Raw genomic sequence first — 72089 nt, 5'->3', positions numbered from 1 at the left:
CTTCCTAGAACCAAATGGAACTTCCATTGGTTCCCCCCCCCCCTCTTTTTTTGCTCTTTCTTCTAACCTTTAAGGTAAGTATGTGACCCATTCATATCAGCTTAATGTGTGATCAAGTAGCACATCTGTGAATTAGTCTTCAATCATCTAGAGGTTTTATAGTTCCTGCATCAGAGGTTCACGATTTCTATCGACTTACGTTCTGTTGCTGCTGTAAAACATATTCTCTCCCTCTCTTGAACACGATATATTATCTTATTATACGGCCGGATAGAGAGGGCAAAATGACAACCTCATCCCTCAAGAAAGTTAGAAAAGATCAATTATTTATGTTAAGTGTGGATTGATGATTTAACCAGATTATTTTGTTATGAGAAAATATATGGGAAAATAGTTGATAGTTGATAGTTGAAAATTACTATGATTAGGTTCTCTGTATTATGCATTGCTATGATTGGTCCTTGATTTTGATTTGAAAATTTCTTTTTTGGATGTATAAATGCTTTGACTTGTATATGGAATCTAAAATCTTTGATGAAAAGTTTACCATTCTAATGAGTATTAAGTAATGTTACTAATTTTCTCTGTTTTCACATTTTTTTTTTTTTAGCAATGAATGTTAAGTGTGCTATTGAATACCATTGGAGTGGGAAGACTATAGTTAAAATTGTTGATCCAGACTTATATGGCTACTTGGACATGGTGTATGACATCTACAATGAACTCACCACACATGTGCCTGTGGGTCATAATGTAGTTTTCCAAGCGAAGTGTATACTACCAAACAATGAGATGAAGGAGGTAAAAGATGATCCATCAGTGTATGAGTTGTTTGGCTTGCATAGTTGTGATATGATAAATATATATGTGGATGACATTGTTCACAGCAAGTCTGCAACCGATGAATTTACAGTTAACCGATTCCCTAGCAGTTTGGTTAATGATAGAGATGGTGAACTTGAGGATGAACCTAGTGGACAATGTCAACAGGCTCTACAACCATATGGTGATGGTCCTGGTAAGAGCAAGGGAAAAATGGCTGTGTGTAGGGCTACTACTGATGCTAATAGTAGTGGAAGTGGAAGTGCTACTGCTTGTGCTACAGCTACTGCTAGGGGAGGTAAAGATACCAAGACCATTGCAAGGTGTGTGAGCATTGCTACTTCTAGTGGAAGAGCTAGTAGCAGAAGTGAAGCTACTGGTAAGAGACTGAGAGTGTCTGATGAGGTTGTCAGGGCTGTTAGCAACAGCAATGCATGTTCGGATGACTCTATGGTTGGATCTGATGAAGAGTGGAAAATTGGCAGCGAAGACGAGTGGGATGATGAAAGTGAAAAAGAAGATGGTCAGAATGACTCTGAATCTCCAGAGAATGATGGGTATGGGAAAAATGATGAGGATCCAATTGATGATGACCTATCTGGATATGAATCTGGAGAGTATTATGGCAAATTTGGTGAACAGAACTATGTGGGTGAAGGTGGCAAGGTGAAGATTGCTGAAGGTAATGTATATGGAAATGTGCACCATTTCAGGGAAGCTTTGAGAGAATATATACTACAAGAGGGGTTTGATATTATCAGACTGAAAAATGAACAAACTAGAGTTACAGTTATATGCAGAGCACCAAATTGTTCATGGAGATTACATGCTTCACCTACATCAGATGGTATCACCTACATGGTAAAGACATATAACCCAGTTCATACATGTATTAAGGCAACCAAGAACAAGTCTGCTACATCTAGATGGATAGCAATGAAACTTCTTCAACAACTGAAGGTTCAACCAGAAATGAAAATAGAGACCATGGCTGATCACATGCAGAAAACATATGGTCTTCAGTTCCACTATACCAAGCTGTATAGGGCACGTAGGATTGCACGTAGGTTAATTTGAACCATTACATGTGTGATTGTAGAGTTTGGGAAGGCACTGGTATACCTTGTCTCCATGCTGCAGCTTCTATATCATACATAAGGGGAGAGTTGGTCAACTATTGTGATCCATTTTTCAGTATTGGAAAATACTTGGATACATACAAAGAGATGATCCATCCACTTCCAGATTTGGCAGTATTGAAGGATGATGCTCCTAATGAGAGAGTACTACCACCAAGTCTGAAGAGGTTACCAGGTAGACCTCACAAAATCAGGAGAAGAGAAGCAGGAGAAGCACTTCCTTCAGATTTCAGGAAGAGATCATCATCAATTAGGTGTGACATCTGCAAGAAGGAAGGACACAATAGGAGGACATGCCCGAGGGCTGGAGATGCTAAGCAGGATGGATGTACTAGTAAAAAGAAGAATATAAAGGTAAATGCAATTCATTTTATTTATTTATTTGAAACTTGTTTAATAAAAATCTCATGCTTATTTGTTGTTGTGTAGGAGAAACATAAAGGAGAGAATGAAGATGGAATCAAGACATCTCAACGACTAACTAGATCACAAGCATCTATGTCTAGCACAGTGGGATGTTTACAAGACAAGGTATTGACCAAGCAAAAGACCAATCGAGCAAAGAGGACAGCAAGGGAGAGGGAGAATAAATGAAGTACAAGCAAGCTGGATGTTTCAATTTAGAGCAAGAGAACAATATTGTATAAATTTACTTTTTATGACCTTAAGACAGTTGGATCCATCAGTGTATGGTTTTGGATGTTTTTGATGAGTTTGGTTTTGTGTTAAGATCTATTTCTATTTCACACTATTTGTTGTTGTGTATGGTATAAGTTGTGATGAAAACAGGAATTTGAACCTCTTGGTGCTTCAGGGATATGTTTTGGATTTTTTTTATATGGTTTATATTGTGATGAAAACAGGAATTTGAACCTCTTGGTACTGCAGGGATATGTTTTGTATTTTTTTTGTATGGTATATATTATGATTAAAACAGGAATTTGAACCTCTTGGTGCTGCAGGGATATGTTTTGTATTTTTTTTGTATGGTATATGTTTTGGATATGTTTGGATTTTTTTATATGATATTTACAGGTATTAAATGTCATTTTATAGCCAAAATGCTGCCCGTTTACAGTCAAAATGCTGCCCGTTTTGAGTCAAAATGCCGCCCGTTTGTTGTCAAAACTTATCACAATGTTAGCACTCTCTCCATCAAAATGATACCCATTCAATTTTGAGGGTCATGATTAATCAATAACTTAGTCATAAGAACAGTGAGAATGAACGATTTCATTTAATTCAGATTCTTACATACTTGACACAACTTCATATTAATGCTTGTAAAGTCATTTTTTAACACATAACACTAAACACACCACCACAAGCACACCAATTACAATTTTCATCGTTCTATACGCTTTCTCTAAATACTTAATTCTTTTCTTCAAGCCACGAATATCTTCTTTCATCTGTTGACTTTGGATTCTTTCACCAACAACTGCTTCTAAATTAGTTGCAGGGGATGACAAAAGTCTTGGTGCAGCTATAGGTTCACACCATGAGAAGTATCGACAACCTCTTGGTGCTTCAGGGCAACAGTAGTACAACATATTTGGGTGTGAACTAGACTCTGAGATTCGCACCAATGCCCTTTTGGGTCCAGGACATTTGCATCTAACATTCACAAACCTTAACCCACTTTGACTGCTGTCATTGACACTCGCAGTAGACATCGGTTATCTGCAAAATAAACATGGTAAAAGTGGATTATTATTACTTAGCATCAAGATTATGAGAAACGCTCAAACACAGGGAACACAAGTCATAGATGTTTCCTCAAAGAAAACCCTGAAACTTACAATGTAACTTGACCAGCCTCTTCAAAGCTCTACAAAGCAACAGAAACAACCATATTCATTAGCAGTCAAGCTATTGGAAACAGAACAAATTAAATGACAAAGCAGATTTTACTATGATGGCAAAAGTGATAGTCATTTTACTTGGCTTGTGAATTAACCAATTGGGGATGCTTGAATTACAATTGGGGATGCCCATTGCCCTATCTTGATGTGTGATTTGAGTTTCTCCCATTTTGTTGATAAATTTCTCTTTTACTATCAAAAATGCTTCAGAAAAACAAACTAAAATATGTTCAAATGATTGGGCTTCAGTTATTATATTTCCAGTGATAACAAACTTCTCATTCTGTAGGCATATCATGGGAAATAGGCTTTTTGTATTATGGTTTTGTAATCACTTGCCATAGCCATAATCCATTCGTCGAATACATGTCGGGCATGGGGTTCTCTATTGTCTTGGGATCTCGTCTAGTGGAATGCAGAGTCAAGCATTCCTGCTAATCAAACACATGGACTTGAGGATAAATTGGTTGGAAAATGGTTGAAGATGGGGAAGAAGGCTAAGAACAGGTTCGAATAAGCCAACGATGTATGATTATCCAGGGGTTAATGGGAGGTGCTCACATGAGCTTATAGCTAATACTGTGGCAGTTCACAGGCTTAAGAGATGTGATCAATGGTACCATGTACTAAAATTCTTCAATGTCACCAAGGGGCTTCAACTTGAGAAGAAGAACCCTAAATTAGAAAGGAAGAAGAAGAAACCGAGCAACAACATACCTTGGGATAGAGGTTCGCACGCTGGAGGAGGGTAGAATGGGACGCCGTAGGAGGGTAGAGGTTCGGACGCTGGAGGAGGGTAGAATCGCACGCCGTAGGAGGGTATAATCGCACGCCGGAGGAGGGGAGAATCGCACGCCGGAGGAGGGGAGAATCGCACGCCGGAGGAGGGTCTTCGTCTTCTTGTCCGGCCGAGTGAGTGAGAGGAGTGAGCAGTTAGATGAGAGATGAGAGAGGCGAGATGTGATGAGGGTATGGGTTTAGAAGATAGGAAATAAAGGAGAGGCAATATTGTCCTCTCACTCAGGGTGGGGGTATTTTGGGTATATTAGAAAAAAACTAACCGGTTTTCATTCATTTCTCACGGTCGGCTAACGGCAGGGACCGATTTGAAATTTTTTGAATTTTTAGGGGGTGGCTTTGACGTTTCGAAAAGTACAGGGGGTGGCGTTGAATAAAGACCGAAGTTCAGGGGGTGGCAATGCAATTTTCTCTTATTTTTATTATTTAAACAATTGAAGTTATAATTTTCAAGTTCTAATTCTAGGCTTAGTTCTAGGTAACAAGAATAAGCTATGAAGCATGTCTTTCAAGTTCAATTTTTTTCTTCAGATTTGTTTTCTCTAGTACTAGAAATTTCAGATTTGGTTTATTCCAGATCTAGTTTTTAATGTTGATAGTATCTCAAATCGATCAAGTTTTTAGTTCAAGGGTTGAAGTTCAAGTAAGTAGGCTCTTTCAGTAGTCTTCTCTCCCCCTTCTCATTCCCTCTTCTGATTACCCTTTCTTTCTTAATTTAAGATTTTAATTTCAGTCGTTACATTATCGCTATCCCTTTCCCCCAAGGTTCATGGCTAATGTATGTGTTAGCTTTGCCCCTCCTAGCCATAGAACTATCATTTTATTGTTTTTATTTTAATTGTCTCCCTTTCCCTAAAGCCAAGTAGAGTAACCCTTGTAAGAGTGACTCTCTGGTCAAGTACGGAAGCTCATATTATTATGCATCCATCGGGCTAAGTAGAGGAACCTACTTGTGAGTCACTCTCTAGCTTTATCCCCTTTCTTTTACTTTATTTTCATTTCAATATTTTTTTTCCTTCATTGCTTTTTAATTGCGTGGCGTGTTTATTTTCAGCTATTTATTTATTTAATTTTAATTGTGTGGCTTGCGTGTTTAAATTCTTAGATGACAAATGGTTAGGACGTTATCTTAGATACATATGTTTAGGACGGTAATTAGAATTAGATCATAATCATTAATCGGTTCACTTTCTCATTATTAAAAGAAGCAAAAATATAAAGTGGTGGCTCTCCCTGTGTTCGACCCGTAGCTACACTGATCCATACGCTTGCAGTTACGTTTTAAAAACTCAAATAGAGCTCTGCCTTCACTCCTCCTCCTTCCCTCCCCTTTTGAGCTTCTTTGGGCCTTCGAAGCGATCTTCATAAAGATTCGAAGTTCTGCTCGGATCTTCGAAGTGTTCTTCGGGGTTTTGAAGAACTTCAATCCAAGTTTTAGTTCAATTCATTTTTTTTTCCAAAAATGAAAAGGTTTTAGCTTCCCCCTTTGAGTGCTTTTGATTTTTTTCCAAAAAAGAAAAGTTTCAAGCCGAAGCCCTATTCGAGTGCTACCTCAGCCTTGCCTTCCATAATCCATCCCCAGTCGAAACTCTGCCCTAGTGCCCCTGGAATATTTTCTAAAAGTAGCTGGTCCCAGTGAAAGCTTTGCTCGAGTGCCCTTAGAATCTTTCCAAAAGTAGCTCATCCCTAGTGGAAGTTCTGTTGGAATTAATAGTCAACAAACAAGCCAATCCGAAGTCAGACCTCTATTCGTAAATAACCATAGTCAACATGTCCTGAAATCGGAAGTTGGAGTTCAAGACCATCTTCCCTCGAGCGCAGAGAATCTACAAGAAAAGTCAGCATCAACCAGGGGCCCACTCTTCTTTGACCCGAAACAAGGGTCAAATTCAATTATACTCTCTCTCCTCATTGAAGCATAATGTAGATATCTAGTTAACCTTGCTTTAACATAAATAGTTGTTTTTATTTAATGTACATATGTTTGATAATATAGACATGCATGCGGAATAGAAATAAATTATGAAAAATGTTTGTTCTTAAGCATCTAGTAGGAAAACCGATTGAACCGAGTAGAGTGGGTGCCTAACACCTTCCCAATGCTATAACCTAACTCTTACCCTAAATCTCTAGACCAAACTAATTTTTGGGCCCTTTTCTCAAGAATCGGGCCCACCCCTCGGGTCCTAGGCCCATAACCCTAGGTGGCAACTCCACACCCTTTTTGTATGATCCCAATCGCCCTTATTGGACTATCATCAAACCCGTCTTTATGATAAACCTGGTACACCTACAAAATAGGCCTCCACGTATTTTTGAGCGGTGATATGGCGGTGCGGGGCTCAAAAAAGCACACACGAAAGCACTCCCTACCTTATCCACCAAAGGATATTAAGAGAGAGGTGAGAAGGCCCAAATCCTAGAGACCTTCCCCCTGACGGGGAAATCTCCAATCCGAGGCCCGCTACCTCACAGTGGTGACTCCACTAGGAATTTGTCAAGCTTCCGATACTAGATGCTACCTTTAAATGCAAGAATATTTTTCACCACATCTGTTTGAAAGAATGTTTGGCTAACCCCATGTTTGTAAATTATATTCACTAACTGCATCATGCATCATGCATCATGCTCGAAGTGAAATCATTTGGTGAGGATACTCCCTGTCATGCCCGCACCCTCAGGGAGGTTAGTGCATGACATACTTAGTACTCTGAGAGCAAATGATAGTCGCTTCCTATATAAGAGTGGAAGGTATTGTCAAATGGGGATGATGTTACAATTGTACCAACACCCTCGGGGAGGTCCGTGCACTTTATAACATTCTGAGATCGAATGCGTCATCAAATGGCAAGGATGTTCGTAATTGTACCAGCACCCTCGGGGAGGTCCATGCACTTTATAATATTCTGAGATCGAATGATGGTTACCCTACACTACACTTCACACACGTTCACTCATGCTTCCACCAACCCCATAGTGGTCCTTACCATCCCCTCATGTGAAGTCATGTAGAATGGGGTAGGGAGTTACACCCTTGGCCAAGTACCCTTGAGGTACATTAAAGGATCAGTACCTAGCGTATATCGATCTTGTCAAGGTAGCCTTGTCGGTCCTATTGCATCCACTGCATACTCAGCATCATATAGAAAATAGATGGAGAAGTTAGGAGTGCCACAAGTTAACTATCGAACTTGTTTGTGGTCTTGGAAAGGAATTTTCCTACATTATATTGCCGTAATAAAGAATTGCTTTCCTAAGTGGGTTTCAGATAAAAGGTGTCCCTCCTCCTTAAGAAAAACGTCCAGACATGTGACTTAGGGGCAATCCCATCAAAGTTGCGTAAAGTCCCAAGAAGTCCCGAGGAAATCGGGAGGAAGGACATCTAAGTGGAAAAAAGAGCATGAAAATCATGACTTTATTACATGGAATGTTTTATAGGAATGTTCTCAACAAGTCATTTATATGAAATTCTCACCAATGATATAAAGTGGACTAAGGGCACGTTCCCCTATCCACTTTCTATCATATAGTGAACTAACTCTGGATGAATTATTGATTGATCAAAATAGATGAATTATTGAACATAGGATGGCGTATCAGAGATCTAAAATAAATCACATTTTGGTTTCGGCACAATTCTACATCTCAAGTACTCGCTGCAGTCCATTTGGACATGCCAGGGCAGTTGGTTGACTCATTTAAGTCCAGTGTCACTTACATTGTCTCTCTGAGATTGTCTACTACTAAGTGAGTGCATTTTAGAAGATATAGATCCAGCAGATAGTGAAACTCTAGTTCAGGCATGGGTACACCCTGTTGAGGCATTACAAGCTGAAACGAAAGAAGTAAGGACCAGGTTAGCACAAGTACTCCACATACTTTAGAACTCTTCCAGAGTTGATCCCACTCTGACTACAGCAGAGCAAGAGCAAAATGGACCTATGGGACAACAGGGAGCTTTTCCCACTAGTCAGAATGGTCAAAGAGGAGTCTACTCTCAAATCCCCCCTCCAAGGGTGGTGATCAAGGATGAAGAAGAAGAATTTGTAGCATATATCAGAATAGAACCTCCTGATACGGAGAGAGAAAGAAAGCTCCGAGAACAACTGAAGAAACTAGAAGATTTGATCAGACTTGGGAAGAGCCAAAAGAGTCAGATGGCAGATTCTGATGATATGAGCTTCTTCTCTAGAACAAGAATCCATAAAAAGTTCAAGTGGAAAACTAATAGGTTTGATGGATCAGGGGATCCTAAAACACACTTGAAAGTCTTCCTTAGCATTACTAAGTTATGGCAACTAGCAGACAATCAGATGGGTCAAGCATTTATATTGACATAATCAGGAATAGCTTTGAGATGGCTCACGCAGTTGGAGCCAGGGCAGACATAGAATTGGGCAATGTTTGTAAAAGCATTCACCAAATAGTATTTGTATAACACTAAGGTAGATGTGAAGCGTTGAGAGCTAGATACCTTGAGGCAACAACCTAGGGAAGGGTTCACCGCCTTCTTGATGAGGTTTAGGGACAAGGCCGCCAAGATGGCAGAGTGGCCTTCTGAAGCAGAGCAAGTAGATATACTAATCGAGACTATGTCTAAGACCTATTATGATGTCCTCTACTACCAACACTTGCAAACATTTGAAGAGTTGATAGCTACAGGGATACGTATTGAGAATTGGATTCTAAGGGAGGCACAGTACGGAGGAACGTCTCAAGATGCCACGAAGAGCTCAAATGTTAGACGAGGAAAGGATCCTGAAACCAATATTGTTAGTTCAACCCAACAGTCAGTGGCGGCTATATCTCCATCACAACCCTTTGTGGTACAAGCGGATGCTTCGGCTTAGAGGCCTCCTCATCAAAGAAGGCAGTTTTCAGACTTGGGGATGCCAATCACAGCAGTATATGAGAAACTGTAGCAAGGGTAATTGGGAATAGTGGCTCCAAGAGTGATGTCCAATCCTCTCCCAAATTGGTACCGGGACCATGAGTATTGTGCTTATCATACCCAGAAGGGACACTCCACTGAAAAATATCTAGGGTTGCAGTATGCAGTTCAAGATCTGGTGGATAATGGGATGATTGAAGTCAAAGTCAAGCAATCTTCTAATGTTACTACCAACCCACTGCCAGATCATGGTACAACTGGTAATCTGGAAGATGATGAGTCGGAAGAAAGTGACCCCACTCAGTTCATTTAGCTGAAGAAGCAGAAGGGTCGTCAGACTGCCCATGACTATCAAAAGATCTTGGCACAAAGAACAAAGGCCATAAAACTTCCCTATGTAGAAGAATCATCAAAGTCATCAGAAAAAGCAGAAGGGCAGATGTCCACCTTCCCTCCTTCATCTAACCAACCATCTCCTCCCTATTGTCCTGGATCGAACCTTCCATCATCATCCAATCAACCTTTACCTCTATCCAACTACCCCCAATATCCACTATACAATCCTCTACCTCTACAATATTATCACCCTCTACATCACCAACAACCTTTACCTTATCCTCATAGAGAGGAAACCCCATCTACCTCTCATCATACACCCACTCCATCTTACCATTCACCATCTCCATTAGGATACCTTACCTCTAACGTTACATCCCCATCATACCATCCTGCTTTATATGCCTCATCAACTTCCTATGAATCCCATTCCCAAGTTTCAGTTCATAACCCAAAGGAAGGATGGTTTGGTAGGTACGATTGGAGGAATATACAGGAATTGCCCGATTGATCGAAAATGAATTCATCATCAGGATTAGTGAATGCGATCCCACACCTCTGATTCAGCTAATGGCCTCACCAGAGCATAAGTCAAAAATAGTTGAGGAAGTTTCAGATGATCTCCTGAGGACAGTGATAGCACTATCAGTCGGGGAGCAGATTAAAAAAGATGCCTCCCTAATCCACATAGGAAGTGACACAGAAGAAGATGAATCAGATGAAGAATCCAGTGAGGAGGAAGTCATTGAGAAAGAAGACACTGACAATAATGACAATGATGATGACAGTGATAGTGCTCATCTAGACTGGGATGACTACCTTGGGCCATGGGAGTAGGATGTAGATGATGAATCTGTGTACTATTCCCCCAGGGATCCAGGAAGTTACTTAATGTTTGCCATCGGTAGTGAAGACAACCTTCTCTCTACATAGAAGAAGGTGATTCCACGTCAGATTCAAATGATGATGGGCTTGAAGATGAAGGAAGGGCAACAAATGTTTACATGGAAGAGAAAACCCCTCTATTAGAGATGGAAGAAAAGATCTGTGAGAATTATTCAAACATACTAGAAATGCAAAGAAGGGTGGATGAAATCAGCCAGATACTAGGCGAAGTGACTGTCAGTGAACAGTACTACAAGGAGCAACTAAATGACCTGGAAGAAATTGGGCCACAAGATACATTTGTAGAGGTGGTGGACGCTGCATTCCAAATGTTGTCCAATGCGGTTAAGAAGATGAAAGCTAGGGCTCTCGATGTCTGTGGAGGACCTCGACTCCCTACCCCAAGCTGAGAGGGGGAGTCTGATGAAGATGATTCGATGGTAGGGATAATTACCATTATGTATAGTGATGATGAAGATCATTATCCCACTGAGATCATTATAAAGAAGCCCGTCACTGTGATGGAAACCAAGAGTGGTAAAGACTATAAAGGCAAGGCTCTAGCGGTAAAGCAGCCCAAGAATTATGAGGCAGGTTCTAGCAGCTTGAAAAAGGAACCAGAATATCCAGTGTTAGCTTAGTTGAAGAAGGCTTAAGCCAGCATTTCCATCTGGGGATTGTTGATGGCTTCTCCTCTCACTGTGAGGCAGTATTAAAATCCCTCACTCATGTATAAGTATCGATTGAGATTGACCCGATGCGGCTTTCCCACATAGTAGGGGCAACATACTCAGTACAATCTCTAGTATTCTTAGATGCTGACATTCCCAATGGGGGTCATACAACAACGCATTGTATATCATGGTGGATTGCCTCAACAAAACTGTTCCTCAGGTCCTCATCGACAATAGGTCGGCCTTGAACATCTTGCCTTTAAGATCAGCCAGCAGCATTGGCATCAACATGAGTGAAATGAAAGCAACAAGCCAAACCATAAGGGCCTATGAAATTCTGGGAATACTCACCTTGGCTGTGATTATTGGCCTGGTGAAATTTAATGTCAACTTCCCAGTCATTGATATACTGACTTCCTTCAACATGCTATTGGGGAGGCCGTGGTTACATCATGCTAAGGCTGTGTCATCTAGCCTCCACTAGAAAGTCAAGTTCATATATGAAGGAAAAGTGATTGTCGTCTCAGGGGACCCGGAAGTAGTTAATACTGTGGCCAGTATAGAGAAAGATGAAGAGAAGACAGAAGAGGTCCGCCTCAGAGGATTTGAGATAGAAGGCACTTGTGCTGTGATTGCAAAAGGGGCAGTCAAAGCAAACACCTCGGTTGACTATGAGGCAACATTGAGCCCTCCTCTGGGCCAAATGATGAAGAACATGAAGTACTTCCTTGGTATGGGATTGGGAAAGTACGCACAAGGTGTATCCAAGTTACCAACCCCAATTGTCAACAAGGGCAAGAATGGATTGGGGTATGCTCCTCCAAGTAAGGGCAAGTCCAAATATTGAAGATGGCAAGAAAAATATCTACCACTTACTACCCCACTCTCAATGGGTGCTTTATAAGAGAAGGAGAAGATTTTCCATTATATGGAAATGTTGAGCCATGGTTTGATGAGACCGTCGCCAAAATGCAACCAGGATTCAAAGTGTTCTTCCAGGATGAGTTCGACTGGGTGACATATGAAGTAGAACAGTTGCAAGTTTAGAAGAGTGATCATTTGAGTTGTATTACTGGAATAATTAAAGTTGCCTGCATTGAGAGTGGGTCTTCCAGTAGCAATCCCGTAACTTTGATCCGATCAAAAGAACCACCAAGCCCTAGGATTCTTCTGAAATGAGAATAGGAAGAGAAGATAAAGCTCACCTGGAGTCTACCTTTTCCCAATGATTTGTAGATCCACATCTGCTCTCTTCTATAGGAAACTTGAGCACAAGAGCTTTATGACCTAAACCAAGGCCGTTCAGGGGAAGAAGTATTTTTTCCAAGTAGAGAGAAGCTCAAAGGATGATGGTTTGCATGTACTGTGCTAGAACCAATTGTAATGGGAGATCCCGTGAAGGTGGTCAAAGACATGATCAGGGAGCGGGGATGGCTTCACTTAATAGGATGATGAAGCTGGACTACATAGAAGAGGGCTTGAGCAGCCTCGACTGTGACTCTTCCCTCAGTAAGTTTGGTTTCAGAGACCATGAAATTGGGCAGATGAAGTATGGCCCAAGGGAGAAGCTGGACAAGTACACCGCTGCCGTCGAAGAGGTAGCAGTAATCAGCCTGGAAGGAGAAGAAGACGGCCCTTTGCCTCACTCATCCACCAGTCTACTGAATCACTCCTGAACTAGATGAGATTTGGGGAGGACTTCAAGTTCACTCATGCCATTGAGTCAACCAAACAAATTATCACCAGCATCAAGTTGATCGTCGAGTCTGTCGATGAACCTTTTGTTTACAATTATGTCATCGAGTCTTCTATTGATGAGTCTATTGTTCCCATAGAGGAAAGTCAAGAGTCCATGTATGTTGGGTCTGTCACTCCTTCGTCATGAATAAAATTTCCTATTCCGAGTATGACTTGCCTCCTTTTTCCAATGATGATCTAAATGAATATCAAAAATTAATAAAACAATACAAACCAAAGAAAGCCCAACCCATCCGTGAGGATACCCGGGTTATTAATTTGAGAACTGATTAATGCCCTTGAGAGGTAAAAATTGGTTTCACCCCAAAAGATGAAGAAGCAGAACAGATGATCAACTTACTGAATGAATTTGCAGAAGTCTTTGCCTGGTCGTATAAAGATATGCCTGAAATTGACCCTAACATTGTAGAGCAACGTTTGCAGACTTACCCTGGGGCAAAGCCCATCAAGCAGAAGCTTAGAAGGATGCATCTTGAATGGAGTGAGAAGATTAGAGAAGGAGTCATGAAGCAATGGAATACAGATTTCTTACAAGTGGTAAAGTACCCCCGATGGTTTGCCAATATTGTACCAGTTCCAAAGAAAGATGGAAGAGTATGTATGTGTGTGTATTTTCAAGATCTCAACAAAGTGATCCCAAAGGATGATTTCTCCATTACCTCATATTGATGTATTGGTCAACAGCATCGCATGGCACACCTTGCTATCATTTATGGATGGATTCTCAGGATATAATCAAGTGTGTATGCACCCAAAGGATCATGAGAAGACAACCTTCACCACTCCATAGGGTACTTATTGCTACAAGGTCATGCCTTTCAGATTGAAGAATACTGGGACAACTTATTAGAGAGTAGCTACAACCATCCTACATGACATGATACACAAGGATGTGGAGGTCTATGTGGATGATATGATTGTGAAGTTAAGAGATCGACCAGAGCACATTCCCGCACTGAGACATTTCTTCGAAAGGATCAAGAAGTACCAGCTAAGGTTGAACCCCCAGAAGTGTGTGTTTCGGGGCAACGACAGGGAAGTTGTTAGGTTTCTTGGTAAGTGAAAGAGGCATCGAAGTTGACCCTTCAAGATCAATGTAATTCAAGAAATGCTCGCACCTTGCACAGAGAAGAAAATCCAAGGATTCTTAGGTCACATCTTGTACATTAGCAGGTTCATAGCTCAGTTGACCAAGATCTGTGAACCAATTTTCAAGTTGTTGAAGAAAGATCAGCCCACGAAATGGAACAACCAATATCAGTAGGCTTTTGAAAAGATAAAATAATATCTTATGAACCCGCCAGTGTTTACACCACCAGTGGAAGGAGAACTGCTCTTACTATATTTGTCAGTTGGAGAAAATTCTATAGGCTCGTTGCTAGCTCAGAAAGAAATAGATAGGGGGGCGGAGCAGGCCATATATTACCTCAGCAAGAAGTTTCTAGAGTATGAAACATGGTACACATCTCTGGAGAGAACCTGTGCTGCATTGATTTGGGCCACCAAAAGGTTGCGACATTACATGATAGCATATCCAGTACGATTGATCTCAAGGATGGATTCAATCAAGTATCTCTTCGAGAAACCAACTCTCACAGGAAGAATGGCTTATTGGTTGCTATTGTTATAAGAATTTGACATCACTTATCCTGCTCAGAAAGCTATCAAGGGGTAGGCTATAGCCGATCATTTGGCTACCTACCTAACAAAAGATGGAAGAACCCTAGATGATGCTTTTTCAGATGAAGAGATTTTAACAATTGAAGAAGAAGACACATCTAGCAAATGGCAGTTGTTCTTTGATGGAGCAGCCAACCAGATGGGGTGTGGTGCAAGGATTTTGATTGTCACTCCATATGGCCTTTATCTACCCTCGTCATTCCGCCTTGATTTTTCATGTACCAATAACATTGCTGAGTATGAAGCATGCGCCTTGGGACTTGAGATAGCTCTAACCATTGGAGTAAAAAGAATCAAGGTATATGGGGATTCGGCCATTGTCAGATGTCAGACACAAGGAAAGTGGAAGACCAGAGATGAAAAGTTGAAGCCATTCCAAGAACATTTGGAAGAGGTGATTGGACATTTTAAGGAGATCACATTTGAATACTTCCAAAGAGATAACAACCAGTTTGCTGACATCCTAGCAACCTTGGCATCGATGGTAGAATGCAATCCGATGGCCAAGATTCGACCATTCTTAGTGGAGCAAAGAAGCAAGCCAATCTACCAGAATACGGTGAATTCTCTCACCATAGATGGCATCTTGGTTTGCACACATTGTGGACTTCATCAGGGAGAGGAAGTATCTAGTTGAAGTTACTGATAGGGAAAAGAAGTCCCTGAGGAGATATGCTACCCAGTTCATCTTCCAAGGAGATTTGTTGTACAAAAGATCCTATGAGGGATATAGCTGTTGTGTGTAGATGAAGAGAAAGCTCAGACAATTATGGAAGAAATTCATCAAGGCCTTTTACGGACCCCATATGAATGCCAAAATATTAGCCAAGAAGATCCTCAGATTGGGATATTATTGGAATACAATGGAAGCAGATTGTGTCAGTTATATCAAGAAATGACACAAATGCCATATATTTGCCAACATTATACATATCCCGCCAATAGAATTGCACTCACTCAGTTCCCCTTGGTCATTCTCCACTTGGGGCATTGACATCATAGGGAAGGTCAACCCCAAAGAATCCAACGGACATGAGTTCATCTTGGTGGCCATTGATTACTTCACAAAGTGGGTTGAAGCCCAATCATATGCAGTTCTCACATCAGCCAAGGTAGCAAAGTTCATTCAAGAAAACATCATTAGCCAGTATGGAGTAATGCAAGAGTTTATATCAGATCAAAGATCCCATTTCTAGGGTAAAACTGATAAGATTTGCACAAAGTTCGACATCAAGAGACAGTGTTCTACCACTTATAGGCCATAGACCAATGGGGTAGTAGAAGCAGTCAATAAGAACATTAAGGTTATCCTCTAGAAGATGGCGGAAACACATAAGGATTGGGCAAACAAGTTACCACTTGCATTATGGGCATATTGGACTTTTGTGCGGTCCTTGACTGAAGCAACTTCATTCTCCTTAGTATACAGAGTCGAAGTAGTTTTTCCAGTAGAAATCCTAGTACCATACCGAAGGATACTGATGGATAGTCAATTAGCAGAAGGAGAAAACATGAAAGCTAAGCATGATGAGCTCAATTTTATTGATGAAAGGCATATGAAGGCCATGGATCATCTAAGGAAGTATCAACTAAGAATAGCAAGGGCTTTCCACAAAAATGTGAAGCCCCGACACATAAAAGAGGGCGAGCTTGTTCTTCATGAACAAAGAGCTCCAATTTATGATCTAAGAGGAAAGTTCTGGCCCAATTGGAGTGGCTCGTTTACTGTAAAAAAAATTCTACCGGGCAAACCAATGAAGCATACTGACCTCAATGGGGAAGAAGTATCAGGATTGGTTAATATGGATTAACTCAAGAGATATTATGTTTAATCGGGTGAATAGCCCAAACTACGCCAGACCTGATTCCTCCCAAGGGATACGTAGGCAACTTGACATGCTCAAGTGCGGTCTTAACCATCTTAAGGAAATAGATTGGTTCCCAGATTAATAATCAAAGTACTCTAAAAGATCATCATAGCTTGTGTTCCACAAGAATCGCCATTTGGCATATATAACCATCAGGAATCTGTCATTCCCCTATGGTCCATCACATCTCATCTAGATCTTCATTTTCTCCTAGAATCGTCATTTGGCATATATAACCATCAAGAATCCATCATTCCCTTATGGTCCATCACATCTCATCTAGATCTTCATTTTCCCCAAGAATCGCCATTCGGCATACATGGCCATTAGGAATTTGCCATTCCCCTATGGTCCTCCCAATACCTATCCAGGGTTTCATCTCTACCACCAAAGATTGCTGCCCGACACTATTACTCAAGGCTAGTTCATTCCCTACCCTTGATTAGTCAGGACTTTGATGTATAATGGTAAAGGTTTGGTTGTGACAATGGCTAATGTCATTATACCTCTTCTTTGCTTAATTTGGTTTCAAGAAAGATCATAGACTCTTTGGATGAGACTGAGGAAGTGGACGTTAAACATTGGCATCTCTACGCCAGACCTGCTAAAATCAGTGAATTTGTCTATGCACGACCAAATCAAATGTATGGAATTGCACCATGGCTTACTCAAACAAGCACCTCAACATTGGGACACTAATCTCCATGTATTTCGGTTCAAGACTGTTGAGATATGTCCAACTTCGGAGGAATTGGTGGATTTTTATCCACTCCAAGAATTCTCTCCTCACATTGTAGCTCATCTTTCCTCCCTTTGGTAGGATAATTGTATTCATGTAATCCATTTGCTTTCACTTGGTGATAAAGTATGGTGATGCTTGAATTTTCACATTATTCCAATTGCCCTGATGAATGCTTGAGTTGTGGAATTCAACATGCCTAAATAATCAAAATGCAGAAAAGTTTCTTAAAATTAAGAAATTCTTCATTTCAAAAGTACAAAGTACATAAAGAAAAGACAAAGAAAGAAAATAAAAGAGGAACAAACATGGGGAGGGAAAAGAAAAATCCAAAATGAAACACTATATCTGTATCTTTCCAGGAAAGGATCATTAATGATCAACATCCTCTTTGGTACCATATTTGGAGCAATCCATGGTAAGCATCATTACATCTGGTGGACAAATCTCATTACATCGGCCTCAGGTGGCCAAATCTCATTACATTGGCCTCAAGTGGGAAAATCATCATTACATAGGCTCCGAGTGGCCAAATCATCATTACATCGGCCTCAAGTGGCCAAATCATCATCGCATCGGCCTTAAGTGGCCAAATCTCAATGCACCGGCCCCGAGCAGGCCAAATTCATTTGACTGACCCTAGCGACCTACAATCATTTGCACTAGTCCAAAGGAGTCTAGTTTTATTGTACATCCAAACCAAGACTAAAGCCTAGATTGGATTGAAAGGCCCAACCTAGAAACCCCACTTAAGACCGGCATATGGAAGCCCGATCAAAGGAAACTAGGGTGAATTTGCTAAATCCCTTCTGCAGAGAGGGTTCAAACCTCTGCAAACAACATTTCTGGAATAGCACTTACCAAACCATATCAATCCCAAGTACTAACATCTTCTGCGGGAATGGTGTAAAATCCCTGCATGTAAGATTAGCAAACCAGGTAAGATTCTAAACTTTGACTAGTTAGAAAATATTACCTGGTGCATTTTCAACTTCGTCATTGTCGAGCAAGATGACTGCAGTACATGCTCTAGGTGACAAATATGGTCGTTCTTTTCTTTGCTCTTTGGCTGTTGGCACATGCCTCGGCTAAAGAGGGGTATTCTGTAGACACCCAATTTTTCACTCTCTCTCGGTAATGACGATACAAGGACGGTGGATGCAAACTCTCACTTCCAATCAATGGAGATGCTTGACAATGGTAATCTACCCTTAACCATCTCCAAACCTACCCAAACCCTAATTTTCCCAAAACCCTAAAACTCGATGCGAGAGGAAAGAGGGTCCAATTTTGACTTTTCTTATGCGAAGGAATCCAGTCAAAAGTGACCGTACAAATGGATAGTACTTGGAAATATGATTCCAACGATATATGGTGTGTCAAAATTAAACTTACGGATCTCCTGTAATCATTCCCAAAAGTTATTCCTAGCACTTCCAAAGATTTTCTGATATTTCTATATTTTTTTTTCAGAAAATTCCCCTGACAGTTGGGTTTTCTGTTAAAAATCCCACTTTTTGAGAAAAGATTTCATTTTCCAGAAAAAATCTTCTCCACTTTCAAAAGTACGAAAATATCTTGTCCACTTTCACAAGCAAGAGAAAATCTTCACCATTTTAAAAAATATCACATCACACTTTATGTAAAAATTAAGTGTCATTACCTCATTGATTAAAATTCTCCCGACAAATGAGTTTTCTGTTAAAAATCTCACTTTTTGAGAAAAGATTCTATTTGTCAGAAAATATCTTGTCCACTTTCACAATCAAGAAAATATCTTTACCATTTTCAAAAACATCACATCACACTTTATGTCATGTCACATCACACTTTTTGTCATGTCATTAGTCTTCACCCATTGGGTAAAAATTAGGTGTCGTCACCTCATTGATTAAAATTCTCTCGACAGTCGAGTTTTCTACTAAAAATTCTCTCGATAGTCGGTTTTTTGTAAAAATCCCACTTTTTGAGAAAATATTCTATTTGTTAGAAAAGATCTTGTCCACTTTTACAAGTAAAAAAATATCTTCACCATTTTTAAAATTATCATATCACACTTTATGTTATGTCACTGGTCTTTACCCACTGGGTAAAAATTAGGTGTCATCACCTCATTGATTTCAAAAAACTATAAATACCCCCACTTTCACTTATAAAAAGACACCAAAGACTCACTTAAGAGCAACCCCTTTCTTGTAGGAGCTCTGCCCCCTCTCCTCCTCCTTCCCTACCCCTTTGAGCTTCTTCGGGCCTTCGAAGCGATCTTTGTAAAGATTCGAAGTTCTGCTCAGATCTTCGAAGTGTTCTTCGAGGTGTTGAAGAACTTCAATCCAAGTTTTAGTTCAATCCATTTTTTGCCAAAAATGAAAAGTTTTTAGCTTCCCCCTTTGAGTGCTTTTAGTTTTTTGTCAAAAAAGGAAAGTTTCAAGCTAAAGCCCTGTTCAAGTGCCACCTCAGCCTAGCCTTCCATAATTCATCCCTAGCGGAAGCTCTGCCCGAGTGCCCCTAGATTAATTTTCAAAAGTAAGCAGTCCCAACCGAAGCTCTGCCCAAGTGCGTCTGGAATCTTTTCCAAAAATAGCCAGCCCCAGCGGAAGCTCTGCCCGAGTGCCCCTGGAATCTTTCCAAAAGTAGCACATCCCTAGCAGAAGCTCTACGCGAATCAACAGTCAACAAACAAGTCAATCCTAAGTCAGACCTCTGTCCGCAAATAACCACAGTCAAAATCTCTTGAAATCGAAAATTAGAGTTCAAGACCATCTTCCCCCGAGCCAGGAAAACCTACGAGAAAAGTCAGCATCACGAGGGGCCCACCCCTCTTTGACCCGAAACAGGTGGTGTCAAATTCAGGTATAATCTCTCTCCTCATTTAAGCATAATGTAGATATCTAATTAACTTTGCTTTAGTGTACATAAATAGTTTTTTTTATTTAATGTACATATGTTTGATAATATAGCCATGCATGCAGAATAAGAATAAATTATGGAAAATGTCTGTTCTTAAGCATCTAGTAGGAAGACCGGTTGAACCGGGTAGAGTGGGTGCCTAACACCTTCCCAACTCTATAACTTAACTCTTACCCTAAATCTCTGGACCAGACCAATTTTTGGGCCCTTTTCTCAGGAATCGGGCTCAGCCCCCGGGTCCTAGGCCTAAACCCTGGGTGGCAACTCGACACCCTTTCTGTATAATCCCAATCCCACGTATTGGACCATCATCAAACCCCCATCTTTATGATGAACCTGGTACACCTGTGAAATAGGCCTCCACATATTTTTGAGCAGTGATATGGCGGTGTGGGCCACAACATCACACACGAAAGCACTCCCCACCTTATCCACCAAAGGATATCAAGAGAGAGGAGAGAAGGCCTAAATCTTGGAGACCTTCCTGCTGATGGGGATATCTCCTATCCAAGGCCCACTACCCTCACAGGGGGCATTAGGCTTTGGGTGGGGACGCGGGGTGCTAGGCCGGTGCACGTGGGGCACACAAGGCTGGTCGATGCATATGGGGGGCGTGTAAGGCTGGGCAAGGTTGGTGCATGTGAGGCCGAGCAAGGTTGTGAGGTGGTTGCTCACATAGGATGGGTTTGGGTGCTCATGAAAAGGTATGGGTGCTTGCATCGGTGGGGTTAAGAAGCTCATGGCAAGGTGTGGGTGCTTGCATCGGCGGGGTTTAGATGCTTTAGGTGTAACTTCTGGGAATGATTACAGGAGGTCTGATGGTCTAATTTTAACGCACCATATATCGTTGGAATCATTATTCCAAGTACTATCCATCTGTACAGTCACTTTGGACCAAATTCTTTCGTATATAAGAAGTCATAATTGGACCCTTCTTTTCTCTCGCATGGGATTTTTGGGATTTTTGAAATGTTTCTAAGTTGGATTACCTCAGCCAACTGTCATATCTTTTGATTGAAAGTGAGAGGTCATGTCCAAGATCCATAAGTCATAATAGCTTGGGGAGGATGACAAAATTGGGTGTCTAAAAAATGCCCCTCTTTAGCTAAGGCCTGCGCCAACAGCCAAAGGGTAAAGAAAAGAATTATCACATTTTGTCATTTGGAGTATGTACTATAGTCATCTTACTCATCAATGACAGAGTTGAAAATGCAACCGATAATATCTTTAACTACTCACAGTTTAGGGTCTTACCTGGGTCGTCGATTATAGGAAAGAAATCCATTGCTCTTTCAATCCTGTAAAAGATATTAGCACTTGATTCTTGACTTTTCCTAGGCTGAGCTTCCCTGTGCCAGTTTAGGGATCCAGCCTGGGTCTTTCCAACAAATTTGGGCTATCTGGTCTCTAGGCTAGGTCTTTCAAACCAATCTGGGCTATCTGATCTCCAAGCCGGGTCTTTTGAACTGGTATGGGCTATCCGATCTCTAGGCTGGGTCTTTGGAACTAGTTTGGGCTATCTGGTCTCTAGGTTGGGTCTTTTGAACCAATCTGGGCTATTTAGTCTTCAGGCTGGGTCTTTCAAATCGGTCTAGGGTATCTGGTCTCCAAGCTAGGTCTTTCAAACTAGTCTGGGCTATCTGATCTCCAGGCTGGATCTTTTGAACCAATCTGTTCTATCTGGTCTCCAGGCTAGGTCTTTCGAACTAGTCTGGGCTATTTGGTCTTCAAGCTGGGTCTTTCAAACCAATCTGGGCTATTTGGTCTCCAGGCTAGGTCTTTCGAATAGGTCTAGGCTATCTGATCTCCAGGCTATTTTTTTGAACCTATCTGGGCTATCTGGTCTCTAGGCAGGGTCTTTTGAACCAATCTGGGCTATTTGGTCTCCAGGATGGGTCTTTTGAACTAGTCTAGGCTATCTGGTCTTGAGGCTAGGTCTTTTGAATCGATCTGGGCTATTTGGTCTCCATGCTTGGTCTTTCAGACTAGTCTGGGCTATCTGGTCTCTAGGCTGGTTTTTTCAAACCAATATGGGCTATCTGGTCTCTAGGCTGGGTCTTTCAAACCAATCTGGGCTATTTGGTCTCCAGGTTGGGTCTTTCAAACCAGTCTGGGCTATCTAGTCTCCAGGCTAGTTATTTCGAACCAATCTGGGCTATCTGGTCTCCAGGCTAGGTCTTTCGAACCAACCTGGGCTATCTGGTCTCCATGCTATGTCTTTCGAAGTAATTTGGACTATCTGGTCTCCAGGCTGGGTCTTTCAAACCAATATGGGCTATCTGGTCTCTAGGTTAGATCTTTCGAACCAGTTTGGGCTATCTGGTCTCCAGGCTAGGTCTTTCGAACCAACCTGGGCTATCTGGTCTCCAGACTGGGTCTTTTGAACCAATCTGGGCTATCTGACGCTCTAGGCTGGGTCTTTTGAACCAGTCTGAGCTATCTGGGACTGTCAATTATGGGAAAGAAATTCATTGCTCTTTCAATCCTGTAAAAGACATTAGTACTTGATTCTTGATTTTGTGATTTTTGACCTTTTGATTCTTCTTTGGATTTTGGCCTTTTGATTCTTTGATTCTTCCTTGGATTTTTGATCTTTTGATTCTTTGATTTTTGAATATTGAATTTGGACCTTTGAATTGGAATCTTGATTTGCTTTTGCTTTTCACATAAATTTGATTTGAATGTGACATAAATTTGATTTGAATGTGCTTTGAATTTCACCTTTCACATGAATTTGATTTGAATTTTACCTTTCACATGAATTTGATTTGAATGTGCTTTGAATTTTACCTTTCACATGAATTTGATTTGCATTTGATTTGAATTTTACCTTTCACATGAATTTGATTTGAATGTGCTTTGAATTTTACCTTCCACATGAATTGGATTTGCATTTGATTTGAAGTTTACCTTTCACATGAATTTGATTTACATTTGATTTGACTTTTACCTTTCACATGAATTTGATTTAAATGTGACATGAAATTGATTTGCATTTTGTATCTTATGGTAAGAATCTTTGAGTTACACCTTGGAATTGGAATCTTAAATAATTTTTTTTATTCATTTTATCCTTTTTTTTTGTTATTATTTATTTTTTAATTTTATTTTTAGGTGCCTCTTGGGGAAGAACCACCCACATTGGCCAGCTATGGCCATCCAAATTCAACCCGGGGATGGTATTAGGTACTTCCCTATAGAGTTAATCAAATCATAGATACATATTACCTGAGTAGACTAGCCTCATTGGAGATCAAAAAGTTTAGTCTGGGATTGGTAGGAGGCCTGATTGAATGACAGTGGTCGAATACCCATTCTTTCCATCTCCCTACAGGCGAGATCACCATCATGCCTCTATGCTTCTATGTCTTGATAGGCATACCATTTGGGGGGAGACCCCTAATCCTGCTTGAGACCCTAGAGGCAGAGGACTTCACGAACTTGACTAGTGTTACCATTCTGGCTTACTAGAAATCTGTCCATCTGGGCAAGATTAGTGCTTGCTGGTGGGGAGGCCCGGTCTGAGGGTGAATCTTGACACAATGACACAATTGGCCCATTCTTTCCTTTTGTATGTTGTGGTTCAGTGTCTTTTTGGCGGCCTCTGAGGCGGGATAGACATCCGCATGGCTGCCCTTTTTCGGAGTCTTTAGGAGATAGACACTTTGGATTGGGGTAGGGCAGCCTATGCATACATGTTGCAGTCTCTTGACCTTCTAGCATATGGAGATAGTGGGGTACATTATCCAGGTAATTTCCTACCCATACACACCTTTCCTTTCATTTGGTTGCACTTTCTTACCTTGATTTTTCAACTCAGCCTTAGTGTTATTAGCATCTGTGGATCATGACCCCCATATTAAAGAATCCACAGGCATCATTCTTCCTTGCGGCCATGATATGGGGAGATGGTTAGATACTCAAGGGCTGCACTATCCTCTAGGGACCACTGCTCGTTCTCTCCTAAATGAGCTTACAAAGGTAAGTCATATTTGGCACTGAGTGTCCCTTTGTCTTGTGCTATACTTACTTCTTTTGAACTTGTAGGTTACCTGGAGACCATATCGCCATCTTGGGTTTCCTGTCATCGGGGAGATTGCTCGAGCCAGATACTTGACAGAGAGCAGGGTTCTGTTCAGGGGTCTTTGGGGCCATGCTTGGTATTTGGGGGATCAGGTCACTCTCCAATGGTCTGATACTGATCTACGATTACCTCTTTGTCTTCCTCCACCCACCATGCGTCATCTAGAGCTTATCCCTGAGGACCAGGTTGAGGAGTTGGCCGAAGGAGCATGGGATGCCTCCTTCCTAGACATAAATGGGAGTTATGAGACCTTCCTTGAGGAGGAGACAATTTGCATCCCTCTTGTCCTATGGGTCCAATGGTATGTTCCCCTTCTTGAGTATCCTTTTCATATTTCTAAGTCCTTCCTTTTTTTTTATCGATGTTCTTTTAGTGGAGGACACGCCGTGCAGCCCCTTCTTTTGTTTGGCCACAATCAGGTGCTGCTGGCCCTTCCTTTGTCGGGCCTTCTACTACTGCAGGTGGATCTCATAACATGGCCACTATCCCTTTTCATGGCTTCTCGGGTTGGTCTTATCCTGATGCAGCCAACCCCGGTATCCCGCAACTCCTTAAATGTAGCCTGGACAGAGATGCTTCCCTCAAACTGCGCATCCCTTATGACTGTGTGAGTGTCCAAACACTTCTTATCTAATTGTCTTTTAACTTCTTTTCACTGACATGGTCTTCATCAGGTGTCTCCAGAGGCCTACGCTGACCTTAGGAAAATGAACCAGGGTCTATGTGAGGTAGTACTCCATAAGGTATCATCCTTCCTTTAACCTTGTCCTTTTTCGTTATTTGCTCTTATTTTGACTAGTCCTTATATTTCCCAGGATGGGGAGAATGCTTCTTTAAGGAGACAAGTCAGCTCTTAGCAACAAGAGCTTGCCCGGCAGGACACTCAAATTCTGGATCTTACCCGGAGGATGGTGAACTCGGGATTAACACCCAATGACTCCTCGATGTTCCCTGAGGATGACCCCAGGTAAGGCTTGGATGAGGATGTTAATTCTTAGGGACCTGTTTTTGTTGTTCCTGTAAACACAAGCATATGTATATATTTTTTCTTTTTCCCTTCCCATGTTCATTCATCATCATCATTTTTTTTTTTTTTTTTTTTTTTTTTTACCTTTGGTATTGCCAGACTTAGCATTTTGTGAATGGAAATCTAACTTTAGCATAAATAAAATCTCCTTTGTTTATCAATTTGAACTTTTAGGCACAATTAATTCCACAACTCAAGTCTTCATTATAATAATCGAAATAAAGCTAAAATCCAAATATAACCTCACTTTACTAACAAGTGAATTACATAGAATGGAAATAACTTTCCTACCACAGATAGGATATGTAGGTAACAATGTAAGGAGACAGTTCTTGGGGTGGGTAGAAGTTCACCAATTCCTCTGGGTCCTCTGCTTCTAGTCCATACTGTTGGCTGATATAAGTGGGCAAGTAAAAGGACATATGAGTCAATCCCTTCAACCTGACGTAGTTGCATCCAAGGGTCATCATTAGAAAATCCTCTTGTGAACACCCTGGGCTTCTCCATGCAACATCCCGTGTGGTTCTTCCTTGTAGGTACTCCTCCCAATGCAAACATCCATGGAGTAAAGCAGCTTCGAAGTTTTTTAGACAAGTACCAATCATATTCTAGCCAAGTTATCAGTATGGAGAAAAGTAAGTTGTTTCTCGAAAAAATTCCTTCTCAACGAAAACACTAGATCAAACAACTTACTTTTCTCCATACTTGTGGAATCCAAGGAGAGATATCGTGGGTGACGGGGCAGATATTTTGTTCTATTCTGATCGATGGTTTTCAGAAACTTCGATTAGAGATTCAGTAGGGCTAGTTGGTGATCAGTCTTTGGAAGCAAAAGTGGTGGATTTTATTTCTAATGGAAAGTGGTATATTCCATACGTATCTTCTCTAACGTTGTAAAATATTTGTAATCAAGTTCGAAAGTTTCCCCTTCCAACCCTCTATCAGGATGACAAGTGAATATGGTCCCTAACTGAATCTAGTTCTTTCTCGGTTCACTCAACTTAGGAAGGGCTTCGGCCTAGATCCTCTTGCATTCCTTGGCATAGTATGATTTGGGTGAAAGGCATCTCTCCTCAAGATTCTGTGCTTGGTTGGAGGATAGCTCTAGGCAGAATTCCTACAGATGATAAGGTTAGAGCATGTTCTATCCCAATGGTCTCCAGATGCGATCTATGCTATACTGAATATGAGTCTCTGAACCATATTTTCCTGAATTGTGCTTATTCGGTTATGATTTGGAAGGAGATCTCTCATTTTTTTGAAGTGAACTAGCTTGGCTTTCCTTCGATTCAGGAACTTTTCTTGTGGTGGAAAAGGAAGACTCCTGCTTCTCCTATCAAACAAATCTAGATAGCATCTTTTGTAGATTGTCTTCTTCAGATTTGGCAGGAAAGGAATCGAAGACGATATAAAAATTGTAGTAGACACCTAAATTTGGTGGTGAAAGCGGTTGTAAATGATCTGTATGAGGTCTCTTTGGTTTTTTTTGTAGTTGTCAAAACCCTTAAAGATTTGTAGCTATCATCTTCTCTTCATCTGGTGAGGGTGTCATATAGATCAAGAAAAATTTTGGAGCTGTATTGGAATCCCCCTCTAGTGGGCTGCTATAAAATTAACATAGACGGTTGCTCCTTAGGCAATCCAGGCTATGCAGGTGCAGGGGGAATCGTTAGAAACCATATGGGAGTTAATATTTGTTGCTTCTCTGCTTTTTATGGAATTTCATCTAAGTTTGGACTAGAATTTGCTGCTTTCTTTAAAGCCACCCGGATTGCTAAGATGAGGGATTTAAGGTGGATTAAAGTGGTCGATGACTCAAGATTAGTGGTTTGGTGTGTTGAGAAGAGTCAAATTCCATGGAACTTTAAGCAATTGTGGCTTTTCTATTGGGAATATTTGAAGAGTATCAAATGGAGTATTCATCATGTGTTCCGGGAAGTCAACGTTGTGGCGAATGGATTAGCCAAGCACGTGGCAGCGAGTAAATCATCTATGGATTGGGATGTTACTCCTAGATTTATATCTTCTGATATTGAGTAGGATGTTGTAGGAAGACCAAGGTTCCATTTTCTTTGAAACTCTGGTTTTTGGTTGACAATTTAGTGGGGCTTAATTTCTCTCTGCTGATGGCCATGCCGAAGGTGGAGTAGGAATTGAGCTTGTTTACCCTATTGGGTAGTTTGCATTTTATTCATTCTTTTTTAATTATCAATATATTCTTTGCTGATCTTAAGAAAAAAAAATCTTCCCAATCAACGATGAGCTTGAATCTCGAGACTTCCCAAGACAGCTCGTGTCTTGGTAGCAAAGAACTCCAAGTTGGCATTCGTTCAACGGCCTAGTCTGCTTCAGTTTTTCAAGTAGCCAAATCTAGAAAATAGCAGGACTTCCTTGATAATGATCGAGTCCAAATCTATGGCTATGGCTCATGTCATCAAATCCTTTAAGGGTCTCCTTAAGGACCGTGGGGATGATATCGCCTCCTTCCTTCAATTGCTTTACCACTTCTATCAGAACAAGTGGTGCACCATGTCCAAGAGTCCAGAGAACATAGCGAGCCATCATACAAAAGAAATAAGCATCCTGTGATCTTTGCTAATGGATTCCTCTTAGTGATAGATATTGGATGAAGATCCTAGCCACCTTCAAAATGTCAACCTTCCCATATTTAATGAACTGCTTCATTTCCTCCTTTTCCCATCCAAAGAAGTTCTGAATTTCCTCGGAGTAATCTCTCTTCAAAGATGGTTGAATTAACCTGCCCTTGGGTGGAGATAGCATAAAAACCCGGAGTTCTTCAAGAGTTGGGCAGATCTCGACTAATCCAAACCAAAATATGTGAAGATCAGTATCCCAGTGTTGAAACACCTATCGGAGTAAATTATGAAGTAACTCTACACCCAGTCCGACTGAGCATTGGCATACTCATAGACTCTAGCAATCCTGGTGTTGTGAGGTTTATATCCAAGGTCCATTTTCTCATTGTCTCATCCAAAGAGACCATGACTTTTCCTGAAACCATCACAAACAAAGATGTAATTTTTCAAAATATTACTCATTAGCTACTGACACAACCAAACCTTTACCATTGTTGTATCAAAGTCTCTTTCTTTTTTTCTTTTTTTTTTGACTAATCAAGGATAGGGAATCAACTGGCCTTTATTTACTAGTGCTGATGGCAACTTTTGGGGGATGAAATTCTTGATGAGAATTTGAATGACCATAGGTGGATGACGGATACCTAATGGCCTTGCATGCCAGATGGTGATTCTTGGGGGACACAAGCTATGATGATCTTTTTAGATATCTTGATTATTAATCTAAGAACCAATTTATGGCCTTGAGATTATTAAGATCACACTTGCACATGTCAAGTTGCCCACATATCCCTTAAGTGGAATCAAGTCAACCGTAGTTCGGCCTATTCACCCTTTTGGACATAATATCTCTTGCGTTGATCCATGTTGACCAGTCCAGGTATTTCCTCACCGTTGAGGTCCATGAGTTTCACCACCTTGCCTAGTAGAATTTTTTTGATAGTGAATGGGCCAATCCAGTTGGACCTGAATATTCCTCTTGGGTCATGAATTGGGGCTCTTTGTTCTTGAAGAACAAGCTCACCCTCTTCTATGTGATGGGGCTTCACATTCTTGTTGAAGGCCCTTATCATTTTCAGTTGATATTTCCTCAGACTATCCATAGTCTTCATACATCTTTCATCAAGAAAATTAAGCTCATTATATCTGACCTTCCACCCATTCTCCTTTAGGCAACTTACTATCCAGGAGCACTCTTAGGGATGGTACTAGGATTTCCATGGGTAGAACTGCCTCAACCCTATATACTACGGAAAAAGGAGTTGCCCCTATCGAGGATCGTACAGAAGTCCGATATGCCCATAAAGTAAGTGGTAAATTATCTGCCCAATCCTGATGTGTTTTAACCATTTTTTGTAAGATAACCTTGATGTTCTTATTAGTTGCTTCTACTAGGGTTGTCAATCGATCGGATCAGGCCGGTCTTTGTCAGGCCTAACCGGGCCTGACGATGTGAAATCCCTACACCGTGAATGCCCATTTACTTAAACGGGCCTGGGTTTGGGGGGACCAGTATAGTTTGTAAATGGGCCAGTCGGTATCGGGCTTTAATCGAGCCTTATACGGGCCTTAAACAGGCTATGAGCCTATTTAATTCTAAACGTGCTCTAAACGGGCCTACTCTAAAATCAGTTTTTAAACGGATTAAATTGAGGATAACATTCACAATTGCCAATTCCGGAACCATAACCTGCAATTAACAAGGGGCTTCTAAGTTTTATCAAGTGATGAGCAACTTCACAATCAATCTAACAATTTCAGTTGGAAGCACAAGTTTATGGTAATGACTACACCTTCATTGATAACTTGAATTTATATGTTCACCATTATTCTTATTAATGAATTCATAACTAAATTTGAGATATAGACAAGAAAATATTAGGGACAGCTCTATACAGCTGCCAAGTGCACAAAATTTGTAGAAAAAACAAGCAAAAATAACTAATCTAATGAAGTTTGCATGCTTCCTTCTTGCAGTCCGCCAGGTCTTTGCTACTTGATGTTATTTTAGCTGTATTCTTAGGTCTCAAATGGTTCCGTGGAATACTATAAATCAGTTCTACCAAACGCACATCTCTAGAGTTAGATTTTTGCTTTCCACAAATACAAATACAGATAATAAAAGCAATTTTATAGGGGAAAAAATGTGTTGTGTCTCAACCTAGAGGCTCTTCAATTCTATCTTCATCAATTTGGTCATAATTTCCAAATTGGGTCTCCATAGCCAAGGGTGGAAATTAATAGGCTTGAAAGAATCTAATTAGAGAAATACTACACACACACAAACACATAGAAGACTATAAACAAAGGTCCTCTTCAATCAGAACGCAATGGAATCAAAATTTGAACTCAAATTAGAATGTATTCCGCATATCCCAATTGAAACTAAGAAGTAAACATACCTAAAAACAAGAGAAACTGAATAGTTCAAAGTTTAATCCTCAGCAACGAAATGGGTTTGAAGTCCTGAAGAAGGGATCTCAAGGAAAGCAGAAAAAATTAATGGGGGAAAATGGGAAGCTATTCCAAGTTCTTGAAGATGAAACAAAAACCATAGCAAAAAAAGAGGGAAAAAAACTAAACATACCTGAAAACAAGCGACGGAGGAAGAGGGTAGCGGCGCCTAGAAGGAAGAGGGTAGCAACAAGCAGCGGCGCGTAGGGTACCGGATAGCAACGGCAACAAGGGTAGGCGAGGGAAGAGGGCACCGGTGACCAGCGGCTACCAGTGGCATGCAACGACTAGATGGAAGAAGGCACCGACGACCAGCGGCTACCAACGGCATGTGACGACTAGAGAAGATGGATGAGGGAAGAGGGAAGAGGGAAGTGGCTCTGATGAGTGACTTCCAAGGTTCTTTTACTTCTTTAGGTGTTTAGGTTTTTCCCATATGAAATTACTATTTAGTCCTAGCTATTCCATATTCAATTTAAGCATTTCTAAAGGGGGTTGGGCCAGTCAAGCTAATTGAGTCAGTTCTATCGGGCTAGTTAAGTGAATCAGGTAGGTCGGGCGCCCGACGGGCTATTATGTACCGTGAATGCCCATTTAATAAATGGGTCGGGCTTAAGCCCGACACATTTATTAAACGGGCCGGTCTAGGTTAGGCCTTAAGTGAGTCAAGTTGGGTCCGGCTTATCGGTGCGGGCTCAAGATTGACACCCCTAGCATCTACTACCCCATTGGTTTGTAGCCTGTAAGTGGTAGAACGGTGCCTTTTGATACCAAAATTTGTGTAGATCTTGTCAATTTTGCCTCAGAAATGGGATCCTTGATCCAATATGAGCTCCTTGGGCACTCCATATTAGCAAATGATATTTTCTTGGATGATTTTTACCACCTTAGCAGATGAGAGGACTGCATATGATTGAGCTTCTACCCACTTGGTGAAATAATCAATGGCTACTTAGATGAACTCGAGACCATTGGATGCTTTAGGTTTGACCTTCCCTCTGATGTAAATGCCCCAAGTAGAGAATGACCACGGAGAACTGAGTGAGTGCAATTCTGTTGGCAGGATGTGTATGATATTGGTAAATATCTGATATTTGTGACATTTTTTGACAAAGCTCAGACAATTTGCTTCCATTGAGTTTCAATAGTATCCCAGTCGGAGAATCTTCTTAGCTAGCATCTTGGCACTCATACGGGGTAATGCAAAGGCCTTGATGGATTTCCTCTATGATTATTCTAACTTGGTCTATTTCATCATAGGATTTCTTGTATAACAAATCCCTTTGAAGAATAAACTGGGTGGCATACCTCCTTAGGAATTTCTTTTCTCTATCTGTAGCTTCAACTGGATACTTCCTTTCCTTGATGAAGTCCACTATGCAAGCAGTCGTCCACATAGACTTCCACATCTTTGTTCAAGTATGGCTGTAGCTGCTCTTTGATAAGTTGCCCTAGCATTCTTCAGTCCGAAGGACATTACCTTGTAATAATAAATTCCTTATGGAGTGGTGAAGGCCGTCTTTTCACGATCCTACGGATGTATGCTCACTTGATAGAATCCATCCATAAATGATAGAAAGGTATGCGCCACAGTGTTGTCAACTAATAAATCAATGTGAGGTAGTGGGAAGTCATCCTTAGGGCTCACCTTGTTAAGATCTCAAAAATCTACACACATACGTCCCCACCATCTTTCTTTGGTATTGGTACTATGTTGGCTAACCATTGGGGGTATATTACCACTTGTAAAAACCCTACATTCCAATGCTTCATAACTTCTTCTCTGATCTTTTCACTCCATTCTGGATGCATTCTTCTAAGCTTCTGTTTGATAGGCTTTCCCCCGGAGTAGGTTGGAAAACGGTGTTGTACAATGTTGGGGTCTATCCCAAGCATATCCTTATAAGACCAGGTGATAATTTCAGCAAACTCCTTCAGAAGACTGATCATCTGCTCTACTTCTTCATTATCCATGGTGGTACCAATGTTTACCTCTCAAAAGCATTGGTCAGTTCCCAAATTAATAACCTGGGTATCCTCATGGATGGGTTGGGCTTTTTTTTTTTTTTTTTTTTTTTTTTTTTTTTTATTAGATTATGATTTTTTTTTTAAGATCCTCATCAGAAAAAGGAGGCAAGTCATGCTCGGAATTAGAAATTTCATTCATGAAAGAGGGAGTTATAATCTTGACACACACTGACTTTGGACTTTCCTCATGAGGGGAAACAAACACGTAATCATAAATAGAGGACCCAACAACAGACTCAACGACCAACTTGATGCTTTTATTAGTGGTATTTAGGTTGGTTGACTCAGCAGCATAAGTAAACTTGAAGTTCTCTCCAATGCTTGTCTAATTCAGGAGTGGTTCAATGGCTCGATGGATGAGCAAATGTGGCAAAAGGGCCTTTTTCTTCTTCCAGGAAAGTCACTGCTATCCCTTCAGTGGTACAATTGTTCTCTTATTTCTTCATCAAGATCAGTTGATCCATCTCATGTTCTTTGAAGCCAAAATTTTTTAGGGGTGAGAGGCGATGGAGACTGCTCAATCCTCTTTCTATGAAGTCCAACTTTTCAAGCCTATTGATTGAGACCATTCCTGCTCCTCGGTCACATCTCTGACCACCATTGCGGATCTTTCCATTGTAGTTGATCTGGGCACAGTACATGCAGACCATCATTCTTTGTATTCTTCTTTGCTTTGCATACATACTCTTTCCCCTGAAGGGCCTTGGCTTGAGCTCATGTAGCTCTTAAGCTCGTGGTTTTTGCAGAAAGGAACAAATGTGGCTTTTCAAATCAGTAGGAAGGTGTAAACTCCATACAAGTCTTATCTTCTTTTCCCACTCTCTCTTCAAGAGGATCTGGGGACTTGGTGCCTCCTTTGACCGGATTGAAATTATAGGATTGTTAGAGGAGACCTTATCTTGAATCAATGTTATTTCTAATATTCCTATAACGTAACTCATCTGCTGATCTTTCATGATTTGTAACTATTCCAGCTCAATTTCTGTGGGAACCTCCTTTTGAGGTGTGTTCAACTGAATCAAAGATGCAGGGTCATTCTTCTAACTTCCCCCCATAACATTTACCGACTCTGTTGATGAAGTTATCTTTGGAGATTCTGGCAATACAAGTATATTCTTCCAACTATACCCACCAATCCATCCTCCTTTTAGATTTGATGGTTTGTCTATCGACCCATGGGATGATGTAAGTGTGATGAGGGATATGGGGTGGGGTGATATGAAGGGGATGTGATGTAGGAAGTATGGTAGTTTGATGAAGGTAGTGGATGATAGGATGATAAAGGGAGTTCTACTTTCTGGTGGTATGGTGAGAAGGAGGACAATGACAAAAATGAATGGTATTAGGCGGTGGCTTCTTCTTCTGGGGTCAGTGACAAAGGAGGGAAGGTGGGTATCTAATCCTCATCTTCTAACTCTTCTTTTGATGGCTCTTCTTTCCTAGGGGTTTTCTTCAAGTGATCTCTTCAAAGCCTGAGGCTTAATGAGTTGAGTGGGGTCACTTTTCGTTGATTCTTCCTCCAATACACTAACTGTTGCATGATCAGGGAGTGAGTTGTAATGACATTGGGAGGCTATTTGGCCTCAACTTCAATGGTCCCATTGTCTACCAAATCTTGGACCACATGCTATAAAGTTAGGCATATTTCAGTAGTATGTCCCTTCTGAGCATAGTAAGCACAATACTTAGAATCCTTGTACCAAATCGGGGGAGGATTACAAATTACCCTCGGAGTTGTAGTTCCTAAAAGACCTCGCTTCTTCAATTTTTCATATAATGTGGCCAAAGGCATCCCAATTTTGTGAATTGTCTTCTTGGGTAAGGAACTTTCTGGGAAGGAGCATTTAATAGTACCACAAACAGCTGTGAAGAGGAGATAGGTGACACCGACTATTGAATTGCACCTATCAAATTGGTTTCGGGATTCTTTCCTCGCCCAACTCTAGCATTCTTCCCCATGTCTTGAAAATTTCCTTAATATTGTGCATCCCTTAGGATCTTGTTCTCAACACGTGTTCTGGTAGCTATTAATGCATCAAAGGTCTGAGGGTGCTGATAGTAGAGAATGCCATAATATGGTTTGGACAACTTTTAATCAACATTTCCACCTATTCTACTTCAGAAGGTTGATCTTTCATCTTGGCGGCTTAGTTCCTGAACCTCATTAAGAAAGTAATAAACTCCTCTCTAGGTTGTTGTCTCAGGGTTCTGAGCTCTCGATGTTCCACATCTACTTCAGTGTTGTGGGGATACTGTTTGGTGAAGGCTTTCACTGCTGTCACCCAATTCTGTGTCTATGTGGATTCCAACTATGTGAGCCACTTTAGTTCCAGTCCTAATAATTTTGACATGAATATCTACCTCATTTGATTGTTAGCAATTTGTCATATCTTCATGACACTAAGGAATACCTCCAAATAATCCTTAGGATCCCCTGATCCGTCAAATCTATTAGTTTGACACTTGAACTTTTTAGGGATTCTTATCCTGGAAAAGATGCTCATCTCATCATAATCTACTGTTTGACTCTCCTGAATTTTTCCTGCTTGGATCATATCCTCAAGCTTCCCCAATTATTCTCTCATTTTCTTTCTCCTCTCTGTCTCTAGAGGTTCCTTGTGAACATGTGCCACGAATTCCTCTTCATCATCATTAATTACAGCCAGAAGGGGATCCCTGGAGGAAGTCCCTTGATGACCTATAGGCCTAGTTGGTTTCGGCTCTACTGGAGGAGGAGTTGTGTCTGCCCTAAGATCAGTCCTAGGTAGGTTCCATAACAAGTGCAACACTTGAGCTAATCCATTCTTAACTTCAGAAACTTCTGTTTGCAATGTCTCTACTGGGTGGACCCATATTTGCTCAGGTGATTCAATGTTGAGTGGATCCATGTGAGTTGTACTATAATCACTTAGAAGGAGACAGTCTTGGAGAGATGATGGAGGTGACACTGGACTTAGGCGAGTCAACCGGTTACTCAGACGTGTCCAAATGGACCACGGAGAATACTTGAGGTGTGGAATTGCTCCTAAACCAAAAGTGATTTCTTTTAGGATTCTTGTATTCTCACCCCTTTGTTCATTCATTCACTCAAGTTTCAACCAATGATTCATCCAAAGTTAGTCCACTTAATGATAGGGAGTGGATAGGGGTTGATGCCCTTAGTCCACTCAATGTCATAAGTGGGAGATAAACACAAATGGCTTGAACAAATTATTCTAGTAAGACATTCTCTATCAATAAAGTCATGCTTTTCTTAATCTTAGTCCACTAGGTGACCTTCCTCCTAGTTTCCTCGGGTCTTTTAGATAATTTGGCATTTTACGGGACTTTGATGGGAACCACCCCGAAGTCATGTATACCAAATCTTCAACATCTCATTTCTAAGGAGGAAGGACACCTTTTATCCAAAATCCACTTAGGAGAGAATTTCTTTATGACTAGAATGCATTATAGGAAGATTCCTTTTCAAGACCTCAAACAAGTTCTACAGATCAGCTTGTGGTGTTCCTAGCGTTCTCCATCTATTTCCTACATAATGCGAGTACGCAGTGGATGTAATTGGACCGACAAGACTTCCTTGATAGGATCTATATATGCAAGGTATGTGATCCTTTTGATATATTTGGAGGTACGAGATCAAGGGGGTGACATCCTTGCTCATTACTCTTGACTACACACGTGGTTAAGCAACTGGCCACGGGGGGTGGTGGAACCGTGAGTGATTGTATGCAAAAGTGTGAGGCGAAAATATTATTATTCGATCTCAGAATGGCATAAAGTGCACAAACCTCCTCGAGGGTACTGACACAATTACGAACATCTTCTCCATTTAACAATACCCCCCACAAACTTGTAAAGGAAACGCCAATAATTTGCTCTCAGAGTACGCTCCATGACATGCACTGACCTCCCCGAGGGTGCAGTCATGACAGGGAGTCCCTCACCAAATGATTTCACTTTGAGCATGATGCATGATGTGGTTAGCAAATACAATTACAAACATGGGGTTAGCCAAACATGTTATCAAACAGATGTGGTGGAAAATGTTCTTACATTTAGAGGTAGCATCTAGTGTCAAAAGCTTGACATTTCCCCAACGGAATCACCACTGTGAGGGTAGCGGCCGAAGATCTCTTCTTTTTCCCTCCGGTGGGAGGGGAAGGAAAGGACTTTATGCATTCATTCGGCCCTCTCTCCTCTCTTTCTCTTTCTTAGGGAGGGGTGTGTTGTGTGCTTACCCGCGGGCCCCGTACTGTCGTACTACTGCTCGGAGATATGTGGGAGCCTATTTCGCAGGAGTGTAAGGGTTGTTATTGAGATGGGATCTCATGATGGTCCAACAGGGGGGATTGAGATCATACAAAAGGGGTTTGGAGTCGCCACCTAGGATTATGGGCCTAGGACCAGGGGGTAGGCCCAATTCCTAAGAAAAGGGCTTGAAAGTTAGTTTGGTCCAGAGATTTAGGGTACGTGTCAGGTTATAGAATTGAGAAGGTGTTAGGCACCCAATCTACCCAGTTTAACCGGTCTTCCTACTAAATGCTTAAGAACAAACATTTTCCACGATTGTTCCTATTCCGCATACATGGCTAAGTTATCACACATATATACATTGACTGAATTTAAATAATAATGTGTACTAAAACAAGGACTAAAACAAGGTCAATATAAAATCTACATTGTGCTAATTTGGGTGAGAAATTATATCTGAGCTTGACCCCTGTTTCAGGTCAAGAGGGGTGGACCCCCTGATTAATGCTGGCATGAACTTTCTTGTGGATTCTCCCAGCTCAGGGGAAGATGGTCTTGACCTCCAACTTCCTTTTTCGAGAGATGCTGATTGTGATAATATTTGGACAGAGTTCCGGTTAGGAATGATTACTTTCGGATTTGAATTCTGGCAGAGCTTCAGCTAGGGAATGCTACTTCCAGGCTTAAGCTGAGGTGTCAGTTCAGCAGAGCTTCCACTAAGGATGGGCTACTACTAGATTTTGGTTGAGCTGGCACTCCAACAAAGTTTCCACTAGGGATAGGCTATAGGAGGACTAGGCTGAGGTGGCACTCTGACAGAGCTCCCACTAGGGATAGGCTATGGGAGGGCTAGGCTGAGGTGCTGAGCTTCCACTGGGGAAAGGCTATGGGAGGGTTATGTTGAGGTGGCACTCCGGCAAAGCTTCCACTAAGGGATAGGCTACGGGAGGGCTTGATGAAATTTGAATAATTGAGGAACTTTGAAGGCCCGAAGAATACTTCGAATCTATGAAGATCCCTTCGAATACTTGAAGAACCTCAAAGGGGGAGAATAAAGGTAAAGTTTCTCCTATGAAAAAATGCTCACTCAAAATTTCGGATGATTGAAGAACTTCCAAGGCTCGAAGAGCACTTCAAAGATTCGAAGAAAACTTTAAATCTTATAAAGATCGCTTCAAAGACTTGAAGAACCTCAAAGGGGGAGGGGAGGAGAGAGGGCAGAGCTTCTCTATAAGAAATTCTCATTAGGAGGCTTGAGTGTGAAAAACCAAAGGGAGGGGGGAATTTATAGATTTTTTGGACCAATGGGAGGAAATGGGGATTTCCTTGGTTAATGGGGTAAAAAAGGTGAATTTTTTTTGCCAATGAGGTGAAAAGATACTTTTTGGGGCCAATAGGATGAAAGAGGTAATTTTTTGGCCAATGGAGAAAAAATATCCTTTTTTTTTTACCAATAGTGTGAAAAGATGTTTTTTTGGGCCAATGGGAGGTCGTGGTGTAGGGTACTCTAGCAGGGCAGTGTAGAGTACACAAGCTGGGTGAAGAGGGAATCTCCCCACAAATTTGATCATTGGAGTGAGGATGCTAATCACCAATGGGGGCGTCGGGCTATGGACGGGGGCACCGGGTAGTAGACAGGGTTGCCAGGTTACAGGCGGGGGCACCAAGCATCAGGCGAGGGCATCAGGCAACAAGCGAGGGCACCAGGCTGCAAGCGGGGGCACCAAGCAGCAGGCGGGGGCACGAGGTGTTAGACCAGTGCACACGGGGTGTACAAGGCTAGTCGATGCATGCGGGGGCTCGTAAGGCTGGTCGGTGCATGCGGGGGTGTGCAAGGTTGGTGCACACGAGGGCGCATAAGGCTATGGGGTGGTTGTTCGTATGGACAGGGTTTGGGTGCTCATGGCAAGGTGTGGGTGCTTGCATGGGTGGGGTTTGGATGCTCATGGCAAGGTGTGGGTGCTTGCATGGGCAGGGTTTAGATGCTCATGGAAAAGTGTGGGTGCTTGCATGGGCAGGGTTTGGGTGCTCATAGCAAGGTGTGGGTGCTTGCATGGGTGGGGTTTGGATGCTCAAGGTGTAACTTCTGGGAATGATTGTGGGAGATATGATGGTCCAATTTTAACACACCATATATCGTTGGAATCGTGATTCTATGTGCTATTCATCCATATGGTTGCTTTGAACCAGATTTCTTTATATATGAGAAGTCATATTGGAACCTTCTTTTCTCTCCTACAGGATTTATGGGATTTTTTGGTGGGTATAGAATGTTTCTGGGTTGGATTACCTCAGTCAACTGTCATCTCTGTGCAACGGAAGTGAGGTCGTGTCCACGATCCATAAGTCATCATAGCCGAGGGAGGATGACAAAATTAGGTGTCTACAGATCACTAGAGTTCAATTCTGATCTGAGGTGCAGAATGATCTTGATAAATAAAGAACATAATAAACCCTCCAGCTATTTATAGGATTGAAGGAGTCACAATCAACATTAAAGATCGATTCAATTTGACGGTTAGCATGACGCGATGGTTAGCATTCTTAGAGCACAATAATAACTCTAGCGCCACATGTCGTGGTATGCAGGATTTTCGCTTTAGGGATGACGACGCATTAAATGTGGTTAACAATCATGTCAGGGACGACTAGATAGACACCCGAAGACCAATCCATTTTGCAAAATGATGCTAGGCCAAACTTCCATAAATCGAACAATTATCCTCGGTCTATGGGAGTGGGGACCTATGAAGAGGGGAAAAGTAGCATCTACTAACCAGAAGGTGACATGTGGCAACATAATGGGAGTGACTGGTCTCAAAACTGATCCAAGGCCTCAAGTATGTACAATCCATCAAAAGGACTGATCTCAGAGTTCGGGATATGATCGGTCATGTCATTCAAAACTGTATCAAACTCGATACTCGGAACCCTGCCAGCCAGTGTGCAACCATACCATGACCAAGTATAGAACCAAATTTTCCATCCAAGATTCCATCTCCGCCAGCTCAGCAATCTTATTGATTGTATCCCATGAAGGAAACTTGCAAGAGATCAGTCAAAACATGGACTCTTACACGAATAGGGCAACACTTGCCCAAAGGGACTCTTCCAAGAGATTTCCTACTACAACTAAAACACCTACCAAATCGGGACTCTTTCCAACCGCCTCCATCCATCCATCGCTTATAAATACCAAGGTAAGATTAAAAAAAAAAAAAAGGGCTGAACAATCTCTACACTCAAATTTTTTGAGTAATTATTGTAAAGAGTGATCTGACTTAGGATCGGCGAGTACCCCGTCAGATTAGTCTAGCACTCTTCCCTATCTGTCTTTTTGTGCAAGTCATCCGAAGTGCTTGATATTATTTCTTGACCCAATAAGGGCCACACACAGAGACCCATAAGGGGCCAAACAAAAGGTCCATTGAGGGCTAGGAAAGGAAGTCCATTGGGGCCACACTTGTTGCAGTATCACAATACCACAATTACTATCACTAGTATTTTTCTTTTCAAAGAAAGTGTGAGATATGAGGGTCGAATTCGAACCACCGAGGTTGTTAGACTTAAACAAGAAAATCCAATTGTGCCTGCCACGCCAAAAGTTCATCATCGAAGCTGACTTACTAGAGCAATATTTTAAAAACTCAGAATCGGTCTCAACCAATACCGATTCGGATTAGATCATTATCGATCAAAATCGCACTGAGTCATATAGATTTACCCTTATACCTTACCAAAGGATCGATATCTGATCAGTCAGATTCGAGGATTGTCTTGATCTTGATCAATATCAATCTGATATGATTCTTAAAACCGTGCACTACCATAGTTAGCAAAAAAGGGAACAAAAAAAAAAATGTAATAAATAAATAAAAATAAAATAAACGGACGGTATGGGTTTTAAACAGTAAAATGTTTTGAACAATACGGTTAAATAAACGGTCATAAAAATAGAGAACAACAAAAAATGAAAAAAGAACGGTACATGTTTTAAATGTGTAGATTTTAAACAAACGGGACCAAAAAAAGGTAGTATACTCGTGGAAATTAAGGAATTATTACATGAATACCTACATCTAATGTTCAAAACAACTACAATATCCAACAGTAATGCATTTATATCTCATGTCTCATTATAAGTTTTATGACATATAATTGAATATCATCCAACAACAGTTCTAAATTTATACACCACACATATCCAAGTCTCATTAAGCAATGTGGCTTGCTATGATGTTGTTCGTTGCTGTCAACATAGTCAACACACTCTTGGAGTAATCTATGTTCAGTTTTAGTTAGGAGTCATCACCTTAGAAACATTTTTCAACAAATACATCAATTTGTATCTCAATTTCGAAATCCATATATTGATATTGAGTTGAAGGTGATATCATGAGAAATATAGGCCATTGAGTTAGCTTCAAGTCGGCGAAAGAATCAGGTCGATTAGAGTCCGAGAGAGAGAGATATGACCAATTAAGTAGACATTATATTCAATAAATTAAGTCTTAAAAATGTCCAAAAAACGGGAACACGTTTAAACGGGCTTTAAAAGTATTTAGAACAAGAATGCTTGCCGTTTGCATTTTTTTTCCCATATCATTGGGGAATATAAAGAAAAACATGTTTTAAACAATAAAAAATAAAAACGTATTTAAAATAAAATTTTAAACGCGTTTTTGCTAACAATGTGCACTACATCCTGAAATCTATTCTATTATTATTATTATTATTATTATTATTATTAGGGTGGAGTGTAAATCTTTTTATTATTTTCTGCGAAGAAAAATGATTACTAAAAAATTGGAATTACAGATAATAATATAAAAGGCCAAATCAGATCAGAACCTTGAAAAAAACACACCAAGTGACTAGTCAGTGACTCATGCACGGAATCAAAATATAAGAAGACAACCAAGCTCAGAATCTTGATGTGATATATTAAAATAATAGAATACGGTTCAAAGCATCAGGTCATCGGTTGTTTCACCGACTACTTGACGTGGCTTTCCAGCCTAACCACGTGGCCTCTGGGCCCCTCCACTGCCTCGCTGTCCTCCAAATTTTGGAAATCCTGCCACCACCCCGTCACAGATCAAATCCAGGTATATATAAATAGACTCTCTTCCTAAAAGGCGTCCTCGCCATGATCGGGTAAAAGTAAGAAGTCGCCACGTCAGTACCCCACATGTGGGCCCCACATCAACACCGCCCCTCACCCCCGGTGGGGTTAGAAGGGACCCACCGCCCCCCAACTCCTTAAATTTTAAGCTTTCCAGCTAAAGAAAAATCGAGCAAACCTCGCCAACATCAACAACTGATTTGATGACACGTGTCTTAGAAGAGGATTGATAGTCGTGAAAAGCAACTTGTGATGATGATGGTGGGCAAGCAGCCGTTGATATTTCATAATTCAGTGAGGGCCCACGGTTTGTTTTAATTCCATTCTTTTCAAGAATATTGAATGGCGTCGAAAGATGAAATTTGAAAAAAAAAAAAAAATACTATTAATAGGGCCATATTCTTAGCGCAATTATAGAAGGAGGTGGTAGTGGTAGTGGTGGGGGCGTGTCGGTCGTCAGATTCTTTTCCCCTTGTCGTTCAGTCGCTGTAAAGACTGTGCCTACCTCTCTCTAGGCAGTATAAATAGCCGTTACCTCTCCACCATTTCTCTCATTCGTTCTCTCTCTCTCTCTCTCTCTCTCTCTCTCTCTCTAACCATCTCGTATTTTTAATTTGTTTCTGCTCCGATCCTCCCCATGGCTACCGTCGAGGTGAGCCTCTCTCTCTCTCTCTCTAGATATTTGTTCTTCGATCTTGATCTCAACTCAGAGTGATCTAAAACTAGATGCATGACTCATTGATCTGGACTCGTAAAAGTTGATTTTCGGATCAGTGAAAACTTTGATCGATGATCCATGTTATAAAGATGTCTGAGCTTGGAGGTTTTCTAGCAAAACAGAGAGAGCTAACTTCAAACTAGATCACTCGTTGATGTCAACTCAAAAGAGTTGAATAAGATCAACGAGAAGGATCAGATTTTTTTTTTTTTTTTTGATCAGATTTTTTTTTTTTTTTTTGTGAGAAACTTGGATTGATGATGCATGTAAATTAGGAAACCTTTTTGTTTTTTATTATTCTGAAAATCGCAATAGGAAGAAGGGTCTATGATGGTGTTTGTGGATCTTAAGACTTCTTCTCTTGGATTAGAATCTTCTTAATGTAGTTCTCAATATTCGAGAACCAAATTCCGATCGTAGTTCAGGCTTGGGATCTGTTATAGATCCCACCTGAATATTGTTGGGCCAGCCACCTCAGTGAATGGGCCCTAGGAACGATCAAAGTTGGACGATTAATTCGTGGGCCCAACCTCTTTTCTTTCCCTCTTAAAAGTATGAAAGGAAAAAAAAGGGGAACCCTACTCGGCTGTTCCTTGATTCCAAATCTTCCTTTTAAATTGGAAGCTCTTTCTTATATCGTTCTGATGCTTTATTGCTTTTGACCTTTATCCCTCTTAACCATTTGTGTAGTGGCCCAACAAAGTTTTTCTTGGTAGGCCCTGCATTTAGGAATTGGGCCCATCTTCATTCTCATGGTTTCCTTTTATCACAAGGGTATTTTCGTCATTTCAAGGAGTTTATGTTGTTAGATTGTTGCCATGCTCCAGGGACTATGCTAACATTTGAATGCCACAAATCAGAAGGCCATGATTAACTACCTAAATCTTGACTTTTCAATGTTTGGCTTTTTTTCCCCAGGTTCAGACAACACCCGCTCCAGAGTTCACCACCCCAGTTGAGGAACCAACTAAGGTTGAACCAGTTGCAGAGGAAACGGTAACTGCACCAGTAGTGGCAGAAGAACCCGCCGTTGCTGCCCCTCCCGCAGAGGTGGAGACACCCGCACCATCAGTAGAGGAAACACCGAAAGAAGAAGAGGTGGTTGAAGAGAAGGTAGAGGCAGCAGAGGAGAAACCCGCAGAGGAAGTATCTACCGAGACAAAGGAAATCAAAGTCGAAGCCACAGAAACCGCAGCACCAGAAGAGACAGAGACAAAGGCAGAGGAGCCAGCCGCAGAAGAACCGGCAGCGGCAGCGGCAGTTGTAGAAGAAGCTGCACCTGCTGCAGCAGCTGAGGAGAAAGTAGAGGAGACTACGAACACTGCTGCTGAAGAACCAGAAGCCGAAGCAACCAAGACAGAAACCAAAGCTGAAGAAGAAACCAAGGTTGAGGAAGAGAAGGTTGATGCTGCTGAGTAGAGTGTGATGGGGCTTGTTTGGATGCATAGGTTATTTTTATTATTAGTAGTAGTAGTTTATGGTTAAGTGAAGCTAAAATGAGATATCTATCAATGAGGGGCTGAGGGGCATATCCCCATATGGGTTGGGTAATACTCTCTTTGGATTTAGATTTCTGAGTTGGATTTTGCTTCTGTGGTTTGAGTTAAAAGAGTTGGTGTTGTTTGATTTTGATGGTACTTAGTGGGTTTATGTAGAGATCTCTTTGTATTGGTATTTTAGTTATTCTAAAAATGTATTTCTTATTGTATTTATGTTCTTCTTTTCCCTTGGGATCTTCTTGTTTCCTTCCCAACATTTTTTTTCTCCCACTTTGAGATGGAATTGGTCTTTCTGATCAATGGGGATTTCATCTTACACTCTGCTTCAGTTGCATTAAGAATTGCAATATAAGCATGGGATTCTATTTTTATTTTTGAACATTGTTACAAAGAAAACAATGACATGAATTAGGGTTCTTTAACAATACATAAATGCCGATGCAGGTTTTTTTTTTTTTTTGCAAAAGAAGCGGTTCCCACTTCCCACTTCCCACTTCCCACTACCCACTTTGACAGACCTAAAGAAGGCAATACATGGAGTTTTTAATTCTCTAGAGTAATAATAAGCATAATTGCATTTGGTTAGCACCAGTAACTCACTTTCATTGGGATCATTGGCAGGTTTTATTTATTTATTTACTTATTTTGTGTGTGTGGGGTTGGGGGTGGGTGGTGGAGTATCATTTTTGAAAGTAATACGAGGGCTTATGATTACAAATATCCTTATCGGCCGAATTAGCATTGGCATGTTTTCAATCTCATCTCTTTCCCTACTAGGGCAAGAACAAGCAACGGTTACATTGCCGATAAATGGGATAGGAAGAATCGGGTAAGTCGAAGTTGGATTCAGATCCTCTCCAATCGTGTCGGAGACGAGTGCGTAAGAGGATTTGGGCACATATCTTAAGGTCCTCCTAGCCATCAGAGGGACACTAAATGACCTAGTGTCCGAAGCCACAATTTGGAAGCAGAAAGATCACATGAGAGCCACAACTAGAAAGTGCATCTCACCTCAAGCTCCTGATGGATCAGGGTCCTTTGTGGTGTGACACGGCATGCAACGAGGGTTGGGAGCCCTCAAACCTCATGGTTTGAGAACTCAGTATCAGGAATGAGATTAGTCAAAGCCATTACTGATTCAATACCAATATATTTGAATTGGCCATGATCAGACAGAAGTAACTATGCTTTCAATTAAAAAACTATATTTTAGATTATTTTACCCTTCGACTGCACTGTTTCCACTGATATGGCATCGGCTAAGAATTGAAATCAATCAAAGCCGATTCCAATACCATTCTGATTAATCTGATTCGATTCTTCAAATTATGTCAATCATAGATCCCAAGGCTTGAACACGCTACCCAAGTTACTCTCAACACTTAGATGTGCATTGCCCGCCGTATCACATTACAGAGAAACTGCGCGCCATCTTGATACTTTATTTTTATAAAATCAATCTCCTGAATCCTGATTCTCCATTCACATTATTCCCCAACCAAGGCAATCACGTGAATGACACGTGTTTCTTTGTACTTTGTGGCCCCACTCAGCTGCTTTCTTTTTTTTTTTTTCCCTCCCCACAGAGTACTGCGCGGAGTGCTATGTCATCCTCGTACATCTGCTATAAAATAATAAGGGCTGCTAACAAAAAAATATATATAATAATAAAGGCACATTAATTTGGTTAGGCCAGTTCGTGGATTCTGGGCAACAAGCAAAAGCTATTTGGGAAAAGGTTCTCTTCCGTGGATTTAGGAATTTATATCAGATCGGCCGATATGGCATTGATTTATAAAAAAACGTGAAGTGTAACATAGTGAAAGAAGAGCTATGCCTCATCGATATTGGCATCAAGAGTGATTGATATTCGCATCTCTACAAGGCTACACTGGCACCTCTCTCTACCTACATGATATATATATATATATATATTTTTTTTTTTTTTTGATAGAACCTCACATCACCTCTTGCCCTATTATATATGAAATCATTTTGTGAATCTCTTCTTTCCACCTCGATTTGGAGGGAGAGGGGTTGGGGGGCTTTTGAACCCAAAAAAAAAAAAATCCTCTCCCAAATTTTTATTTATTTATAAAAAGATGATAGTTCCTGACAACGTCTGGTGAGAGGCTCTCTTAAATGAGACAAATGATTACCTCACCCCTTTCCTTTTATTCTTATGTGCATGTTCTCATTGGCCTTGCATTGGCACTAAAGTCACATAATTTAACAACAAATTTCTTCCCTTTATTTATTTATGAGAGAGGATTTCTCACACCACTAGTATGGAAACAACGCCACATCAATGGAGGTGAGGATAACCTTACATGATCAAGGCAAGGGAGAGAAAATCAATAAAAAAAACCATGTAAAAGGTGATTTTTTTTTTCTTTTATTCATTTAGGGAAAAATTCTAGACAACACTGCTAGACTGCCTATGTCTTCCTCTCATGCCCTTGGAAAGGACCACCCTGCCCTTGCCTGTGCCACCTGCTCATTGGTTCAAGCCGCCATGGTGCTTGGAGCTAACGGCATAACCACCCTTCGACGTTCATCTTATTCTCAGAGGGGTTTGTTGGGGGAACTAAAGTAGAATTAGAGAAACTTAATCAAACATTCACTAGCGTACATTATGGAAACTAGTTCATACCGCTATTTAGGATAAATCTTTTGAATGGATACATTTAGGTTGTGTTTGGTATCTATTCACATTCTAAGAATGCACATTCCCATTCTAAGAATGTAGAATGTATTATTGACTTAAGAATGAGAACACTATTTGGATGTTCAAGCCTTTCATCGAACACCTCATGGGTGTCTACAATATATATATATATATATCTATATATTTTTTTATCAAAAATAAAACTAATCTTGAGCAAAAAAAAAAAAAAAATCTCAATTCCAAATGCTTTCATGAACCAAATCACCACCACCGCAACCCTTTTGTGATCTGAACCTCTGCAAATATGCAAGACATTGTTGAGTTGGTTGGTGCTTTTCTTCCAAGTCTTCCATCAGATCATGAGGGGAACACATTCCATGGCCTTCAAACGACGCATTCTAGAACGAGGCCCATTCTTTAACCCATTTTGGGAATTTAGAATAGGAACGCATATCAAACACTATTTTTGATGTTTTAGAATGCGTTCTAGGCTTGAAATTAATTCTAAGAATACATTTCAAACACAAGGTTATGTTTAGTATGCATTCTCGGAATGTATTCTAGGTCAATAATGCATTCTAATAAATCATATAAACACAACCTTAGTTATTCTCCTATATGATCTTAAACATCTGGACCTGCTATTTATATAATGTATATTTATTATTTTACCTTCTCAATATCAATATTTTGAGAGTCATGGGCACCTTATCTCTTGAAGATCTCTACTCTAAATCATGGTTAAAGAGGATGAACTAAACAATTATACTTTAAAAACATTTGAAATCATTAGTAGATGTTTGAAATTAAGGCTGTGTTCGGTATGTTTTTTGGAATTCATACTCAACCTACATAGGATGCACTCCAAAAATGGACACCAAACGCAGCGTTAATTTTTATTTAAGAAATGACATGGACTGATCATTTATCTTTCCAGTATCAAACTACACCCTATTAGTAGTTACATATTTTTCAATTATTTGACAAAAATGATCTGAAATTTGACATATGAGGAAGAGACCTGTCATATATTTGTCACATAAAAAATTTAAGAACTTATTCAAGATATTTTTCTCTCAGCATACTTATTCAAAATTTAAGTTCTATTTTATCTTTAATTTTTACTCTAGTGTGAAACATGCTTAGTTTTGCATTACAACTTTGGCCCTTTTCCATTCTCTTTTGTTCATGGTTGGTCCTACCTAGGTTCTAGTTGGAGATGACTAGGAGTCCGTTCCTATCGCCAGATTTGAATTCTATAATTCCTTTCCTTCGTGCTAGTCTCTGTCACTCCGTATTATCTAAACCAGTTCTTATCATTTAAAACTTTTCGAGCTTCATTATATCTATTTAAGAAAATGGACAAGAAATCTATGGTTTCATACCAGAGAACAAAAAAAAAAATGCTCCAAGCACGGGTCGCTTGAATCGAGAAAGTAATAGACAGACTGAAGTGAAGTGAAGTACTACCACTTGCTGGTGAGAAATCGTTTTCTGAAGGCAGTGAAGGTATTATTGTAGAGTCCAAATATTTACTACGTGCGAGGTCAAAGGGAACTTAACTTCTATAGATAGTGAAGGTATAAGGTTTCTTTACTACCACCAGGGGAGAGGTTTTTTTTTTTTTTTTTTTTTTTTCAAAGAAAGCAAACAAGGTTAAAACCTAGTACATAACATATCCGACCTACAAATATATTATTTTTTCCGTACGGCCTCTTTGGCTAATACTTTTTGGTCCCCTATATATTTATTACTAGTTGTTATACAAAATTTGGAGTAACAAGGATGTTTATCTAGTTCTAAGCATACCGAAACTAGAGTTTTAGGCCATATATTAAATAAAACATCATGGTTGTTTTCCAGTAACCATCCAATTTCCATGGCATTACTCCAGATATGATTTATCTTCATACGTTTACTCTTTGCTTTTGACATTCCATGGAGCAATCCTAGAGCCTCCGCCTCACCATCCTCTCTTGTCACACAGAAATTTGCTTCCATTAGTATACAATTTCCATATGAGATGAGACTAAGTGTCCAAGCTACACTTTTTGATCTAGATTCCTTTACACTAGTGATGATGATTATGTTTTTTCCTATGTGTGATGGGGTGACATTATTTGAGGATGGGGGATTAGGTATTACCTAATGTTTGGGTCGACTGTTTGGTATCCCAAAGGATATTCTGAATTCTACCTGCTTGAGGATATGTGTCCACTCTGATTTTTGGGCATTGAAAACACACTGGTTTCTATGTTTCCAAATGAAATAGATAATAAATATAAAAATGGAAAAGAACAATGTTAGGTTTGATTTGGGGATTAGGCAGGAGTTGAAACAATGCATTACCAAAGAGGTCACAGTTGTCACTGGGGTAAGGTCCGGTTTGAAGCCTAGAGGACTAGCATGCCAGATACGCTTGGACTATTCGCAGTAAAAAAAAAATGGTACAAAGAGGGGAGAGGTTTTGTGTATGATCCTGCATGATCTTGCACATAGTCATGGGATAGGGGGTGATGGGTGCACCGTAGATCTTCATCTCTCTATCCAAATGTTGTGTGCATAACCATGCATCATACGTAGTTTTACATAAAACCTGTTGCTTAATTATTATGATTATTATTGTTTTATTTTATTATGAGGGATATTGATTAGTTTAATTTGTTTTATTTTATTTTATTTTATTATTTTTTTTTTTTTGAAAAGCTATTGGCATAAGAAAAGCGCAAAGTGTCCGGATTACATAACTCATTTGTCACTATGTGCTCCACCTTTCTATATGAGCTATTGCAAGAAACCTATTGTAGGGAACAAATGTACAATCACGAGAAAGCAACTAACCGAACAATACCACATAATACGAAGAATTTAACATAATTCAGCATCAAGTCCTACATCCATCCATGAGATCCAGAGAATTATTCATTAACCATAAAAAATCTCAATATCAATCCCCATCTCACAATGTGATCACCCTTGCTTATGTCTAGGGATTCTTTATAGGGATAATATATAGAAAATTTAAAAAAAAAAATCTAATCTCCACAATTATAATTTTTCCCCTATACATGTAATGGACCAAAAAGCCGACCCAACATATAGTAGCTCAATAATAATTATGTGGAACACTACAAGACCAGCTATGACTTTTGTGACAAACGCATACCTATCAAACTCGAGGGAAAATTCTTCTTGAATTATTGCTTTAACCTCTTCACTTTCTTACGTTTTATCTCATTTTACCTTACTTATGTTACTTCCTTATATTTTTATTCCTATTTAAATTCATGTAGATGCTTCATTTAATGGAGATAAGGTTATAATTGTTGTTGTTGTTGATAATACATAGTACAAGATATAGAATCCAACAGTTTTCCCTTAAAAGAGGAGTAGATCATAATCATTTTCCTCTTAAACTAAGCTCTCGTACAATCATGAAGCTTGGCCCTAGTACTGACTTATTAAGATTTTAAGTTTGACACGGGATTTGGACATATTAAATTAAAAATAGATGTATGCCTTCCTTATTCATAATCTAATTATATTACACTTATCTCAAGATGAAGAAGAACCTATCAGCTTAATTACGAACTGTAGCTTTCTTTGGCCAACCATTTTCCACAACTTATAGCTTTTTACATGGGCCCATGGGGTATCCCAGCTTATCATCTTCAAATTTCACCAACTTGTATTAAGACTGTTAGGCAGCCATTACTTTTGATTAAGTGCTAATCTTTAAGACTTCACACTTAACTATAAGCTAGGGTTATGAGAACTCAATGAGTTAACTAGAGCTCGATGATCAACAGGATCTTGGGTTGACTCGTCTCACAAAGTTGCAACATCTCTCTCTCTCTCTCTCAAAGAAGGATGAAATTCATGCTTCCATCGAAGATTTATTCTACACAGATAGCTTCAACCATAATAATATTAGGTTGTAGGATTCATATAAAAGGGTTTGGCAAGTTTGTTTGTTGTTGTTTTTTTTTTTTTTTGGTGTCGGCAGCCAACCTGACACACCAATCCTCGTCCTTTATCCAGTCTTGAGATAGGTAATAAACACTGGTAGAGTTGGGTAGTTAAAAAGCATTATCTAGTTAAGTTACATGAAAGTCATCTGAGGTGGCATGACCATATTGCGGAGGTCTTTGGATACTCTAGTATAAATGAGTGATTTGATTCAAATTGAATGATCTAAAAGAGCTAGGTTAGATCTAAAATGACCTTAGCTAGGAGAGATGATGAGGAAAGACATGCATAATTAAGTCTTTTTATCAAGTATGACAGCTAGGATTAAATTTAAAATGACCTTAGTTAGGAGAGATGATAAGCATAGACATTAATAATTTAGTCCTTTAATCAAGTATGACGTGGAATAGAACTGATTGAAAAACAAGAATCCAGATAATCGATCCCATTTAATTAGGATAAAGTTGAATTGTCATTATGATTGTTGTAAGTAGATCCAACTATCAATTTGCTGGCAAAGTGAACACATCAGCAGGAAGTGGTTGGTAGTGGTATGTACTTAAACATATTAGTCAACAACTATTGATTTAATTGTTCCACTTCCCCTTAATCCCAATGGGAGAATATCCTCTGAGGTCCCATCTTGGATGTGGAAAACCTATTTTGACTCACCAATGACCTAAAACCGACCTAGAGATTTTGAAAGATTTGAAAGATGAAATTATATGCAACTTGTGATGTGATATGATCATATAAAACAGTTTTCAGTAAAAAACAAAGGCAATGCATGATCTTATTCAAAACTCTGCATTTCCAATTAGATTGATTTTGCTAAACAATAAGCTGCAAGGTAAAGGGAACTATCACAAAAATCTAAAAATAGTATCAAGGGATCAACTATGTTGTGCAAGCAGGCAGTTGGTGATGAAACTAAACCGCTAGCTAGCTAGCTACTTGTTTTAAAAACCAAGGGCGAGAATATTAATCCATCCAATCACCATTTTTTTTTTCTTTATTTTTGGTAAGAAGATGTATCATTGAAATGAAAGGCAAGTATTAAACAAGGCATCCTTATTACACCTGTCAAGCAGCCAAGGAGTGGAGAATGGCCACTTTGTCCTATTTTCCATGAACTGGGCCCTCCTGAACTAGCAAATGGGCAACACAATTCGCCTCGCAAGAGATCCAAGAAAAATAAAATAGCTGGAAAATCGATCTATGAGATGCCAAATGTCTCCCAATATTCCAGAGATAATGAAAGGAGGTGGCACGGATGGGTTACTCAGAAGGAAGACTAAGGGCCCATTTGATTATGTTTCTAGAAACATGTTTTTCCATTTTTCTATATTCAAAAACAAAAAAACACCCAAAAACCGTTTGATTTTTCTGTTTGATTTTACTTATTTTTCAAAATAGAAATAGAAATAGAAATTTTTGCCTATTTCTGGGTCTAGAAATATGAATAGAGAAACATGCCAGACTTATTTTTCTGTTTCAAGAAACAAGTGGGAATGACAAAAATTGTGAAAAACCTAATACTTCACTCGACCTACCCCAACCCCAACCTATTATTGAAACTTCTCGTTATCCAAAAGCAACAACTCCAACCTAATTGTACGAAGATCACAGTTCTGGACGGGCTTCTTCCTTTTGAAGCTCATCACCACGAAACATACCTGCAACTCCAACATTGTGCCTTCACTCATGAACTACATACCAACAACATCGTGCCTTCACTCGTGTCTTGAATCCTATTATACTGTTGAAAACGTTTCAGAAAACAGAAAAATCAAACACCTTTTTACAATCCTAAAAATCTTTTTCTACTATTTCTAGACATAGAAATAGTAGAAACAAAATCAAAGGAACCCTAAGGTCTAAGGTGGTGTAATAAAAAAGGTAACTCAATTGGCAAGAACCAACACCTCATAATTAATTAAGAGGTCATGAGTTTAACTCTCCTTGGAACTTTATTATTACTAAAATAAAATAAAAAGACTAATTGAACTGTCCAACTCAGGCATGATAAAACTTGATGTGGCAGAAAATGGAAAAACCTCTACAATTTGATTGATGACTGCAAGAATAGCCAGAGCTTCTCTAATGAGGACAACATGAAAGGCAGATAGCTCGAAAAAGATCCAATCAGCAAATTGATGGTATATGAATTATTGCACCACACACTAATGCTTATAGAGCCCTGCTTTTTAAACCCGATTGATTGATTGGTGGTGATGAGCACAATAATGTGTGAAATCTTAGGGATATAAGTGTACATTTTGCCCCACTTTGGATAGTACTACTTTTCTTTTTCTTGTTTTTTTTTTTTTCAGTTTCCAAGTCTACAAGAGAAAGTGCTTAAAATGAATCAAGAACCAATCCAAAGGTGGGACCCACTCATTGGTACCACATCCTCTCTCCTACAAAATCCTGAAGATTATTCTCTCTCCTTGCCACCTCACAAGATCTTGAAGATGCTATGTAGAGATTCCTTTATGATTTAATCAAGATTGCAAGAGATTAGTTATTATTGCAAGGAATGAATAGAATTTTTTAATTTTGGAAACGGATTCTCTCTTTCCTCACACAATATCTCAGAGAATGAGGATTTTTACCAAGATTTTATTTTATTTTATTTTCTTTCTTTTCTTAAAAAAGACTTGTAGAAGGAAGGAGGTAAGAAAAAAAACCCTATAAAAGCCCCTTCCTCCCCCCTCCTAATTATTATTCTCCTTAGTTTACTTTCTAGTTTATGCTTAGTTTTCTTCTTTCTCTCCCTCTCTCCCTCTCTTTAGTTTTAGTTCTTCTTTATTTTTGTTTTAATCACTTTTGTAATAGTTTTTTTATGTCAATTAATACAAGCACTCTTTTATTCTTATTCAGTCTTTTTATGTTTATAATCTATGCAATTGAATTGTAATTTTTAAAGTTATAGTTCTAGGCTTAGATATAGGTGATAAGATCACGAGCCGTGGAGCATTTTTTTTCTCAAGTTCAGTTTTTTTTTTTTTTAAGATTTGTTTTCTCTAGTACTAGAAATTTCAGATTTGGTTTATTTCAGATCTAGTTTTTAGTACTGGTAGTATCTCAAATCACCCAAGCTTTTAAGTTCAAGCATTGAAGTTCAAGTAAATAGGCTCCCTCAATAGTCTTCTCTCCCCCCTCTCATTCCCTCTTCTGACTACTTTTTTTTTCTTAATTTATTATTTTAATTTCAATTGTTACATTATTGCTATCCCTTTCTCCTAAGGTTCATGGCTAGTGTATGTGTTGGCTTTGCCCCTCCTAGCCATAGAACCATCAATTTATTATTTTTATTTTAATTGTCTCCCTTTCCCTAAAGCCAAGTAGAGTAATCCTTGTAAGAATGACTCTCTAGTCAAGTAGGGAAGCTCATATTATGATGCATCCCTCGGGCTAAGTAGAGAAACTACTTGTTAGTCTCTCTCTAGCTTTCTCCCATTTCTTTTAATTTATTTTTATTTCAGCATTTTTTTCTCCTTTATTTTTTATTTTTAATTGCGTGGGTTATTTATTCTCAGTTATTTATTTATTTAATTTTAATTGCGTGGCTTGCATCTTTAAATTCTTAGATGACAAATGGTTAGGACGTTATTTTAGATACATATGTTTAGGACGGTAGTTAGAATTAGATCACAACCATTAATAGGTTGACTTTCGTATTATTAAAAGAAAAAAAAAATAAAGTGGTTGCTCTCCCTGAGTTCGACCCGTAGCTACACTGATTTGTACGCTTGCAGTTATATTTAAAATCTCAAACAAGTTTTTGGCACCGTTGTCGGGGAGACCGTTCCATGTTATTTTTTGCTTTCTTTTGGTAAATCAGAGTGCTTTATTTGCTTTTTTTTTTCTTGTCTTTTATTGATTCCTGAGAAGATCAACTTGCAATAATAGTTGTATCAGTGGAGGTCGTCATGCCTCACAGTATGATAAAGACAGGTTTCGCCCTGTAGCAATACCTCAGGAATTGACCTGAGCAATCCCGGATCCCTATTGGTAATCTCCCAAAAATCCAAAAAAAATAAAAAAATCATAAAAAAAAAGAGTTTTTCTTTCCATTCTTTTGTGCTTGTCTTACTCTAGTTGTGGATAGTTTTCTATTGCATGAGTGTGTGGTCCCGTGATTCTACCAATCGTTTAGTAAGAGTACCTATTTTTAGAATGACAGAGCAACCTAAGCCTACTTTAAAGGATAGATTCTACCCAGCCAGGGCAGCCCAACCTTCTTGCATTAGATTACCAGCTGCCACAGGGAACAATTATGAGCTTAAAACTCAATTCATCACTATGTTACCCCACTTCCATGGGCTATCTTCCGAAGATGTTTATTTGTTCCTGAGAGAATTTGAAGTGGTTTGTGTCCTCATTAAGATACAACAGCTCAATGATGATGCTGTTAAACTTAGATGTATTACTTTTTCGCTCAAGGATGGAGCAAAAAGATGGTTATATGGGCTGCCAACTAATTCCATTACCACATGGGATCAGTTTACAGTAGCGTTCTTAAGAAAAATTTTTCCCTTGCATAAAACAAACAAACTTAAGAGCAAGATTATGCAGTTCTGACAAAAACCTCAAGAGTCATTTTCTAGACTCATGGAAAGGTTCCAAGACCTTCTCCAAGAGTGTCCCCATCACGGGATTGACAAATGGCATCTTTGCCAAATAATTTATGAAGGGATAGACTACCATACCAAGCAGATGTTAGAGTCTATGTGTCCTACAGGCTTCACAGCTTATGCGGACGAAAACGAAGCTTAGAACTTTTTTTTTTACCTAGCTGAAAAGACAAGAGAATGAGAGTCTACTCAGGAAAGTGAGAGAACTATAGGAGGTAAAGGGTACTATGTTGATGGGATAGTAGCCAAGGAGGCCCATTTAGATAGCCTTATTAAAAGAATAGAAGCCCTTGTCCCTAAAGCACATGCCCCAGTCCACCAAGTCCAAAATCAAGTCTCTATATGCAATTGATGTCACTCCCCTGGACATGTAATGGAAGAATGCCCCAACAGTTCTGGGAGCAATGAAAGTATTAATGCTCTTTACCCGAACAACCCGCTTAGCAACACCTACAATCCAGGGTGGAGAAATCACCCTAATTTTTCATGGAGCCAAGGGAATCAATGAGGTCCATCCAACTTTCACAACCAAGGGCAGCCTAGTCCCCAGAGGTGCAATTTTGCACCATTACCTAATTCTTTCCCTCGGCCTAATCTAGGTCTTCAGTCAAATTTTGTTAGGCCCCCTCTCCAAGCACCTTATCAACAACCCCGGGGGTTTGCATCCACTGGAGAGGCGGCAAGAATTAGTGAGCTAGAGAAAAGCATGGCCTTTCTCATGACAAGCCATAATAATGTAGAGAGATAACCCACCCAACTTGTCACAATCATGCATGAGAAGGAGAAAGGAAAATTACCTAGTCAGTTAGAGCCGAATCCTAGACATCAAGTGCTGAATCCACAAGGGCTACCTGCTTCTCAGCTCAATGTTGTACAAAGTCAACAACACCAAGGGCCCTCCAACCAGTGTAATGCGGTATATGCCCTACGGAATGGCCGAGAGTATCTATGGAATGGTACCACTCATTCTTCACCATTTGACCTTTCTGTTGACACTCTGACTATCGAGGTTACTACTGTGCCTCCCATTCCAGGTTCGTCAGATGGATCTGAAGAGATTAATGATGATTTGGTGGAAGCCATAAAAAATGATTCTATTAATGAGAGAACTTCTGACAGTGTTTATGTTCCTCCTATCCCCTATCCTAACCGTTTGATGAATAAGAAGAAGACAACTTCAATGGAAAAAATTTTAGAAGTCTTCAAGAAGGTAGAGGTAAACATCTCTCTTTTGGATGTTATAACTCAAATCCCAGTCTATGCCAAAGTTCTCAAAGACTTATGCACTCACAAGCATACCACAAGTGTACCAAAAAGGCCTTTTTGGCAGTTAATATCAGTTCAATGATCACACAACTTATAGTAGCCAAGTATAAGGATTCCGGGTGTCCCACCATCTCTTGTGTCATTGGCAACACTCGTATTGATCATGCCTTACTTGACCTTGGTGCAAGTGTGAACCTTCTACCTTATCATGTTTATCAACAACTTGGATTAGGAGATTTGAAAGCTACAGGGACAACTCTCCACTTGGCCAACCGTTCTGTCAAGATTCCGAAAGGGATGGTCGAAGATGTCCTACTTAAGGTAGGAGAATTTATTTTTCCAGTCGATTTTATTGTTTTGGACACCAAACCCTTCACCACTAGGGATAAGATCCCTATCATTCTTGGAAGACCATTTTTGGCTACCAGCAATGCATTAATCAATTGCCGGAATGGTCTACTAAGGATATCTTTTGGCAATCACACTATAGAATTCAACATGTATAGGTTGGGCAAGCAACCCATAATTTCTTCTGATGATATTGACAAAGAGGTCAATATGCTTGAGAATTTTTCTGATGATATTGTTAAAACTTTTGACATTGACTTTGATTCAGAATTCCAAGAGTGTATGGAAAATTAGAGGATGATACTGAAAATTTCTTCTCTGATGTTTGGAGCCTTCATACACCCATGGAGCCCATTGGTCCTCTATCAAATTCTCTTCCTAAACCCTCAATTGTTGAGCCCCCTAAGCTTGATTTGAAAGAGTTACCCTCTAACTTAAGGTATGCCATCTTAGGAGAAGATCAAACTCTACCAGTTATTATCACCTCAGATTTAACTTCAAGTCAAGAGGAAGAGTTGATCAAAGTTTTAAAAGAAAACAAGGAAGCCTTAGGTTGGACCATGGTAGATATTATAGGAATTTGCCCCTCAATCGTTCAACATCATATTCACCTCATAGAGGATTCAAAACCTTCTAGAGAACCACAAAGAAGGGCTAATCCTATGATGCAAGAAGCTATCAAGAAAGAGATCCTAAAGTGCTTAGATCATGGTATCATCTACCCTATTTCTGATAGCAAATGGGTAAGTCCAGTGCACGTGGTGCCAAAGAAGTCAGGGGTCACAGTAGTCCAAAATACTGAAAATGAGTTGATCCCTACCCGTGTCCAAACAGGATGGCATGTGTGCATTGACTACAAGAAGTTAAATGCAGCAACTTGGAAAGACCACTTTCCTTTGCCTTTCATTGATCATATGTTAGAGCGGTTAGCTGGACATGAATATTATTGTTTCTTTGATGGTTATTCCGGCTATAACCAAATTCCCATTACCTTAGATGACCAATACAAGACCACCTTTACATACACCTATGGAACCTTTGCATATCGGCGTATGCCTTTTGGGCTTTGTAATGCCCCTGCCACGTTCTAAAGATGCATGATGAGTATTTTCTTTGATATGGTGGAGCATTTTTGAGAAGTATTTATGGATGATTTTTTTATTCATGGCTCCTCATTTTCTAATTGTTTGCATCATCTTTCTTTAGTACTCAAACAATGCAAAACAACTAATTTAGTTCTCAATTGGGAGAAATATCATTTCATGGTCACACAGGGCATAGTGTTGGGTCATGTCATTTCCAAAGAAGGGATCAAGGTCGATAAAGCTAAGGTGGACTTAATTTCTAATTTACCACCTCCCAAGTCATTTAAGGACATTCGTTCCTTCTTAGGTCATGCAGGGTTCTATCGTTGGTTCATCAAGAACTTCAGTCATATGGTTAGACCTCTCACCAATCTTTTGGCTAAAGAGCAACCCTTCGAATTTTCTAGTGAATGCCTCATGTGCTTTGAGTAATTAAAGGTGTTGACTACAACCCCCATTATTCAAGCTCCCTTATGGACTGAGCCCTTTAAATTAATATGTGATGCATCTAATTTTTCTATAGGGGCAGTCTTAGGGCAGAGAGTTGATAAACTTCCTCGTGTTATCTATTATGCCAGTGGAACTCTCAATGATGCACAGCTGAACTACACCACAACTGAAAAAGAATTTTTAGCTGTTGTATTTGCATTAGAAAAGTTTCGTGCATATCTGATAGGTTCTCATGTAATTATTTACACTGACCATGCAGCTATCAGATATCTTATTCAGAAAAAAGATGCCAAAGCACGTCTTATTAGATGGGTTTTGCTTTTACAGGAATTTGACTTAGAAATTAAGGATAAGAAAGGCAGTGAAAATTTGGTTGCAGACCATTTATCTTAATTACCCAATTCTTTGACTGTGAATACTCCAATTAACGAGTATTTTTCTGATGAGCAACTCTTTGCAGCATCTAGTGAACCTTGGTTTGCAGATATTGTAAATTTTTTAGTTACAAACAAGACTTCGGATCATTGGTCTTCCCAAGAGAAGTACCGTTTTCACTCACAGGTTAAGTATTTCTTTTAGAATGATCCTTACCTTTTTAAATCATGCCCTGACCAAATTATCTGGAGATGTATCCCTGATCATGAGCACCATTCTATTCTTTCCTTTTGCCATGATCAGGCTTGTGGCGGCCATTTTGGGCCTACTAAGACTGCAGCCAAGGTATTGCAATGTGAATTTTATTGGCCCAGTCTCTTCAAAGACGCCTTTGCTTATTATAAGGCTTGTCCTTCTTGTCAGTCTTTAGGAAAAATCAGTAGAAGGAACATGATGCCTCTCAACCCAATCCTCGTGGTTGAGGTTTTTGATGTTTGGGGAATAGATTTTATGGGTCCTTTCCCTAAGTCATGTGGATATGAATATATTTTGTTGGCTGTGGACTATGTGTCCAAATGGATTGAGGTTCGTGCTTGTAAGACCAATGACCATAAGGTGGTCATTCAATTCTTAAGGAAAAACATTTTTTCCCGATTTGGTACCCCTAGAGTTATCATTAGTGATAGGGAAAAACACTTTTGTAATAGCCTTTTGAGGCCTTAGTGAAGAAGTATGGGATTATCCACAAGTTGGCTATCCCATACCACCCCCAAACTAGTGGTCAGGTAGAAGTGTCCAATAGACAGATCAAGCAAATTCTAGAGAAGATAGTTAAACCAAATCAAAAGGATTGGTCTAACCGTCTGTTGGATGCTTTGTGGGCATATAGGACTGCTTACAAGACCACACTTGGTCAATCCCTATACCGTTTGGTATACGGGAAAGTCTGCCACATTCCTGTTGAGTTAGAACATCGTGCCTTTTGGGTGATTAAGAAATTTAATTTTGATTTGTCTACCGCAGGAGCTCATAGAGATCTCCAACTATCTGAGTTGGAGGAATTGCGAAATGATGCCTATGATAGTGCAAAAATTTTAAGGAAAAGACTAAAGCTTTTCATGATAGGCACCTTGTTAGAAAACTTTTTATGCCTGGTGATAAAGTTTTGTTGTACAATTCTAGATTGCATATCTTTCTAGGAAAACTTCGTTCTCGGTGGGAAGGTCCTTACCTTGTGCAAATAGTGTTCCCCTATGGCGCCGTAGAGGTTATGAATCCATCTACTCGAAAAATTTTTAAAGTTAATGGGCACCATTTGAAGCCATTTCTTGAGTTGCTTTCAATGTATGATGTAGAGGTTATGATTCTCCATGAGCCTCTTTATGATGATGTTTGATTCTATTTGATAATTTCCTCTCCTTTGTCCTTCTTGTTCTATTGTCTTATCATTTTTTTTTCTACATTGAGGACATTGCACAATTTAAGTATGGGGGAGGGAACTTGAGGTTACTTTTAAGAGTTTTCTGGTGCTTTATACACACCCTAAAAAAAAAAAAGAAATTGAGATCTAGGACCCATCTTGGTACTATAATCCCTATTGGGAGGATGGTAATGAATATATGTCTTGAAGTAGGACTTCACTTAAATGATTTAGAGATACTTGTCTTAAGGTGTAGGACCATTTGTTAGTTGGTGCCCTTGTTCTTAGGTTAGGAGTTGACACCATATTCTTGGCATGGTATAAAAATATATGATATGGATATGCAAAGAAAGTGAAAATTGGTCAAAAAGTAGAAAATAAGTATAGAATTTCTAAGAGCTAGACAGAATACTGCGCCTCATGAAGCGGGGTGTTTTGATCGAACCTCTTAGGAAGGAACACTTCCGAAAAGAACATAGCATCACTGTCTTTGTTGGCATATGCATAAAGCGAAGCTACTTAGTAACTTGGGTTTCTAGTGTTTGCTCCACTATGTTATTCAGGCTAAATGTAGTAGAGTAGAATGAGTTCTCTACTTAAAAAAAAAAAAAAAAAAACCATTATGCCTTGTTGCTTATGATTGGTTAACGCTCCAAAACCCTAGTTCATGGTCCCTACCTTGCAATGTGGTTTGCCTTAGGATTGGTCGTGCTTTAGAATATATAAGGGTCGTCCCTATTTGAGATGTGTGATTGTTCCTAAATCTAGATGGAGTATTAAAGTTCAAGTGTGGCGGTTCCTCGGTTGATGTGCTCTAATTGAAAGAGAGGTGTGTGTTTTGTAGTTATTGGAAACTTTAAATGGTAATTTTTCAAGTTAATTTAAATTTTGGGTGTATATTCACTGCAAACACCCATGAGACAGAACTCGTCCACTAGGGGTGACCTAGGGGTTTAAAAGCTTGTTGCACATGCTAAGTGCAATCGTGATTCCTACGAAAGTGAGTTAGGCTTTTTCTTTCATTTCTTTATTTATTTATCTTGCTTGAGGACGAGCAAAAGTCTAAGTCTGGGGGAATTTGATGAGCACAATAATGTGTGAAATCTTAGGGATATAAGTGTACATTTTGTCCCCACTTTGGATAGTACTACTTTTATTTTTTCTTTTTTTTTTTTTTTTTAGTTTTCAAGTCTACAAGAGAAAGTGCTTAAATTAAATCAAGAACCAATCCAAAGGTGAGACCCACTCATTGGTACCACATTCTCTCTCCTACAAAATCCTGAAGATTATTCTCTCTCCTTACCACCTTACAAGATCTTAAAGATGCTATGCAGAGATTCCTTTATGATTTAATCAAGATTGCAAGATATTGGTTAATATTGCTAGGAATGAATAGAATTTGTTAATTTTGAAAACGGATTATCTCTTTCCTCACACAATATCTCAGAGAATGAGGATTTTTACCAAGATTTTATTTTATTTTATTTTCTTTCTTTCCTTAAAGAAGATTTGTAGAAGGAAGGAGGTAAGAAAAAAAAACCCTATAAAAGCCCCTTCCTCCCCCCTCCTATTTATTATTCTCCTTAGTTTACTTTCTAGTTTATGCTTAGTTTTCTTCTTTCTCTCCCTCTCTCCCTCTCTTTAGTTTTAGTTTTTCTTTATTTTTCTTTAATCACTTTTGTAATAGTTTTTTATGTCAATTAATCCAAGTATCTTTTATTCTTATTCAACCTTTTATGTTTATGATCTATGCAATTGAGTTGTAATTTTTAAAGTTATAGTTTTAGGCTTAGATCTAGGTGACAAGATCACGAGCCGTGGAGCATCTTTTTTTTTTTTCAAGTCAGTTTTTTTTTTTTTTAAATTTGTTTTCTCTAGTACTAGAAATTTCAGATTTGGTTTATTCCAGACTGATTTTTAGTACTGATAGTATCTCAAATCACCCAAGCTTTCAAGTTCAAGCATTGATTCAAGTTTGTCCCTCCTAACCATAGAAACATCAATTTATTGCATTTATTTTAATTGTCTCCATTTCCCTAAAGCCAAGTAGAGTAACCATTGTAAGAGTGACTCTCTGATTAAGTAAGGAAGCTCATATTATGATGCATCCCTCAGGCTAAGTAGAGAAACTTACTTGTGAGTCTCTCTCTAGCTTTATCCCCTTTCTTTTACTTTATTTTTATTTCAGCCTTTTTTTTTTCTTTATTGTTTTTTTTTTAATTGCGTGGGTTGTTTATTTTCAGTTATTTATTTATTTAATTTTAATTGTGTGGCTTATGTCTTTAAATTCTTAGATGACGAATGGTTAAGACGTTATTTTAGATACATATGTTTAGAACGGTAATTAGAATTAGATCACAACCATTAATCAGTCTACTTTCGCATTATTAAAAGAAAAAAAAAATAAAGTGGTTGCTCTCCCTGTGTTCGACCCGTACCTACACTGATCCGTACGCTTGCGGTTACATTTAAAATCTCAAATAGAATTCATGAAGGAAACCGACTGAGGATAGAAGACATGACCCACCTCTATCTTTGTGGTGTTTACCAACAGTAGGAGGCCATTCTCAGTAATCTGGGTTAAGCCATCCAAACTCATGTTAACTCCTCGAAAGCCATTATAGGTGAAACCAACATCTTCTTCTTGTGATTCTACAAATCTGCTAAGGATAAGAAACAGCAGCAAGTTCTTGGAAAACATTATTTGCCACTTTATTTTTCCTTCTACTCGTCAGATTTAGTAACAAACTTCTTGCTCTCCTCTAGGATTTTTGTGAGTGAAGATTCAAGCCTTCTTCTATATCAACATCCTAGTTTTAATTGTTTTGGTAGAAAGATGGTAAATTGTTTCAATGGAATTTAATTGGTTTTTTACAGACGAGGGAGGAAGTCCAATGATCAATAAATGTTGTCTCAATTCAGGTTGACTGTGATTTTCTCGTTGGAAACTTGAAGTTTCATATGAAATTTAAGATTGTCCAGTTTGTGGACCCATATAAGATATTTTCTAACCCAAATATGTAATACCCTTCCTGTATTAAAATCTTTGATAGTTAACGACAACAACAGAATAGGTTATTATTCTGAGTACTCAAGAATGTCCAAAAACAGGAATATCAAGAAATATTATTTCGAAGAGTATTCTATTTCTCTAATAGTTCGGGACTATTGAATGAAGTAGATTTCTTATACATGAAATTTTTGACATGGAACCTGAAATAGTATAATTCATTGAAAGCACAATAATTTAGAAAAAAATTTAGGGGTCCTCCTAAGCTTCACGATGCCTAGTGAAACATAATACTTTATTATTTGTTACATGGTATTACATGGTGAGTTTATATGATTAAGAGTCAGATATCCATCTCAGTAGCAAAATTTTGGGACAAAGTAAAAAGGTGGCACAAACTGTAAATTAATATATTCAATAAATCTAAGAAAAAGTCATAAAATTGAAATGAATATATTGTTCAAAATTAAGCATAAATGTCAAATTTCTAGGCCTTACATCATCTCAGATGACATTCCCTCCTCATGTTAGGAAAGAAATTGTTCAAGATGCAGCATCAAGACCTAGATTTAAATTCAATTAGCAAAGCTTGAGTTCCCTACTAATGGCAATGCCAAAGGTGGGGTTTCTTAATGCTTTTTTGTGGTGTTTTCTTTTATAGTTGCTGCTCTTGATTTGTTTATTTTTTTTAATAAAATTTTTTATTTTCTAATGAGAAAAAAAAAAAAAAAAAAGTAAAAAAATTTGTGGAAGAGGATTCTCTAAAGGCAGCATAGGTGGTCGTTTTGCTATCAATTGTTTTTTACTACAATGTCACGATGCCTTTCGGGCTTTTTATTCAAAATAATTTATATTTTACATTCTTACCTCGAAGTTTCTTTGTTGACAATGGCATAGACTAAATAATCAATGACATCCAAATTGTCTTTTTCTTTCTTTTTCTTGTATAATATCGATATCTTTTTGACCACGCTACCTTTGATTAGGAGGTTATGAGGGGAACCATTGAGAGAGAAGTCAATTCAAATCTTGGTAAAGCCACGTGAATGCTTGAAACTAATTCAAATTACTATTTTAAAATTAAATCAAATTAGTAGTTCATATGTTTATGTCTTGGACAAATTTTTTTCTACAACATCAGACTGCAATTTTCCCACCATGGTTGGTGGAAAATCCAAAGTCTAATAAGGAGCATTAATGAGGGGAGATAGTGTGGGCCACACGGATGGGATATGAAAGGATATGTGTGCGATCCAGTGTCATGACATTCTCTTTTCTTAAATGGAAATATTCTCAAGAGATCAATTATTTTATTTTTTGTAACGAATTCAATTATGATTAATTAGATGTTTTATACTTACAATAGCAGAGATTACACCGTGAAGCCATAGGAATAGTCCGTTGGGCCACATTTTCATCTGTAGGAAAATCATTACAATTCAGTCTCCATCCAGATATAGAAGATCTTGGAAGCAAACCTTTCGTCCATACTAAACGCGCCCAAGGTTGAACACACCCTCTTTACATTAGAGGTGTGGTGATTGAAACTTCTTTTTTTTTTTTTTTTTTTTATATCAATATATTCAGAAAATCCTAAGAAAAAATTAGGATCCCCTTATAAGAAACTAGGGAGAGAAAGAAAAAGAAAAGCTCTAAAAAACAAAATCAAACCACCCTTAAGAGGGGGAAGATGCAGTGTAGATGAGCCAAACTGATAAATCCTAATAAGTGGCTATGAACCTGTTCCTGGGATTTTCAATACAAGAACCTTGCACTTTGTCCGAGCATAAAAAATTGTGGCATTAAAAGCAATCTTATCAGCTGAATCTATAATCCTTTCCAAATTTGCAGTACAGTCTAGAATGATGAGCCAAATTCATATAATTTCATGATTCCATTCAAATATGATAAATTGTGAGACTGAAAGCAATCTTACCAGCTGAATTTATGATGGACTTCCCTTCAAAGTCCTTATTCACAGCTATTCTCCCTTCGAGAACTATGCCAACACTTACACAATACCTTCCAAACTCTTTGGGAAAAAGGCATCTGAAAAATAAATGTTGAATGTCCTCCATTACATTCTAGCAGAAACAATAAGACATTGGAGATGATATAATTTGTCTCATCTTAAGGAAAGCCTGCATTGGGAGTGCATTGGGAGGGATTCCATTATACCTCTCCACAGAATGAAACATGCCATGAGATATGATCCTTAAACCAAACCACCAGGAACCAAAGGCATCCTCTTTGCTGAAGATCTTACTAAATTCTAGGCGGAAATAGAGGAATAACATCCTAGGTGAGAAGCTTTCCACACCACAAGGTCCTCGGACCACCTTAGTCTCTTAGAAATCCCCTTACAAGCTCTGTGGGCCTCAAACATAGTAGGAAGGAACATACGACCAAGGCACCAAGGGCCCTCATTGAGTACATGAAACCCTGGCTAGCCTATCTATCCTTGAAAGGTATTAGATATTGTCTCCATCTACATTGATCAACAACGCCGAAGGGTGCAAATTGTCTAAATACCAAAAAAGTATAAGTTCCATCATCCAACTTGGGTATAATAGCATGTGTTATCAAATGCCTGCACTTCAGAATCTTACGCCAAGACAGAGAATCATCTAGGGGGCTAAGACAGTCCAAGGAGGGTCTCTTGGCATTGCTTTGTTTTTCTATCCTTTCCTATCAGCGAGTTTCGATTTTTTGTTAAATCTCAAATGACCTAACATATCCATTTCAAGATCACTCTGCACTGAGGGAGGAAAGTGATTGACGAGAAAGAGGAAGCATACTTAACCCCGTGAGCTTGAGGTTCCTACAAGATGCATGTCTTTGATTCTTCTCAACCCAAGGTTTTCCTCTTCTTTGGGCCGACAAATTGACTCCCGACTCACAGTATGTTGGAATGTTTTGTCATACTTTCTTTTTCCAAAAATAAATAAATAGATAAAGCTCATCAAGGACTCCTCTTGATGAATGATGGATTGTGAAAGCCCAAAAACGCCTATCCTTTAGATATAGACATTCAGCATAACTGACTTGATTAATGGGGTGTCAGTGGGCCAGGTTGGGCTGGGTTTTAAGACGTAAGGTCTCTTAACTCAATCAAAGCACAGCTAGCCCTTGGTTAGGCTGGGATATCTCAGCCTAGGCCTAACCAAACCCAGCCCTTATGGACCTTGATTGGGGGTTTAATCCAATTCAGTCCAACCCAATACTATCCATTACTTGGTTGCTTGATCTTAATGCATTGCAAAGGCCAGATACCAAAGTTTTCATATATGTGTAGATTGTGAAAAACGAAAGACCTTTCTCTATAAGTACACATTAATAATTATTAGCATATTTATATGATTATATACTTAATATACATGGTTGAGTTGGATTGGGTTGGGTTGGTTCGGGTTGGGTCAGGTCGGGTCGGGTAGGGTTGGGTTGAGTTGAGACCTCAACCCAAGCCCAACCCAACCCTACCTCGGGCTTGAAAATCTTAATCCTAACCCACCCTATGGGCTGAAAGCTCAACCCAAGCCTTATTCAAAATTAGGGCAAGCTAGAGCTAATTTGGGTTGACCAGGCTTTTTCGACATCCCCAATTAACACCATTCTACTTGCAAAAGATATAAGTCTTAACTTTCCACATTGAAAGCATTTTCCTAATATTGTTTAGCATAGGAGCAAAGTGATGGACTATACGCTTGGTCGTGTTGAGTGGGAAACCATGATATTTAACTAGGAAATTAGTGTCCTTCGAGAACACAGAAATGGCTCTAAATAAGGCTTGCTTTCTGCTCATCAGAAATGCCATTGACCAAGAACAATAAGGGATTTTCAGTTGTTCACATGTAGCCCCAACATGATTGCAAAGGAGGATATGAGATCCACCGTAGATGTTACTGAGCATACGTACGCCTTAGTGAAAATTATAAGGTCACATGCAAAAGCTAGTTGTGATAGATGAAGGGTTTTACACTTGAGGAATAGGTGGATCCTTCTTTGGTGTACTTAGAGCCAGATAAATATAGAGAGAGAGCTTCAAGGATCACCGAAAGCATGATTAGGGGCATATTCTTGAAGCAGAGGATTCAGAGTGCCTTTCGGTCGCCCAAGAATGACATATTCTTGAAGCAAAGGATTCAAATTGAAAAAATCCCGCCCCTGTGATGCTCTCACACACACTGTGATTGGTTCCTATGTTGACACAAGGGCCACCATGCTTGATGTAAGACAAAGCAAAGCTGAAGTATTTGTCCTGAAAAGGAATTTAAGAAAATAATTGCACCCATGGGAAACCAAGCTAGGGTGGAAAAACGCCTGAGATAGATCAGGCCATCAGGTCAAGTGTAGAATTTACAAAGGATTAGTTGGTATATTTAGGTGCCTAACAAATAACGAGAAGAAAGGCAAACCTTATGGTGGACTTCTTGGCGAAAGCTGCGGCAAAGTCTCTGGTCTAAGACGTAATGGTTGATTTTCTGAATCATATTGCCAAGGAACTAACTATTGATGCAATATCTAAGCCTTGGTTTAGATTTATGTAATGTTGCAGCCGGCAGCCCCTATTAACGGTAATGCCGAAAGTGGGGCTGCCTCTGTTTTCTGGATGCAGCTCCTCTCCAACTATTGCACCCTTCAACTACCATCCAAGGGCTGAGGGCTTGGTCAAACATGCCAACACTTGGGGATGCATGTTCAAGCACTCCCAACCTTTGGATGAATTGTTGAGGGGTCGGTGGTATTGGAAATAATCTTTTCCCCTGTTTTTTCGCCTCTGTCCAGGTTCAATCCTCTGTAATTCCTTTTCTATTTCTATTTAAATCATGATTCTTCTAACGAAAAAAAAAGGCATAAGAAAGGCATATTCTTGAAACAGAGGCTTCAGAGTGTTACGATTTTAATGTGGACCACTTGTGAATAAAACAAAGAGAATGTACTAATGGAAGAAATTTTAAAGCTACTTGGATTGCTACAAACTATATAATACATTGATTTGAAGTCACCGACCTCCAGAAACTATAGATTCTACAACTGAAGATGACCGAGTCTTTGTGCTGCTAGGATAAGGACACCAAATAGAGACATCACTAAAACCTTTTGAAGGCCAAAAAGAAGTGTCATCAATGGCTGTTCTTAGACCAAGCGGTGTCAACTCTGGTAGAGAAATCTCCCTCTCCAAATACCGCATAACTTGTCGCATTTGTGGCCTTACAGTTGGAATGGGGTGAGAGCAAAGCAATCCAAGTTTTAACACAAGCTCCATTTCCTGCACATCATAATCAAAACCCAGTTTTGGATCCCCAGTCTCAAGAATGGTGCCTTTACTCCAACATAAGATCACCCAATCCACCAGCACCATACACTCTTCAGATGCTCGTGGCTCTATGGGTCTCCTACCACAAGCAACTTCCAGCAAAAAAGCCCCAAATGCAAACACATCCACACTAGGATTTGCTTGTCCAGTTCCACAAAGTTCTGGTGCAAGATAACCAATCGTCCCCACAACATGGGTGGTTTGAGGATTAGTTCCATGATCATATAATCTTGCAAGCCCAAAATCTCCTAATCTTCCATTCAGCTCCTTGTCTAATAAGACATTACTGGACTTCACATCTCTATGAACCACAACTCGTTCCCATTCTTCATGCAAATACAATAATGCAGATGCCACACTTTTGATGATTCTAAATCTTTGACACCAACTCAGCATCGACTCTGTTTTCGTATGATCGAAAAGGATTTTGTCGAGACTCCCATTGGGCATGAAATCATATACTAAAAAGAGCTCTTCCTTACGCCGGCAATAGCCCAAGAGTGGTACAATGTTCCGATGCCTCAATCTACCGATGCTAATGATCTCAGCAATGAATTCTCTCTCACCTTGTCTAGAATTGTGGGAGACCCTCTTCACTGCAACTTCTGTCTTGGAAGTGGGCAACACACCTCTATATACACTACCAAAGCCACCAGTTCCAAGAAGCTCCTTGTCCTTGAACCCTTTGGTGGCTATGTAGAGATCTTTATATTTGAATCTGTGAGGTCCATAATTGAGTTCCCAATCTTCAAGCACTTCTGCAAACTTTTTCTTCCTTTTCACTATAAATTGGGTGATGATGAAGACAGAGATAAGTGCTAAACTAGCACCTATCACAGAAACTAAAATAATAAAAAGCCTAGGTCTTGTTTTATGGGTTTTTAGATGAGGAAGCTCAGGAAGTTGAGAGAGATTGAGCTGTCTTGCTTCCCCATTCATTTTAAAACTCCATCCCAAAACAAAATGGTATACTGGCATGACATATGTAGTTGAGGAGAAGCCCACAAACATGGGATCCACAATGAACAGAGAAAGATCAATTTTCAAGGACAAGAGTGGGATTGTTGGTTTAGGGACATTAATAGGAGCTAAAGTCACATTAAGTTGCTTCTCATCACCATTATATTCAACCCAGAGTTGCAATGGCTGTCCATCGATGAGGCTTATGTTCACACGTCGATTCTGTTCATTACTAAAGTAAGAAGCAGTTGCAGATTGAACAGATTTCAAGTTATTGATATCAATACCAATATGGCTTCCATCAATGTCATTGAACTCCTTGTTTCGGAGGGTATCGATCTCGATTGCGATGACATGATCTGATGGTTTGCCGATGGTGGTCATGTTGAAGAGGCCAAGATAATTCCCTGGCAAAGCACCTGGGAATTTTCTTGAGGGTGCAATCACGAAAGCCATTCCAGGGCCACCAAATCTGATTAACTTCCAAATGGCAAATACAAAAGTAGTAGAGAAGGAAAAGGCATTACCAGTTGATGAGTTCCTGAAGTGAAGAGGATGAGGATAGAAAGCATGACCCACCTGTTGATTAGTGGTGTTTACTAACATCAGGAGACCATTGTTTGTGATCTGTGCTAAGCCATCTAAGCTCATGTTAACTCCTCGAAATCCATTGTAGGTGAAATCAACATCTTCTTGTTGTGAAGCTACAGATCTCAGTCCAAGGAGAAGAAACCAGACTAAGAACTCTAGGAACATTGTATCACTGCATCTTTGGTCGTTCCTTCCAAGAATCATTCTTGTTTAGGTGATCTGTTAGGAACTAAGGTTGGCTGACAGTGTCATAGGTCAAGAGTCAGTGGGTCGTGATTGTGATCGAAACTCGTTTCATTACCACATTTTTATTTAGGGGTTTTTTCTTTTCTTTTTATTTTTTTATATTTTGTTTTTGGTAAATTCTTGAATTAGGGGTTTCCCTACTTTTTTTTTTTTTTTGGTAAAAGGGGTTCACTACCCTTGCGTACAACAATCGCCTGTGTGGATTTGGAATTTACTTACTTTCTTTTTATTTAATAGATCTTAAATTTACAAATAAGAGACGTATGAGAATATTCTCATGTATCAACCTGATCCAAATTCTTTGAAGAAAGGCCTAAAAGAACAAATGCTCTAAATAAGAGGGCTTGTAACATATGGACATCTCAACCACCTATAATCGTATTACTTAATATCTGATGTGATGGCAATGATAGTAGGTTTTTCTCTTCTCTTGTTACGCATCCGAAGAAGCTTTTAATATGGTATATGGCCACACACTTCATTAAAAAATAAAAAAAAAAAAAAAATAAAAAAAAAAAAGATCGTTGTCACACACAACACAAGTTTTTTAGCTTCCCAAGGACCACAAAATGAATCTGGATTAGGTTCACGTATGAGAACAATTTGATTCAAAGAGCTACAAAATGGGGATGGACCCAAATCGATTAGATAAACCCAAACCAAACGGATTGGATACTGATAGGGTCGTCTTTGGTTTAAAATTTTCAAAATCAAAAAAAAAAAAAAACCAGCTTTTGTATATAAGAGACTGTCCCCTAAAAGGTAGTGTGGACCCTACACCAGCATGTGAACCATTGAGAACACACATAGAAGCATTAGCAGCCACTGTATTTTTGTTTTTCATGGGATTGGGGTGGTCATTTTGCCCTTCCCATTGTCTCGATGTAGAGGTCATGCTACTTTCTAGTCTTATTTTTTCCTATATGTATGAGAAAAGAATCTTACCCACTTGCATGGCTCTATGCCCGCCCATAGGCGGACACAAAATAATCATTCTACCCCCTGCCCAGATGCCTCTGCACAGCTTTTCATTGACGTGCAAACTAATGCAATAGCAGTGTATGTGAATAAGGTTCTCTTGCCTATATATATATATATATATAGTTGCGTGCTAGCGTGCTCCGGCTTTCGCGCTAGCAGCAATCAAACTACTGCGAATGCTAACGCGCAACGGTGGTCGTAGATCAGCTAGCGCTCAGGCGAGTGCTAACGTGCGCGAAAGGACTTGCTTGGTTCTCGGGTTCACACGTCAAAGTGCTGGGCCCGGCTAGTAAGCGTTTCAAGGGCTTGGAGTGGATGCAAAACCCTTTTTTCTTTAGTTTTGTTGTCAATTGCCGACTGCAGAGTCAGAACCTAGGGGTCTCTACGTGGTGCATGTCGCAAATACAATTGACGCGACTACACATAGGGGTGGCCTGTTTAGCTTTGTGATCAGTCTGTACCGGCCTGAGCAAGTGGATCGGGTGTTTTGCATTTCAGAGAAGGGCCGCCATTTAGCTACCGTGAGCGATGGAGTCTCAAATAAGGCCTTCCACTTTTCGGATAAAAAGTACATTCTTACTCTCTGTCTAGCGGCGGCAAGGTAGGAGGGTGCTCTAC

The 72089-nt window shown here is 39.6% G+C and overlaps 2 protein-coding genes across 2 annotated transcripts; one reads left to right on the top strand and one right to left on the bottom strand.

Annotated features, from left to right (window-relative positions):
- The first annotated feature begins 42424 nt into the window (after nt 1-42424).
- Nucleotides 42425-44358, top strand: LOC122082379 (cytochrome c1). The gene is made up of 2 exons (XM_042649895.1): nt 42425-42580; nt 43565-44358. Exons 1-2 carry the CDS (start codon nt 42566-42568, stop codon nt 44063-44065), a joined length of 516 nt encoding a protein of 171 aa, XP_042505829.1. The 5' UTR covers nt 42425-42565; the 3' UTR covers nt 44066-44358.
- A 23901-nt stretch (nt 44359-68259) lies between these two features.
- On the bottom strand, nt 68260-70520 carry LOC122075877 (L-type lectin-domain containing receptor kinase SIT2-like). Its single transcript, XM_042641075.1, has one exon. The coding sequence runs from the start codon at nt 70446-70448 to the stop codon at nt 68379-68381; it is 2070 nt and encodes a 689-aa protein (XP_042497009.1). The 5' UTR covers nt 70449-70520; the 3' UTR covers nt 68260-68378.
- Between the last annotated feature and the right edge of the window lie 1569 nt (nt 70521-72089).

The sequence above is a fragment of the Macadamia integrifolia genome, chromosome 1 (assembly GCF_013358625.1).
Source record: "Macadamia integrifolia cultivar HAES 741 chromosome 1, SCU_Mint_v3, whole genome shotgun sequence".
Lineage (NCBI taxonomy): Eukaryota > Viridiplantae > Streptophyta > Magnoliopsida > Proteales > Proteaceae > Macadamia > Macadamia integrifolia.
The sequence above is the reverse complement of the archived record's forward strand: the minus strand, read 5'-3'. Positions and strand labels throughout refer to the sequence as shown.

What these genes read in the sequence shown, in the direction of transcription:
- LOC122075877 (XM_042641075.1), bottom strand. Translation starts at nt 70,448, where the DNA reads ATGATTCTTGGAAGGAACGACCAAAGATGCAGTGATACAATGTTCCTA.